The sequence below is a fragment of the Chlamydotis macqueenii genome, chromosome 1 (assembly GCF_036417535.1).
Source record: "Chlamydotis macqueenii isolate bChlMac1 chromosome 1, bChlMac1.mat, whole genome shotgun sequence".
NCBI classification, from domain to species: domain Eukaryota; kingdom Metazoa; phylum Chordata; class Aves; order Otidiformes; family Otididae; genus Chlamydotis; species Chlamydotis macqueenii.
The window spans coordinates 194882871-194943818 of NC_141556.1; the positions used below are offsets into that span (position 1 = coordinate 194882871).

At 41.6% G+C, this 60948-nt stretch overlaps 1 protein-coding gene across 5 annotated transcripts; it reads left to right on the forward strand.

Annotated features, from left to right (window-relative positions):
• Positions 1–9976: 9976 nt before the first annotated feature.
• SPATA13 (spermatogenesis associated 13) lies at positions 9977–58293 on the forward strand. Of its 5 annotated transcripts, none has more exons than XM_086739511.1 (12): positions 9977–11655; positions 24420–24782; positions 27933–28086; positions 38917–39053; positions 39522–39701; positions 40771–40956; positions 44147–44326; positions 44969–45201; positions 47624–47753; positions 48329–48701; positions 52601–52675; positions 53926–58293. In XM_086739511.1, exons 1-12 carry the CDS (start codon positions 10018–10020, stop codon positions 54105–54107), a joined length of 3831 nt encoding a protein of 1276 aa, XP_086595637.1. In that variant the 5' UTR covers positions 9977–10017; the 3' UTR covers positions 54108–58293. The 5 variants fall into 5 exon arrangements, with proteins under 5 accessions (XP_086595637.1, XP_086595638.1, XP_086595639.1 ...); XM_086739513.1 differs by lacking the exon at positions 9977–11655 and adding an exon at positions 22060–22189; XM_086739512.1 differs by lacking the exon at positions 24420–24782.
• Positions 58294–60948: the final 2655 nt, after the last annotated feature.

The following is a 60948-nucleotide window of genomic DNA, read 5'->3' on the forward strand; positions in this document are numbered from 1 at the left end:
TTAACTTTTGTAGTAGGAAAATGTGTAATCTTTCAGGTTCAGAGCTATCCTGTGCTCTTACAAGACATAAATTACTAGCCAGATCTGCAAACTCTAGTTTACAAGATTAATGGACCATCATCAAAATAGGCAATTGAGTCTTAAAACACGCACTTTAGTCTGAACTCCTTTCAAAACTTAGACTTCAGGGTTTGTCCTCGGTATGGATAGATAATGGATTGTTTTCTTCGTGTGTACACTTTTTATAGCTCTCATCACGGTAAGCACCAAAGTGCCAGAGGAGCATTGATGGATTTGTCCTTGCAGGCCCATAGGTTATAAGGTACTGCTCCTATCATCACCTATTTTACACATATGGCACTTAAGCTGAGAAAAGTATGCTGAACTGCCAAGGTCAGAGAAAAACAAAATCCAGAATCCCTGTTCCCCAGACTCAGTCATAAAAACATCTTTCCTGCCTTAGATGGAGATTTCCTTTTTTTTTTTTCAGATGTTATACCGTTACTTTCAGGGCTGGTAAAATCCAGAGTTGTTAAACCTCCACTCACAGGAATTTGGGTGTATGAGCCATAAAACTCTCTTGGGGCACTGGTTCTGATCTCCCTTATGTCAGACAACTATGCCATTTGGTACCTTAGACATACATAACTAACTTCATCTCAGGCTAATTAAGTTAGGTTTTCTTCCATACTGTTCTAATAGGAAGATAGTTGCATGATTCCAATGTTCTGATCTTAAACAACCTTCTTCTGATTTTCCACCAAAATCTGACTGACTTGTGCAGCTACAGTATCTTAAAGAGGCAGTCAATATGTAGCATTTGTATTGCTTCCTAGAAACAATTATAACACTACAAATAACATCAGGCTTCAAGAGGAGATTTCCTTGAGTATCCTGCTCATAAAAGATCTGATTTAGTATGTATGGCTGGTTTTAATAGGACCAGTAAGCTAGCCCAAAATGTATAAATTTGTATGTGTCTGAATCCTTGTCCAGACAAATAAGTTTCAAGAGAGCAGCATTGTGTTTTCTGCATCTTTAAAATCAGGTAATTTATATCCTGCCAAAATAAACAGAAAATTTGCTTAAATTTGATCATCCATGTTTTAAAAAAAATACTCTTGATTTAAGTGTTAATAAAGAAGAAGGTAAGTAGTTACTATAGCACCACAGAAAGAGAGAGATGACTGTTAGTTAAAGGCTTATCATAGCGGTGAAGTTTTCAGGCAGGCTACATTCAGAGGACGTATTTTATTGAAAAGCACATAAATGTTGTTGTACCACTTCATCGGTATCCACTTTGTTCAAATTGTTTTTTCCCAGCTTTTCCATTCCACAGGATTTTTATAGAGTAAATTCAAACAAAAAGTAGAAGTTATTGACAAAGTAGAGGTAGAACTAGCAAGAAGATTTTTTTTTTTTTTTTCCTGAAAAAGAAAATGAAGCAGGGTAGAAAGGGTAATTTAATCTTCTGGCACAAGAAATGTGCCCATGAATGTTAATTTAGTTCAGACTGTTACAAAGAGAGCAAGTTTGTCATTGCAAAAAGAGATTAAACAAAGAAAAGTATTAATACTAATTGAAAAAAAAAAACCCTGTGTAATTCTTCAAGCACATGAATCAGGACCACCTAGAAGCCTCCACTAATTAACAACAAACCCTGATGCTTCCCCCTCAAATGCTACCTGTTTCTCCTTTTTTTTTTTTTTAAATCTTATTGAGATATTTGCTGTTCTGACCTCATGAATGTATCAAAAGGTTTAATTGTTCAGGGCTTTTTGCTCTGGCCAGCACAGAGTTAACGAAGGTGCGCAGCTGCACTGTCACCAGTTGGGTATTTCTGTTGCATCACACTGGGCCAATTATTCTACTGAGACCTGCTATTTTATTATAATAAGCATCAGAAGCAAGATGATCTTATATAACGTCGCATAATTTCTACTGATGTGGTATTCTTCCTAATGATGTCCACTACCTTCTTCATTTTTAAAGCATTTCCACCTTTTCTGATATGTGATGGACACTGTACCTATGCGGTGTTGATGTACCCCTGCTCCCTTTAGCACAGCTGAAAGATTTGCGCGAGTGTTGGGTGCTGCTTGTGCTTCCTCCCCGAGCCCAGGGAGAAGCACCATCTCTCAGAAATCAAAAAAACTCACTCAAAGCCCCTCGCTACGGCTCACGCGCAAAAATGCCTGAAGTGCGCCAGGTCCTCAGCGTCAGTCCAGCCCCTGGCCTGAGTGGTGCGAGCACCCGCTGCAGGTGGTCCTCAGCCCTCAACCTCCTCAAGGCCCTTTCTTTATGTATTTGTTCTTCCATTGATTTATTTTGGTCTCCTTGGCACCTTCATATCCACAGGCAATTTTGGAAGGCCTCAGGTTTGAATAGAGAGGATGGGATGGCAGGGTAATTAAATGGGCGGGGAAGAAAGTTGATAAAGAGTTCTTAATAGTCACTTTTGCATACTATTATTTTGAGCACAGAGAATAAGTATAGAATGGCTGTAGGGCCATCAGATGCTTCAGTGAGAGGTGTGACATTGGAAGGGATGGCAGGTAGAGCAGAGAAGGAAGAAAAAGCAAATGGCTGCAGAGTGGGACCATCCCAACTCTTTCTGAGATCACATTCTTTCCTCCCAACTAGTCCATATCAATGTAATGTACCTCCATCTAACAGATAATTTAATATAACTTTTTTTCATGACAAAAATAAAAAGATATATTGTATAGAAAAATATTTTTTGTTACTAATCTCTTTTCCTTCTTATTTCTCTCTACTTTACATTTCTATGATCTTTTTTTCTTCCTACATCTTACACGTTGTGAGACACAAAGTAAAGGTGGAATTTAGCCTTCCTAATTGGTAATGGGAACTCTTCTTTATGTTTCAACACAATGATCTGTTTATTGGAAACTGCTCTTCTGTAGTACCAGCCATCTCTTCATGTCATGCTGTCTGAATAATGCCTCTTGAAGATGGGGAGAAAGAATAGCATTGCAGTCGGACCCCGTGGGGTTATAAATAGCATTCTAGCAGCCTGAAAGGCTGAAGCCATCATTAAGTTGCACGCAGCTGTAGTAGTGTAGGTGGGTGAGTAAGAGCAACTCGGGGATGGGATAATGGTAACCCGGTACACAAGGGTCATTTTTCATTGACGGCGTCACTCCATTGGGCTATTGTGTTCTCCTTAAATTAGGTCTCTGTGTTTAACAGAGCTGAGCAAGCTCAGCGGAACAACCTCGGCAAAGCACATTTGAAAGAAGATTAGAAGGAAAACCAGTTTGTTGTGTGTTGTGGTTTAGACCAAATTGTGATAAACTTTTTTTACTTTGGTCAGTAATTGCCTTTATCAGCAGCAAAGTAAACACAACAGGAACTGGCCTTTCGGAAGCAGCATACCAGCTTCCTGCACAGGGGCAACGATGACTTTCACTGGGCAAATTAAGAAGTTAATACAGCAATTTAACCCAAGCTGTCCTTTGAGTGTTTTCCTTAGCAACATGATTCATTTCTTGGAATGGATTTTTTTCAGTGCCAAGACGACAAAGGTCTTGAATTTGGAAAATCCCTTTCAATTTTTTTTTATTACTAATTTAGTTGCATATATACACAAATGGAAAAATTTTACATTAATTTTACACAGCTTATTTATAAAACAGATGACAATAATTATCAGCCTCTGTTAGTTTGAGCTTATATACACAAACATACTATTCCCTTATTTCTAAACTGAACAAACTGAGATCTTGATCCTGCTCCCAGTGAAGTTGGTGGGGGAGTTGCATTTAACTTAGTAGATATATGACTCAGCTTAATTCTCCCTGTGGGACCTGTCAACGTGTAAAGATTCCTTGGAGGTTAATTACTTGCAGGAGAATCTTTGCCTGGGATTTAAAAGGAAGGTGTAAATTGCAGAAGTGGAGCATTATGTACTGCAGCCTGGAAAAGACATTGTCATTTAAAGCAAAGGGATCTCTTAGTCCAGTAATCCTGCATCTTTAAATTAAATTCGCTCACTCATTAATTTAGAGTATGTCTTAGGGAGTCACTTCCTTTGCCATCTTGCCCAATAACTGTTGAAGTAGGGCAAATGCTTTTATGTTTTTCTGAAATTATTCCGTTTGGTTCTTTTCTTGCACTCTCTCTTAAGACGACCTTTAAAAAAAAAACCACTACTTCAAAATAGACTTTTAGAAAGTATTTCTAAAAGATCCATGAAAGAAATAATAAAGTTGTGGGAGTAGAAGAGAGGATTTCTAAACTAAGTAGAAGGAATCATTCTCATTTAGACTTTTCAAATTTAAGTTAATTACTTTCTTATTAGGTAAATGTGCCTTTTGCTATTCTGAGAAAGCTAAGAGATCTATCACTACCTGTTAAAAGTTGGGGGGAGGGGTGTTCCTTCATCATTCAAACTCAATATTCTTTCTCCCATGTCACATTTTTTGTAATCCTTTCCCACCTGTATTACACTTGGAATAATCCTTCTCATTCCTTGTCACATGCGCATTAAACCTCTTTTAAATTACAGACTTAGAGCTTCTAAAACAAGCATTTATTTTTTGCTTCTGTGTGATGACCATTGTCAAATCACGATTAAAAATCTCATGTGTATATCAATCTGGAATTTATTCTTGGAATTCTTCTCTTCATAAATTACTGTACTTGGTCAACCATAACATGTAATGCTGGCTTTGCCTCTCAGGTCACTGCAGCCTTTGTTACTCATCTGGAATCAACTATCAGCCTGTAAATAACACAGTATATAGCTCAATTTTTCAGAAATACCTATGAAAGTGCTATGGATTTGTTCTTATTTACACCTTTTCAATGATTCTCAGCGGCAAATAATATTAATCCTCTCAAGAAACAAAAGAGCTGGAAAACCAGCCAGGAATTGCACTTCAAAAGCACCTTTTTAAAATCAGAAATTTGGATGACATTTTGGTTTTTTTTAGGATTGTAAAGAAACCTTTATACATGAAGGACTAGTTTACTGAAATTTTGGTATGTAACTTTGATGAAACGCTATGGCTTATTTTCCTTCAAATATTGTGAAAAACTGGAAAGCATTCAAGTTTATAGTCAGAAGAGTGATTTGCCTTCTTTCTCATGGCAGCCCTGTTGACACATTTTGCTTTGTGTCATTTTACTAAACCTTGGTGTGAAGGCATTCGAATACTATATACACTTCCCAGCCTTTAAAAAAATAATAATTCTGATTAAGAAAAGATTTGAATAATTATTGGTCTCCAGTACAGGAAGCTAATCCTGTTCTCAGACACACTCTTCAGTGTGCTGCATCTATGCCTCACTAAATAGTACGCGGATGTGGAAGGACAGACTGTGACTCAGTGAAGCTGCAAGAGTTAGAACAGAGTTTTAGCATACTACCAGTAGCAAATCTATGACAAACAAGTCTGGGAGATTAAAACTGTAGTATTTACTTTTAGAAACGTGATAAATGTCTAATTGACTAAATCAGTTTTCTACGTACTTCTTTTATTAAATGTAATGACATTTAGAAAATATGACATAAAATTATATTCTTACCTAATTATTTTTAGTGTGGCTTTCTAAGGAAATTAAGTTCTTGTGAGCACATTGTTTCTGTCAATACCTTCTGATGTAATTTCTGTCTCCCCAAGCAGTTTTTAACCTGCTGATGAGCTTCAAATACATTTAAAAGAAAGGTTCAGATCTCAAAGTTATCAGAACTTCTTAAGTTTCAGAAACACTGTTGGCTGGATAATGGAGAAACCCAAATTAGTGGCTCAATTCAGCTCAATTGTTTTTTCTGCTTTGTCTTTTTGTCCAGCTGGGAGATAGAGGACACAAGAGGAATTAAAAGTTCCCTTCTCTGAGGGGGCTTGTGGATTAAAGAAGGATATTCAAAATGAATGTGATGGATATAGCTGGGAAAGGAACACGTAGGAACATAGGAACATAAATCCCTTGAAACTCAGATTTGAATAACTCTGTTAGAAGTTTTTAAGCAACCAGCACAGACCTCTGGAGATGCCAGGGAGGCTGTGAGCTAAGTGTACAAGACCTGCTGAAAGTGTTTTTAAAGTTAACTTGTGATACACTTCTTGTCTCACATAGATTAAATAATATTTCCCTTAACGGTGCTGCTAAAGTCATTCTCTTGGCCATTTCCGTGCCTTCACTGAGTTCTCCTTCAGAGACTTCCTTTTCCCATGGTCTGAAGCAGATAATTCTTGTCTGCACTGACTTGAGAACTTCCCCAGGTAGTCCCAAGGTAACACCGATCACCAGTGATGGTTTATACAGACCCCCTTCCGTACTGTGTCAGTGTTTCCAGCCCTAATCTCCATTTCCCCTTTGCTCCCCATGCCCAATACTATAAAGCAACCACTTTACCCCCTCATTTGGGTCGTTCTTCAAAACTCACTCCTTCCATGGGGCGTACCACAAAGCTGAGGCCAGCAAGATCTGGGCTGGTGGCAGGCTGTGCCTGCTGCTGCTGCCGAAGAACCCTGTGGTCACTCCCAGAGTTATTTGCTACCTCAGTTGACCTACATCCCTTAAACACATTTGTTTGCCTCATCCCCTAACTACACCTTGCCTTTGAGAGTACATCCACACCGCTCTCCAGAGAAGTAATTACAGTGTGTACAGTCACACCGGTCTCAGAGGAGAGACAGTGGGGCTGATGGCCTTTGTTGCTTCTTTATGGTGTCCGCTCTGCTGTGCACTCTGTGTCGTTCCATTTATTCATTAAATTTTGCCTCTTACCTGAGCTATATTAAAACAGTTTTATTTATGTCGACAGATCCAGTCCAAGTGTAGAAAGATTTGTAGATAATAAACCATTTGAGCAAGGACTACTAGCTGTTATGGGTCTTTGTCAGGAGTCATGGCATGGGGCTGTGAGATATTGTCTCACTAAATTTTCCTTGTAGTATACAAACACTTTTCAGATTGTGCATAAAATGTTCTTGCTGTTAACCCTGAGGAACAGTGGCAAACCAAAAAGTCCAGATTTGGGACTGAAAAAGAGCCTGGGAACCAAGCATGAGTATCTGAAGGAGTTTGTGATGGCAATAACTTTTCCAGCATTTATGTCTAAGCTTAATAAAGGAAACCATGCCTAGGAAAACAGGCTGATTTGTTCTCCAGTAAGAAACTTGTGTTTGGCACCACAAACACAATGGGACCCTGGTCCAATTTTAGTACTAAATGAAAATATATTTCTATGTTACAGATTGTTTTGTTGTAAAATACGCAACTAGCTACTAAATATACTTCGCTGGGGTGAAAATGAGTGACAGATGACCTAAGGCTTTTTTCAATTACTTTGGGCTCACCGGGAGGGTCAGTTACACCGTGTAAGGAACCGGACTGTTTAACCTGCAGATAATAGCTGGGAGAACAAACTCGTGTTTGGGAAGGGGTGAGAACGGGTACAAACATTCAAGGCCAGGTTGGAGGGGGCTCTGAGCAACGTGATTTGGTTGGAGATGTCCCTATTCCTTGCAGGGGGGTTGGACGGGATGACCTCTAAAGGTCCCTTCCAACCCAAACCATTCAATGTGTTGGCCCATCGGCCGTACTACACAGCAGAGGCCTGGACAAGGCCCTGTGCCCGTGACACAAACCAAGGGTGAGCAGAGCACGGGTACCCAGAAAGGCCCAGTGAGTGGTGAGGGGAGGCTGGGACATCCCGCCTGGCATTTTGGAGGTACTAAACCCGGCCATCCTCCTGCGGCCGGGAGCCTTCTGCCGCGGCACGGCAACCAGCAGCCGCTGGAGACCCAGCGGGGGCCACGTCGAGCCAGACCGTAGCAGAGGCCACTTTTCCCGGGGGGCGGACCGAGGCTCGGGGCGGGGGCGGCCGGAGGAGCGGGAGCGGGGCTCTCGCCTCGCCCCGCCCCACCCCGCCGCGCCCCCGCTCCCGCCCGCCCCGCCGCGGTCGCCGCTGCCATAGCGATGCGGGAGCAGGCGGCGGGGACGGGCTGCGGCGGTGGCGGGGTCCCCCGGCTCCCCCCCAGGTAAGGGCGCTGCTCCCCGGCAGCATCGCGGGGAAAGTTGTCGCAGACCCCGCGCTCCGAGCTGATTTTTAAAATTTCGTTCCATTGTATTCGTTCTCCTTCTCTTCCGCTCCCTTCCTGCCCGCTCAGGTGCAGTTTTGCCCAGAACCGCTTTCCCTGGGAACTTCTCTGCCGAGAGCAGCGTCTTGTTCTCATCACTGTTATGGGAATTTTTTTGTTGTTATTTTGTTTTGGTTTGGTTTGGTTTTTTTTCCGCGTGGAAGTTTGCGAGCGGTACAAGAGCAGAATAGCCGGCCGAGGGGCAGCGGGCTTTTGTCCGACCACGGGTGCCGGGGCAGCTCGGCCCGACCCGGCCCAGCTCGGCTCGGCTGGGCTCGGTTCGGCTCGGCCCGGCCCCGCTCGGCTCGGCTGTGCAGCCCGGCAGACTCCCGCCGCGACCCTGTGAATGAGGGGGATTAAAAACAGCGTCCAGGGAGATTTCAGGCGCCTCGCTGAAACACAAGAAAATCCTTTTATCCCCAGAGAAGCAGAGGCTCGCGAAACTCCTTTGAAAGCTCACTCGGGAGGGAGCAGCCCCGAAGCCGGTGGATACCGGCAGCAGAACTCCCGCGTCTCAGCAGGCAGCTGGCATTTGCCGGCGCCGGACCTGCCGCTGCTCGCCGGGCCCCGCAGCGTTCTGCCTCTCCTGGAGGCTGCGGGGGCTCCTCCGCCTCGCCCAGGCCTCTCCCCCATCCCCGCTGACCCTCCGAGCCCCCGTGGCCACTTGGGTGGGAAGGAGACAAAGGAGGGGCCGGGGCTCCCCCTCTCCCTCAAGCGCATCTGAACGTTTTCTCCCCTCGTTTCAGAGGGGGGGGAATCCCGCCCCCTCTTGCAGTGGCAGGTTTGTCAAGATCCCACGGTCCCTTGCAGAGAGAACCGTGCTGTGGCCTTTGTTTTTAAGATAGTGCCAGCTTTGGACGGGGCATCCCAGTGGTTTCTGGGCGTTGTGTGGTATGGTGGTGCAGGCACCTGCCCGCCCGGCAGAGACCCCCGGCCAGGGCAGGGGAGGCATGGCCGGTGGTCATGCACAGCTTTCTCCAAGCACGGCAGTGTGGTTTGGGCTGCGGGATCTCCCATGTTCAGCTCGAGGGGAGATCCTTCATAGACCATGTCCCAGTCACAGAGACTCCGGTCACTTCCAAATTCAGGTTTTCATCATGCTGTCACGACAGCATAGGCTGGCTTCAGGCCTTACGTACCCCTGAATCTTGTTTTATTTGGCTGGGGAATAATACTTTCCTGTGCACTTGATGTAGCTCTTAGGTTTACCTGCTAGGTGACAGACAAGACAGCCAACTGTCATACAGCCTTCCAGCAGCAGCAAGTGTAGGAAAACATAAACAATTTTTCCTCCTCTTTGCCTACTGTTTGAGGATTAGGTGGCACTTGATGGATGTGCTCGGTTTTCTGGATGAAAACTTCTTGTGTGTCTTGGGGCTCAGTGCTGAGCTCTGTGAGGAGGAAGACTGGATTCCTGTTGCTCGGAGTTTCTCCAAGTGTGTATGTGGATTATATTTAGTGTTGTAGGTGTGGTAGTCATACTGAATCTATTAGCTTATTAAGCATTAGAGAAACAAGTACATATTGAAATTACTGTAGTCTCTTAAATTGCTAATGAATGCAGTTATACTTCGAGGGAGTTATGAATGTCTTGTCCTCAGCCACTGCAACACACCTTTGTTTGGTAAAGAAGAACTCATTCATTTTGTGCATGCCTTTGTTTCCTGCACTGGGGCTCAAACTTTTAGTTGAGGACTTTGTAAGGAAATTTCCTCTAATGGTTGCTTTTGTTTTCCTGATGCAGGCAGTGCAGCCTGAGGAGCTGAGCTCACCGGGTGGATATGAAAGCAAGACGAACGCAGGTGCAGCAGATGAAGGAGAGGCATCAAGGTCAGCTGGTGGAGACAGCAGTGTCACTTTGAACTACCCCAGCCTCCATCTCCGTGCGTACAGCATCGAGAGCATGACAACGTTTCCGAATGGTTATGGAAATGGCACTGCCGTTACTTGTATAGTTATGGATAATAAAGAGCCCCAAAACCAGACTACCTGTGTCAGTCACAATGGGGGATACAGCACCAGCAACAATCATGAGGAGGAAATTCAAGAGGATAAGCTCAGCCCTTCCAAAATGATGCGCTTTTTCACCACGCCTCGGAAACGGGCTAATTCCAGCTCCGACAGGCCTCGTTCTCTGGTTTTGATGGGCGGCTCATCCACATGGAATGCTTTGTCTTCCATCAGAAAAATTGAATCTTTCAAGAAGTTGAAGTCTTCAGTTCTCCAAGGAATTCAAACAAAAGAATGCTCAGACATCTTAAATGAGAATGGCATAGGCAAACATGGTTCCAACGGGGCTGTGGTGAGGGTTCAGACTAACAGGTATTCCTATTCAGGGCCTCTGCATGATTTCCAGAATGCAGTGGATGGTTTAGCTTCTGACTGCTCCGATGCGGACGAGAGTGATGAGTCTTTCCTGAGGAATACCCATCGCTCACGCAGCATCAGGCGGGCATATGGTGCTGGCCGCATAAACTTGCTAGATGCAGATAAAGTTCAGAGTCATCACAACTGTACTAGGCCAACATCACCTGCCATTGCAGAGCCAAAGATCTGTGAAATTTTGGTGAAAGACTCAGAAAACAACAGGATCATTTATCGGAGAAGCAAAAGTTCGGATAATTTGAACTTTCTGAAAAAAAGCTCATTCAAACGGAAGTCCACCTCAAACCTGACTGACCTCAAGGCTGCAAATGAAAAGCAGATGCCAGCGAGGACTGTGAGTGTTACTTCTGCTGACTCAGACAAAACCAGTGGGAACTCCGAAAGGAGATCCAAGCGATGGAAGAGCCCTATCAGGGCAAAGGATTTTGACCGAGTTTTGAAACTTGTCAGTAACGTTACAGATGTTGCATGGAAGAAGCATGGTGCTAAGAGCGCTGCTCCTTCTCCCAGTGAGCAGACTCAGAGAATGAGGTCAAACAGCAGACTGCACGATGACTACTCCCGCAGAGTTTCCAGCAGCACGGATCATGACAGAAAGAGATGCACCTCCCCGATATCTAGTCCAGACTCTTCCTTGCCGGGAACACCTTGTCTGCAAAGCCCCACAATTGCTCAGGATAAAGAGGCTGTAATGAATGTAGCTGTTGCTGAAGACAAAAGCCTCAGGACGTCATCAGGTATCCCAGACTCTGATAGCTTATCACCCACGCTAAACGACATTAGTCCGTTTCCCAATGAAGTGTTTTATTCGGACTCTGATGAACCAAAAGGTACCCAGCAGCTTACATATGAAGCTGAAAACCCTCACATTCCGGTCAGGCCGACTACTCCAAAGCCTCTGAGTCCCACTGCAGAGAAGGTCAAGTGCAATATGAATTTCCAGTGCTCAGACCATCACAGCACACTGTCACTGAGCTCATCGGAGAGCGAGGAGAGAGTCGAGGTACCAGGGCTGAAGCTGGGCAGGAATCCTGTTTGCTTCCAGGACTCGGTGCAAACTGTGTACTATGATGATGGAAATGAAGACAGTGGCATAAGCAGCCACTCTCAGCTGAGCCTCAATTTAGGCTCTGGTGCTGAAGAGAAAAAGGAAGAGGTAAGAAAGAAAGCAAAATCCTGTAGAAGCTGTATATGTATCTATCAGGTTTTTTTCTTTATTAATGCAAAACAATGCAAACAATGCAAAATAACCCGAATACTAATAGCTATTGCAGCTTGTTATTGCTAAAATATGTTGACAGCAATTATTTCTTTTCATATATTCTCTTTGGATGCTAACATCAAATTATTTTTTCTTTGTGCATTAATATCGAAGTTTTGGCAGCAAAGCTATTCATGTACATTTTCAAGGGCAGCTTATTGCACCCTGCAGATACACCACCTTGTCATGTGGTCTTGTCGGATTTTACCAGCCTAAGCAGAGTCTGGCTGCGTTTCCTTCCAAGGTGAAAAATCTCTAAACAGTTTGTACATTTTAAAGTAGTGTAGATTCAGTGTAAAACACTGCCTGTGGAAGCCTTGCAGAATGTGGTAGTACTTGTAGAGCAGTGTAGTGTTGAAAGATAGAGGTTTAAACATTCAGTTGTATCCGGTATTTTCACTGTGCAACAATGGCCATGCTGAGGGTAAACTATTTTGGTATTTATTTGCCTGCAGATTTCAAACAGCAGTAATTTACATGCTGGGCTGAGGGTGTTGCTACGAATGTTTTGGTGAAGGTGCCAGCGTTTCACTGCACCTCATGCGTGATTTCACATATTCCCAGTAGATGGGCAGATGTGCTGCAGCACCTCTGAAGTAAGTTCACGTTGTAGCCCTGTGCCCTCACCTAAAGCACTGTGTGATTTGGCACTGGAGCCGTTACAATGATTTGGCAGTGTTGGTGAAGAGCTGTCATACGTATCCTGCACCTGTTTGAAATGGTGTGGCTCACCTCAGCCAGTGATACGGTTTTGAGCTACTCAGGGTGAGGCAGCAGACAAAGGTTTGCTACTCACTGGGAAAAATACACCGGGGCAAAAATCGCTCTGGATCTGTATGAATATGGAAACCATTTACAAAATAAAGCCGACATACCTTTTAAGCCACCTCAGTTTGACTAAAAGTATCTTATACCTTAGGTATGAGATAGACAAACACAGTTGTTGCAGCTGCACAGACTTCAGCCTTTCATGCTGTAAAATCTTAAAATGTCTTTTAAAAGCCTGGTATGGTTTTTGCAAATTAACTGTAAATGGCTACAGAGCTTATCAGTATTGTCCTTCTGCTGGAGAAAAGCAAGTTTGTTTACTGTAGTGCTTGCAGCTGTGGCAAGATTGGAAAAATAAACCCAATGTGTATAAATGCTGGGTGTCAGAGGTTATTCCTCTTCTGGAGCCACAGAATTGTCACAGCAATCGATCTTTTCCAAAGCTCCCCCTTAAGAGCATATGCAAGGAGATGCTTTCACATTGCCAAAAGAGGCGAGAGCCCTAGTGTGGAGTCATGACTTGTATTTCTCGGGAATAAAATGGAAGTAGAATTAATGCTACTCATCTACCATCTAGTGGTGATCTGTGATCACGACCCAAGAGAAATTCAACTTCTCCCTCCCCTTGGCTTCTGACAAACCGGTGCAGTTTTTAAATGAATGTGTACGTTGAGTGGATAAAAGTTACTGCAGTTTTAGTTTTAACACCACATTCTGTTATTATCTAGCATTAAATTTAAACTTCCTCTTTGTATTATAACATATTTTAGGTTAGTTGTGAGTGCCTTTCAGTGCTGGCTTCAGTTGTCTAAAATATGGAGTGTGCACTGGTGGCAGCTCTGGGTTTGTGCCATGGGCAGGGGGCTGGTGTGGGATGGAGCCCTGCAGGAGATGAAGGAAACGGTGTCCAGGGAATGGACTCCTTGGCTGCTGGGGCAGCAGCGAGGAACTATAGCCCCCTCATTCTGCTGTGGGTGCTGCCTAGAGCCTGCTGTGTATGGCAAAACAACTGTGGCCACCCAAATGGTGCAGCTGCATCCAGACCTCTCATCTGATCCAAAAAAGCAAAGTTTTTGGAGGTGGTAGCTGTGGATTGGAAGCAGGAGCTGTGCAGGACAGTGTTTACTTCTGTCTTACTATGCAAGAGGTGTAAACTCTGTCTTCTCTTTTTTCCACGCCTGCTCCTCATCCCATACACAACCCTAAAGCTGTGGCACTCAGAGTGACTACAAAACAGGGAGAGTGGTGTGGTTTCTCCCAGCCATTTCTTTGGAGAGTTTCGTTGTTCGTTTCCTCCTCCTTTACAGCATACTTCCCTCAGCGTGGAGGTAGCTTGGTACCAAGGATACTTATGCCAGGTTATTTTTTAATTGGAGTTTATTCAGCCTGCAGGCACTTTTATGAATGCCGCATACGCACACAATGAGGTCATTGGGGTTTGAACTTTTGACTACAATTCAATTTTAACTCTACCTTACACCTCCGCGTGGCAGAACTGTACCCACCCAGTAAGTTGTTCCTGTGACAGTCAAGTACTTGGTTTATTCTCAACAACCATCTGAGATGTAATGCTGGACCATGCAAATCCCAAATTTTTAAGATTTTGTCTGAACCTTAAATACCCTGTGTTGACGGACAAATCTGCACTGTTTCCATGTTTCACACATCTTCTTTTCTGCATGGATTTAATGTAAAAGCCAGTATGTATTCCAGCACAGCCACTAAAATCTCTGTGGCTTGGAGACGTATTTCAGTACAAAGCCTACAGGGTGCTAGGTGATCAGGCTCAAACGTGTTCTCCTTTCACGACTGGCTGCCGTAGCTGGAAGCAAATCTAGTTTATTCCCTTACCCACTCATCTAGTAGATTAGCTGGCAAATGAAGTATGTAGAACTTGGTCCACTTCTGTATTTTCCCAAATGTGGAAACTAAACGTTTCTGCCATGTGTTTCCCTGACACCGTAAAGCTGATTTTGCAGTATTCACACAAGGGCGTCTATCCATTTACCTGAATCAATGCTTTGGGTTTTTTGTTTGTTTGTTTTTTTTTTTTTTCCTATGTGATTTAGTCTCGAGATGCTGTCACTTCTGTCACTTTGTTGGTTTCACCAAAATGCAAGGTTTGGACTGGAGCAGGGGAGGTGTTTGGCCTTCTCGGTTGCTGGTCCTGCCAGAGGTTGCTTCCCAGGGAAGAGCTAATTAAGTGCAGCCTGGATTCACTTCTTGAGCTCCAGAGGCATGAGTCACCAAAGCTTGTCTGTGCTTCCCCAGTCACTGCTTTATGCCACTCTCACTTATATTCAATGTTACCTTTAAGTAGCATCAGGAGATGATTAGGTACAAGTTTGTATTCAAACTGTTTTGCATAGTCTCTGCTTTCCTGAAGAAGAGTCCCATGTCACTGTAAATAATAAAAACCTAACCCCTTTGCTTTGGACTGGCAAGTGTCAGCAACTAAGGCTGCCTAGATGAAACACTGTTCTGAATTTGTTACAAAAAGACAAATCAAGTTATTTGACGTTTCACCTAGTGTTTCACAAGCTCTTAAAGCACCTGCTGTTTAAGTTGCTTTGCTGGCATCTGGCTCCACAGCACACCAGACTTTTTATTACTTGAATACCTTATCTGTGTAACTATAAGTGAATGATAAATTACAGTGAAGAGGTAACTCTGCTGTAATTAGGGTTGAGTCACATTTTGTTTGCAGACTGTATTTTTAATGCTCTAAGACCTGTCTGTTGACTCGTTTATGTTCGTGCCATGCAAGTCAGCGGTCCCAACTAAACCACATCGTGTAGTCCCCCAGCGCTCAGTTATTGGTAGAGTTGAGCTTTGAGCTAGTCCTTCTAGTACAGGTTTCTGGGCTCTGAATATTGAGCGCAAATGGCTTAACTTGGGGGACAGCTTACGGACGAGAAGAGGAAGAAGAGCTATACGGGTGGGAATACAGAGAGGATTCAGTTCTGTCCTCACTGTTCATCCTCCTGATTTCTTGCTTCAAAATGTATCCTCACAGTGAAGGACCAAAGGGTGGTGGCTGAATGTGGTTAGGTTTGATACCCAGAAGGAGCATGCAGCAGCCAGGAGCTAAGGACGGGCATCCTTCCTACCTACCGCAAGGTCTTTAGTGCTGTGGGGCTGGGCATGACCACACCTGCTGATTAGCTGATTTCAGCTCTCTGAACTCTTCTTTTTGGATGTATTCACCTCTAGTTCATCCACATGCAATTTAGAGCGTGGCTTAATCAGCTTAATATGTATAACTAAAAAGGTGCTAAACTGTGGAGGATGATTAGGTAAAGTAAATACAGGTGGGAACCTTTTAAGCTCCTATGTGGCTTGTAATTTGGAGTGAGGACCCAGACCCCAGTGGCATTCTGGTTCTGCTGGCCACAGGGCCTGGGGACAGAGCAGCAGAGCACTGTAACAGGCTCTCAACAGCATCTCTGACTGCAAACAGGTTTCAGTTAGACTGAGTGACACTGGATTTACACTAAACTCTCTGAGCTGCTCTGCGCGAGCCAGGATGCATTCACACAATGTCCCCACCCTTCACAGTTGCTCAAAAAGCAACTTCCAAGAGCGCTTGCCCAGAGCTAAACCAGAAACCACTGTGCACTGCTACAAACCCAAACTGCAGAACCCATCAGTGAAATGATGGAGAAGGGAGCCCTCAAAGGACACGTGTATCTTTCCGTTGCAGCAAAAACTCTTCCAGCTCACTGCAGCAGAGCTGTTCAGTACAGCCTGTAATCATTTGTTGCTGTATCCTCTAGTAGGAAGAAGAAAAAACAAGGCAGTGGTGACAGTAATCTGAATTCCAGATCAAGTTAAATTTTAGACTGAGTAACTGCAGTGCTGAATAAAATTGGCCATTCCTGAAAACTGCTAGAGGTCTGACAATAATGGGAGTTACTGACATCCCTGTGAAAGGATCTGTGGATGCTGAGAGGGGGAGTTCAAACAAACTCCACTGGAGTTAGGCTGGGGCAAGGTGCTCCCTTTCCATATTGCATGTCTGCTGCTCTGCCTTTCCAGAGTGTCTGATATTTGAGTCTGCTGTAGCTCACCTCAGTAATACCCAGGTGCTGCTCACCCTGAGACCAGGAGTAACAGTAACCCAGAGAGTGAAATGGCACTTCTGGCCATGTCATTTGCTTTTTACATCGAGCATGGTGTTGAGTTGTCAGCACTGAAAATCCATCTTGACGCTAGGAGGTTGCGATGTCCAAATTGAGCACAGGCAGCTGCAGAGTTTCCTCTGAGCCGCCTGCGTTTCCCCTTTCTGGCATCCGAAGACTGCTGTGCTGCTTGTGGCACTGGCATGCTGAGTGGGATGCTGTGGCAGGCTGGAGCAGAGTGCTGGAGGAGACCGAGCACGGCAGCCTCCACTCTTTCCTACTCCGAGCTCAACCACAGCAGCCTCACCCCTACTCCACGCTTTAGGAAGTAATAGTTTGCAGACGTAGAGTTGTCCAAGGCCACTCCACCCCACACAAGCTGGAGTTTGTGATTGCTGCTGGGACCTGTGTGTGGCTGGGCTTGGGCTTGGCCAGGGAGGATGAAGCTCTGCCAGGGAAGGGTGGAGAGAGAGGGGAAGCAGAGGACCTCTGCCTAGAGAGACACTGAAGGGACACAAAGGCCTACGGCTTTTTATGTTATGTTTTGCTTTGTTGGCATGAAGTTCCACTTTCAACCTGTAGTTACCATCTGGCTTTTGAGGTTTGCCAGCAGATATTACAAAGACAGCCTGGAAAAAGTTGCTTATTGGACGAAATAAAACAAAAACGGGGTTTTTTTTTTAGACCTGTTACTTGATCTGGGGTGTTCTGAGTCAGTTTAGAAATTACGTAGGGATTTATTTCAGTGTTATTAATGCCTATACATCTTCTAAAAAGAGGCGGAGGACATGAATACTCCTTTACTATACACTACGTACTTGCTGTTCCAGTTGAGATACCGAAGTAAAGAAGGGGCAGCGTTAGGGCATCACCCAGCCATCCCCAAGTATCAATCACCAGAAAGCTAGTGGAAACAGTTTTCTGGTTTTAGCACACTTGCATTTTTATATGACTGATGAGATTATTTCTGTGAACTCCCCTATGCCAGTCGGAAATATGTTAGCCAATTTGGTTTTGGAAATGAGTTAGAAGAGAGGACAAAGGAAGAACAGATTTGAGAGTCAGGAGATCCGCTTGTCATTTCCAGTTCAGCCCTGTTCCTCCTTTGTGACTTACATGACTTAACTGCTATATATCTGCTCCTTATCTGTGAAATGTGGATATTATGAAGGTGAACTTGCTGATCTTGGTAAGGCATGTTGCTGAGAGGGAAAGCATTATGCTTGTTGATTACGATAAGCAGGCTTTTAAGGATCATGTTAAATGAAGCAAATCTGCATTAAAAATGTCTTAAAAGTATAAGGCTAAATTTTGGTTGGGATTGTATCTCTATAGCCTGAACTTTTAATGCAGTTTTATGTGTATTTGTTAGCTAAAGCACTACAATTTCTTTGGTGTCAACAAATCCCAAGAGTTGAATTATATTTTTTTAATATTTCTATTGTTGCTTATGACAATTGATTTTACTATATTACAAGGCACAGTAATGCACTTTTACTTTATTAAAATGCATAGTGTATTCTAGAGATAGATAACCAATGCATTTATTTGGGGTCTTCTCAAAGGCTAATTGAAAAGACGCTAGTGGCAGAGGAGGCAGAGGGATGTAAAGAAAAAATGTAGTGCAATTTGCATTTATTTAGAAAGGAATAGATGGAAATTTTCTTCACTTATAAGTGAAGTGGACTGATTTAATAATTCTAGTTAGTTTGCGATAGAAGATGCTAACACTGACAGAATGGGTGCATTCTTCTACAGTAAAAGTAATAATTTCCATGGTAACTATTGCAGTGATGGTATCCCTGTTGGAAATCAATTAACAGGGAATCACTGGGGTCTCATAACACTTTAAGATCTTTTTATAAAATCTGGAAAGAAAGCAATAAATATATTTTCTCTGGGAGGCTGTATTGTATCCGGAGTCTCATAATCTCTGTGTCTGTCACAACAGTGTGCAAATAAAAATATTGATCATCTCCATGAAACATAAAACAAACTTTTGACCTCAGTTAGTAGCGATGATAAATGAACTTCAGCTAATGCTCCCCCACTGCTATTTAGCAACAAGAAAAAGTGCAAAGGTTGCTTTTTATCATGTACCTGAGAGGAGACATGTTGTCCGGACTTTTAGTCTGTTAAGTGAAGGTGATAAAATAATTTATGGCCACTAGGTCATGACCACTCAGTTCTTTACAGTTTTCGTGGCTTCTATGAACTGAAAAATCAATTCTAATATTACTACTGAGTTCCTATCATTTAACAGTTACTGTGTTATACAGAAATGTCAGCTATTTAATAGTCGCCAATTATAATACTGGCATATAGCTGTCATTGGTAGCATAAGAAGTTTGTACATTTTTATATAGACCCCTAAATGTACTCGTGATCAAGATACAGAGATCCCTACATGGCATGGCACAAACACTGTGAGGCTTTTAAGCCTTTTCATTTACAAAAGAACACAACTGATTTTCCGTCACAAGTTTTCACTGAGAATATGTAGTAATTGTGTTCTGAAACTTCTCGGCCTACTCAGATTTTCTTTGTAACTTATTCTCAGCCAGAATTATCATCTGTTTCGTTTATCACACCTTTTCCTAAATTGCATTTGGAAATTAATATGCATTTCTTGTAAAGACATTACTAGATTTTGATTATCTCCTTTCTCTGGATTAGAAAAAGGCAGCTGCAGTTAGCAAGGCTGCACTTCAGCCAGGCATCTCAAAAATACAGAGTTACCGAAACAAGAAGCATTGCAACTTATTGTGGAGCTAAGGGAAAAAAGAAAAAAAAAGTCAGAAGGGGGCCAGGATGCTCTTTCTCCTGGAGACCAGCAAGGCTGGGGGTCCTTGTCCAAGAGGCACCTACCTGTGACTTCCCAGAGAAAAAAACTTTCAGGAGACTTAAGTGTCCCCTTATACCGCTATGCTTGTCTATATGTGTATGTTATGGAGCATTAATTATATCAGTACATTTAGAACATAAAAATAAAATTTAAAAGATCCAAATAGGTAATGGTAGGAGTTGATCTGCAGATTAGTGAGTGGGGAGCCTCAGCAATGTACAGAAGCATCAACATGTTTATACAATGATGATTTTGTTTTCATTAGGGAGCTTATTGGCGTGAACACATTAACAAAAAATCACCAGTTTTTTTCAGATTCAAAGGAATTGTCGCATTGGCAACACCAGGGTTGGTGTAACTGTGCCAGCAAACGTTCTGCCGTGCAATTTCAGGTACTGGCAGTTTTTTGCCATTTCACTGATAAAAGTTGCATCCATATAAGCAACACTTCATCAGTACTGTACAGATCAGATCTTATGGTCTGAAGCTCATCGTGGAGCACTGCCTCTGAAGACAATTTTGGGTGCTGAATTTATCAAATATATATTGTATTCTGAGTAATAGTTCTAGAACCTGGCTCTCATCTGGCTCTAAAGTCTAAGATTTCAGTGGTTAAAATCGTGATGCTGATGTTGCTTACATTGGTATTAATAAGTAACAGGGAACGCCAGCAGCAGTCATGTGCCATTCAGTGCAACAGGGTTGTACCAGTGCCAGCTCGAGTTGAGTGAGATCATGATCAAGTCCTTGAAATTGCTGTACCTGGATTGGGAAATCAGTCTGGGCCCAGGCAAGGAGAGGGTCCTGCGCGGTGTAGTTGTTTACCTGAGAGCAGCCTGGGAAAGCTCCCTCCGTAGCCTGGTTGGTGCGGTCAGGGGGCTCTGGGGAGCACACTCTCAACAGCACACCTGAAAGTGGCACCTAGAGCCGAGCTGAGTTACCTAAAAATAGCTGTCAAGGTTGATGAGGTGCAGGTATCCAAGACAGCAGCGCACAGCTGTAAAGCACCTTGTGGGGAAGCTGCACCTTGCTGGAGCAGGAGATGGGGACCAAGAAGGTTTCCCCACAGCGTTGGAGAACATGGTTGTAGTGCCAACTACATCTACCTGCAATCAGGTTTGGCACCTGGTTCCTGCCTGTAGTGCTCTGTAGGCTTGACTGACACTCTTGTTTGGGGGCTCAACTCGATAGCCTGAACATAAGCACCGAGCGCTGCTAGAGATGCCCTGACTGGTTCCCCCTCATCTCCAGGGGCTGCTTCTGGATGGCACAGGTCTCCTGTAGGTCCTGTGTCATACTTGCATGGTGCATGGAGATAATTTAGATCCCTTAGGACGTTTGAAATGGCCCTGGTGAGTGCCTATGCACAAGCAACAAAATTTCACCCGAGATTTCTACAGGCTACGATGACAGCTTTAATGTCTAGCTAACATACAGACACCTCCATTGTAGATATAAAAATTTAGATGTGGGAATCTGGAGCTGAAGCCCACCCTAAGATTGACATGTTACATGGGAACAATAGCAAATAAAGGTGTAGCCTGGATCAAAGTAAATGTTCTTTTTAAATGATTTTATTTGTAGATAGATACACTGCTGTCAGGAAAACCAAAAACAATTGAAATGCAACAATTTAGCTAATATGCTATCATAGGAATTCATCTGTCCAGATAAAATGAATTCATTTGCATCAGTATAAATAAGTAGAGCTGTTTGTGTTTGCAATTTCAGAAGAAACCTAACTGGGGATGCAGCCTAAAAGACAAGATGAATAATCTTGATTGCTAGCAGGTGTGAATTTCAGAAAATCCAATGTGGATTCAGCTTAGACTTTTTGTTTCTCAGAAATCTTGAAATTCCTTGAAAATTTTGACTAACACTTATAATATGTGAGTCAGTAAAAGACATTTTGATTTTCATCCTGTATGAAGTGTGGTGTATATCTCTACTCGTGTCTATAGATGTTACCCATAATAATTGTAGAACATAAACCTGGTTTCACTTATATGGGATTAGTCAAGAGAAGGTCATTTGAGGGCAGTGGTGCTGCACCAGTAGAAAGCCGATGACAAGAGGAACAAAACTGTTTCCTCAGAATTTTTTCATTGATGCCAAGAATCACACTTACACTTAAGTGACTGCAATACTGGAGCCTATGAGTTGTGTGCTGGGTATTTTATTCCTACTAGCAAGTGGTCACTTGATCAGGTCCTGCTTGAGGAGGTCACTTAGAGGAATGTGAGGTTATCAGTCTAGTTTCCTCTGATTTTTACTGTGAGAGGATTACGTTTTGTGTTTTATTCGTATTCTTCCATGCAGTTTATGGAGCTAAGCCTAAAAATACACATCCTTCAGCATTTTTTATTGCACGGCAGAGATTAATCTTCCTGTCGTTTGGATCACTACTGTACGTGGAGTGCTGCAGAAGGAGGGCAGTCCTCTCTTTGCAAATGCTATTGCTCAAGATAAGGGTGTAAAACGCAGATTAGGAGATGACATGTGACGTGTCCTTCCCTCAGTCTGAAAGTACAGGATCATGGGATGAACTTCGCCTGACTGGTTATGCAGAGAGTGTGCTCACATTAGTAGCTCTTACGAACAAGGCTTTGCAAAACAAAAACATAAAATGACTCTTATGAGCTCCTTTCTCAGTCACTGTATATGTGGAGACCCTTTACCTGTGTCTGATTCTGAGGTAAGAACCTTATTTAACCTGTGATTTTCTTGCTCTGGCCCTGGAGGGACTGATTTAAGGGACAGCTCTGCTGAAGCTGTGTCGGTGCTCCAGCCAGGGGGTCACTCTCTACTGAATCACTTTTACTATTAAAACTGGTCCTAAGCTAAAATCTGCAGAGAAACAGAAGCATGCTTGAGTGACAGGTGTGATGCCATAGAAATCAGAATTTATGCAAGTGCTCTATTTAGAATAAATTTCATGCTGCGAGTGAAGTAATTGCATGTAGAGCAATGTATGACATTGATCATTTTTCATAACTTAATTGCAGTTATCATGTTAAAATCCTGACTGTTTAATAGTTCTGCCTACTAGCTGAAGTGATTTCACACAGTTAAATTTGTCTTAAGCTGTCTTTCAAATAAAAAGTGAAACCTACCCACTTTATCAGGTAGCCTTCTAAAAAAGGCTGATCGGAGTTGTACCGGCCTGGTTGAAAATGGTAGGTAGAGAAGAAGGTGATAGAAAATAAGTCCTTTTTCACAGGCATCATTGTAAAAGGCTTATACTAGGCTGCATGTTTGCTTTGAATATACAGTACCTGAAATACCTTAATTTGATCTGAAGCAGATGAACTAAATGTAGCCAGAGGCAGGTAAAATGATGCCTCTCTTTTTTTTTGGAATACTTACTAGCTTTGAACATTGTCAGAAATTATCTTAGTCTAAAGATATACTAGTAAAGAAGTAGGCTGATTTTTTTTATTAAAAAGAAGGTCAGAATTAGTTCATCATTTGTATGAGAACTTGAAGCAGGGTTCACTTGCTCAGCAAGTTCTTCACTTGCCATTCACGCCATCAGGTGTTCACACAAGCTGCCACCCAGCCCAGAAACACCCATCTTCTTCTTTCTGTTTCTTTTCTGTTCTTTATAGAGGAGCCAGGAAAGGCCAAGGAAACACTGAGAATTTGGAAATTTGAGGGAAAAGTGAATACAAATTTTTACATGCGGTATTTTTCTTCAAAATAAAAACTGCTGGGGTTTTGCTAGAAAAGTTTACAGCAGTATTGCTCCAAATGCATTGAAATCCTTAAACATGTTCCCTCTAACAAGTATTTCAGCTGAGGTTATTTTATTTCCAAACTTGCAGTACCAGTGCAATTATGATACCTGTAGGCATTAACTTCTCTGAGCCCGATGTGCTGTTAAATGGGAACAACATGCTTGTTTTCCAAGCGTCCTCTCTACAAACAGGAGTTTTTCCTGAATTTGTGTTATAATGTATCTCTGATCCTGCTCTGTATGACTACAATCTCCGTGAGCGTACAGAAAATCAGCTTTTTCCTTCCAAGTTGGATGAGCTCACTCACCTGATTCATACAGGGCTGCACAATCTCCAGATCTGACCCAAGAGAGAGTGTGGGAGGGAGTGGTAGGCGGGGGTGCGACTGCCCGTTTTGGTATCGGCTTACAGTTACCTGGGATTGGCAAGCAGTCAAACTGCAGCCTTCCTGTTTATTTTCATCAGTGAATAGAGGTAAAGCAGAGGAATAACATAGAATCATAGCATGGTTTGAGTGGGAAGGGACCTTGAAGATCGTCTAGTTCCAACCCCCCTGCCATGGGCAGGGACACCTTCCACTAGACCAGGTCGCTCAAAGCTCCATCCAACCTGGCCTTGAAGGGATGGGCCATCCACAACTTCTCTGGGCAACCTGTTCCAGTGTCTCACCACCCTCAGAGTAAAGAATTTCTTACCTTCTATCTAACCTAAATTACCCTCTTACAGTTTGAAACCATTGCCTCTTGGCCTGTCACTACAGGCCTTGGTAGAAAGTCCAGAAACACAGTGTGCTTATTGTATTATTTTTACCAAAGTTATATGTAGCATCCTATTTGTGCACAGGAACAAATCCTGTGAGTGCCAGAGCTGCCTTTCATTATTCAGTAAATTCAGTGTGTATGATAGGGCCTGTCTGTAATGCTGAGGTAATAGGGGAGTTTTCAGTGTTATTAGTCATGTTTGCCTAAAAGGTGCTGGTGGTTGAATGTTAACCTTACTCAGCACAAGCATCATTATGTCTTTTTTGTGCAAAGTTACTCTCTTCCTGAGCTGTCAATTGCATTTATTGTATTTTATGGTAATGCTTTATTTTTAGCAATATTAAGTTGCTCTGTCATATGAAAAACTCACAAGTTATTAAGTTTTAGAAAATTCTGTGCCTTATTTGACTTGTTCACATTTAAAAAGGTTGTTTCTGATGACCACTGGAAGAGATCCCCATCCCAGGATGAAGAAAAGACAGACGCACAAAAGGTCACACCCAGGAGATGGGGCTCTGGAAAAAGATCTCGTCCCAGACCTCTCTCAGACTATGGCCAAATGTCAATCAGAAGTTTCTCTATACCAGAAGATGCAGTTGCGGTGGAGTCTCAGAAGACAGACTGCACGGATGGAGAAAATCAGCCAGGACTGGCTTCCGTCCGGTCTGTGATCCAAAGCAATACAGTAGGCTACTGCAGAGGGCGAAAAAGAAGACCCATCTCTGTAATAGGTGGGGTCAATTTCTATGGAAGCGGTCCAGCAGAAGAGATAGAAGGTCTGCTGACACAAGTAAGATAAGAGATGTGCTCTCTGCAAACTGCAAAAGACCCTTTAACTTCCTTGTCTCTATCTTCAGCTTAGAAAATAGAATGGATGCTTCCTTCTCTTCCTTCCCTTTTGTCAAGCTGACATTATGTACTGACAATTCTGTTTTCCTGGTCACTAATTACTTTGTCTTGTTGTTAAAAAACAAAACAGCATGGAATAAAACTGACTCTGACTTTGGGATAATCTTGTTCATATTGTAAATTAACCTTATTTCTTTCTTGGAATGGCTGTTATGTCTCATATGGGTGTATAAGAGCTGATTAGTGTGTAATACAGTTGTGTGTTTAATCACCTTACAGGGTGTAGGGCCTGAGGAACAGAGGAGTACAAACAATAAATATGTCAGTAACCCATTATTTATTGATCATTTAGAATTCTCCAAAAGCAGGCCTGTTCAAAGCCTGCAGCATTAGCTGTGGCGTTCAAAATGTTGATATTGGCATAGCAACGATACTTAGACTAATAAGGAAGTAGCTTTAGAAACTTAGTAATAAATTAAGGAATTAATGAAATAAAGGAAGAATGAAAGAAAACTGTGAACATGAAAAAAACCTTACCCTGCTTATGCACTGCTAAATTGCCCTGGTGGGACACAGGGAGCCTGTAAAAAAAATAGCGAGTGGTTGAGTTAGTACTTGAGCAGTACCTACATATGTATTTGCCATCTCTGTTGGCTTAGGTAAGAGACTGAGAAATAAAAAACTTCTGAAAGATAAAAATAGCTCCTTTTGTCCTGGAGGTAGTTGAGAGTGGGTACAATATATAGAGGAACTTACTGTTCTGATGGTAGTGGTGGCCGCGTCTTGTAGTTGGTTACAGAGCTTCTGGCTCACGGGCTTCTGTAATACTGCACTCATCAGGTGTTTTCCACATTCCAGAAAAGCTGGCACATTCCTACCTAAAGCAATTGTCAAGCTGATGAAGCAACAGAAAAAAAGTAATAGTATTTACATCCTCAAAAAAAAAAGTGATTCCAGTGGTTATTAATGGAATTTGAATCTTCTTAATCCTTTTCATGCTACTTATCTCCTACTGGGAAGTTGCAGTATCGTTCATGGGTATGGCCCTCCCCCTCAACTGAAATCAAATGCTGAAACAATGGTAGGATTTTCAGTCTCCTGTGAACAGTGATTTTTAACGTGAGCATTATTATTGTATATAGCACATTTTTTCTTTATAATTCCCTGGTGAAAAAATGCATCTTGAAGCAAAACTCCAACTGAAGCAAATGAACCTTTTACCCAGTCAAAGGCCATAGTTTCAAACCCTATATAACTGGGATATTTTAAAATCAATTTTATCATTACTAGCTTGGAGGGAAATAAAAAAGAGGATAATTGCTGTTACAAATTCTAGGCCATCTTAGTCAAGAATAATAGATGGATTTCAAGGCATAGTAAGTATTGGCAACCCAGATAATCCTTGCTCTACCATGGAAGTGATTTAACACTCTCCAAGCCCTTCATTTGCTGGTGAAAACAAATTGATCTCTCTTCAAACCCTGCTTGCATCAGTTTATTAGCAAAGGAACATGCAGCAAGGCAGCTATTTGAGTTGACTCTGTGCTGCGATGCTGCCACGAGGGCTGGCTGGGATTAAATGCTGGATCACTGTGGTCAAGACCAAAGCTATTGAGCATTCCCAATGGGGACACATTTCTAACCCAAATGATGGCCTTCCGTGGAGTAACAGCACATCCTTGTCTGTCCAGGGAAGGGCTCTGGATCAAAGCCTTGCAGGAAAATTTTAGTTGCCCATAAATAAATAAATAGCTTTGTTTCTTAACCAGCCAGTTGTTTGCATATAGTAATTGCCATCACTTCTATTAGCTATTTGATGCGATATACCAGACTTGCTCTTTGTGGTGTTACTCAGTTATAGGATCCTGGTATATTACTAAAACACTGAAGAAATGAGGTTTAAAGATGAGGTTGTAGTTAAATTATATTCAATACACACAGAGGTTTTTGGCACACATATTAGAAACTAAATTTGTAGCTGGAATGTAAAAAAGGGCTAATGAAGCAGGAATACATGTGCTAGAAGTATTTTATGTGGGGCTCTCAAAGACTGATCTTCACCTTGCTGATTTTTTTTTCTTAAAAGCTTTGAAGCCCCACAAGAATATTTGAAGAGTACAATGCTAATTCCTTCTTTGTTGTGTTTTGTTTTGTTCTGATGGCTTAGGTTTGAGAAAATGTTTTCAAACAATACAAAATCATTGGTCTCATAATAGAGTGTCAAGAGATCATAAAAAAACAACCCTGATCTTTCAGATTACTTGACACAGGGGCCTATGAACAGTAACAACTGAAAGATAAGAGAAGCTGTAAAGATGAGTTTCTCTGGAGTTCCTCTGAAGTTGATATGCTGAGGTCTGGCTGGTTAATGTTGAATGCTCATGCAAGGTCATTCAGCCTGGTTAATGCGGAGTTGTTCAGGGATGACATAAAATTAGACTCAATTTGCAAATAAAACAGGGGTAGGTTCTCTAATTGTCATGAAGCAAATGAATGATTTAATGAAGGAAAATGGCTTCTAGATAAAGTTACAAGTAAAGTTAATATTAGCTCTTTTTAATGAGACTCCTGGGATCTTTAGAGCAGAGGATCATTTAGACAATTGCTTTCGTCTTGTAAATTATGTTTATTTTACTTAAAAGCAATACATTTATTTGAAGAAAGCAAGCATCTCAGGAAATGAAGGGAACTTCCAGGCCTAGCATTTCTGGTCATTCTTTCACTTTGGGTGTCTCTTCAGATGCGTGTTTACAGCGCCAGCCGGCATTGCGCAGGCTGTTCTCAAAGCGGTTAGCTCCCAGAGCGTTTGGGCATGGGGTGTTGCAAGATGAAAATTATAGAGCATGTCTGATCTGAACAGAAGGCTAAGGAGTTTTTAATCTAACAGAGAAGTGTAACATAATAAAATACTTTCTGCAATGCTGGTGGGTATGGTATGCGGTGTTTATGCAATGTCACTTCAAAGGTGGCAATTTTACTGCCCCTGTAATTAGCCGGACTATCTGAAGAAACCTTACTTCATACCTGAGTTTTGCTCAGTAGGACTTGCTGGTGGCTTTACTAATACTGGATTTTCCTGTTTTCTCTGTAGCCTGTAACACGGCCACCTGTTCCAGCGCACCAGGTCCCCCCTTACAAAGCTGTTTCAGCCAGGTTCCGGCCGCTCACCTTTTCACAAAGTACCCCCATCGGCCTGGACCGCGTTGGACGAAGGCGGCAGATGAGAACATCTAATGGTGAGATGGGCAAGTCTTTTTAACTTTCTGGATCTTAGCTTCATACCCCAGCTTGGTCAGGAAGTAGATTATAGTGCGGAACACAAAAGGGTGCAAACCAACTCAATGACAAGGTAGTACCCAGTTAAGTTGCTTTGTTTTATGACTCTCGCATTAGTAACTTTTCCTGCTGTGTACACGTTAAACTTGTTTTTTGCATGTACTGTTTGACATTGCTATGGTTATTCTTCTGTACCAGTTACACTCCTGTCTTATCTGCTCTCTATTCACATACTTGCTTGAAGATACTAATAAAATATGAGGGAAGTAAGGTCTAATATGCTGGAGTTCATATCTGAACCACAGCCACACCACACATCTATTTTTAGTTTTCTGTTTGCCATGCATTCAGCTTAACTACCTAGATAGGCAAGCCTTAAATAACTAAGCAGCTTGTTTCAGAGAACTGTATGCAGTTGCAGTTGCTTACTCAGTGGTGAGTGTATCCCAGCCAGAGTTCTGGGACAAATAGCATTTTTGATGTTTCTTTATTAAAATTATACATATGTTTACAAGTCAGTACTTGCCTTTTATGATTCTAAGCTAAGAATCCAAATTTTGCTCAAAAAATCCCTCAACTACAAATTAATTTATAAAAATAACATCTAAAACTGCATTTTCCAGTCTTCAGTAGAGCATGACAGTTTTCTTCAGAAGGTGCTCTCTAGGAGCTCTAACTATAGCAATGAGATACGTGATATATCCCATATTAGTACTCTCCTTTCAATTTATATTGTAGCAAAATCTTGAGAACTACTTTAAAACCCACGTCCGGAGTGTATCCTTGCTGTATGTGTCTCAATATACTTAATGATCCAGATTAGACATCGAGGTAAATTCGACATCTAATTGTGCAACACTTGCTGAGATCATGTATCTCAGTTCCTGATTCTAGAAGGACCAGTCACAGAATAGCAGGTTTGCCGTGAGCTAGTTTTGCAAAAAGAGGCTCTATGCATCACAGAGTAGGGGTTCCTTTTTATTTTTAGTTATCCTTTCCATTTCCTGTTTGGAAACCATGTGAAATAATATTAGTTACCTAGCCTGAGAGTAGTATCTTTCCAGGTATTTAGCTTTCGAATAACTGATCTCCTGAACATAAGCAACAGGATGATGAACAGACACAAAGCAAGGTTTCTGCCACTTTTCAAGACTATGAAGCCAAAGCAATATTGATTATGCTAGATGTGACTTTTATGACTCATTACAATAAGCATAGCAGTTGAGCAGGAAACGCTTCTGAAATCAAAGCGCTGAAGGCAAGTGGGGATTATCATGGACTTCGCAGTTTGAGACTGGTTGCAAAGATCTATTAAGTAGCTCCAGCAGAAAATAATAAAGTGACTAGTGTCACACATTCTGATCTCTTTCCTTTTTCTCTTACTTTCACAAGGCACTTCCTTGTCTTTGAACATGTGAGAGTTTTTTGTTTGCTCATGTACAGTGAAATTTGATAGCACAAAAGCCCTTTATTATAGAAAGAAATTGTAAACCCAAGCACTGAAAACCGGTGGTATCTTATTTTAGTTACTTGCTAAAGCCTAATACGTTGCACGTCTACTTTTATAACAATGGGAGATAGAGTTGGAGATGTAAATTTTTAGAAAAACAGCGATTACAAGACAGTAGATCATCATACTGTAGGAGACAGATTAACAACTAGCCAACATGTAAGGGAAAGTTCCCTTGAGACTTATATTGCTACTCTTGTGCTTAAAGAGTTATAAGTTTTAAAATATAGTGAATGGAGTACCTATTTATCACAATACAGCAATTTCAATAAGTATCTTAAAAACTAACCCATCTTTTTATATATTGTGGTGTAGGACTTGAATTTGGCAAAATTAATTGGTGAATTCCTTTAGGTAGGCTCTGCTCTGAGTAGGCGGGATGGGATTCAGCTCAAGTTTAAGTCACCTAAAATTAGTCTAAATGTAGGCACCTGTATAAGAATTAAACATTAGAACACCCATTAGAGGCAGTAGAGGACTAGGGCTTGATTCAGGGTCTGGTATTGTGTGGCAGATATGACAGAGGACCTATGGGAGACTTGTTTCTTTCTTCAGCGGCAACTGGAGGCCAGCAGGGTATCTGAAATACTTAAAATGGTGCTAAGGATCTACATTTAAACAACTGGTCTGAGGCCCTAGCCATTGCAGTCAAAGAAAGTTAGAGTAGGGACTGCCTTTGGATGAGGTGGCTTTCTCTGTCAGCTGTTTTAGTTGTACCAATACCTGCTGATTGAGATGGTTCATTCAAATGTGTATTCTGGCATTTAGATTAAGAAATGTAAATGTCTTCAATTCAAGTAGTATCCTGTCCTGGATGTTTGCCTACAATGTTAAGTACCGTAAAGCTTTTCCCAGTTCATCAAGGTTGGGTAACCGAGTAGGTTTCAGCCTGTGTGGAGCACAGCTCAGGAACTGAGGTGCAAACAAACTGACTGTTCAGGAGAGGAAGTTTTCAGGTTCTCCATCCCTGTCACCAGTCAAATAAAAAACCCAGCCCCCAAATAGGTTATTGGCCATGGAAGTGAAAAAAACAGAAGTTACTAATCACTTCTTGAGAGAAAACAGTTCCCTGCTTGCTACCATCTCCTGCTTGCTACCATCTCCTTGCTACCCTGTCCTTGCTCTGCCAGCCCAAAATAGTGAGGATGTAAGTAGGACAATATGCAGGAAACGCAGATTCAGATACAGCGGTTGCTGTATTCTGTGGCCAAGGTGTCTGAAAAGTTCAGGGAGGCAGAAAGACTCATGGATAAGACCTGAAGGGGCATAATGAAATCCACTACCCAGTGTTGCTGGGGACAGAAAAGCCTCTGGACTAGAAGATGATGGCTATGTGATCCTTTCAAGGATGGGACTCTTTAACTGATGGGAAAAGAGAAAAACTATGCTGGTGTGCAGTGGCATTATTAGTCACACAGATAGATGGGCTTGATGCTGCAAACAGGACCTAGCAGTGTGTTGGGAGCTGCTGGTGCATCACGTGAAGCATGTGGCAGTCCTAGAGAATCCGGACGGGAGGTGATAGCTTGGGGCAGGTGGTGCAGGAGAGAATGTGATGGACAGGACGCAAGCACCGGAGGCAAAATTGAAGCTGTCAAGTAGAAGGTAAAAAACAGGGAGCCCGATGGTAAAATTGCCCCAAGTGCTGCCAGTCCCATGCTCCGTCTCAGACAGAGAGGCTTTTTACCTTCAGGCAGCTTAATGCAGAAACTTGTATTAAAAAGAGGGAGATACAGATTATTTATGAACCGAGGAATGTTTGAAATAAAAAGATCCTTTGTTTTCTAAACCAAAACAAAAGCAGACTTCTGACATGCAAATGAAGAGATTATGGAGTAGTTTCTAAACAAAGAATTAGGGGAAAACTGGCAAAGTGAAATAAGACACAGTATAGGACAGAACATCCCTTACAGGTGATGTCAATGATCACTGCATCCTCAAATGAAGGATAGGGCAGACGCTGACAAAACTCAAGCAAGAAATAGTCGGGAACAGTTGGACAAATGTTGTTTAAAAATATTTAGTAAAACAGGCAACCCTGCCAGTAATAGTGAAAGTTTAAAAAGTAAGATGGAGAAACAAAGATATTTTTAAAGAAGCTAGATGGCATATGTCAGAAACATGGTCGAAGGAAGATAACTAGCGGAACATAACCAGCATATGACCATTGTGCAAGCCGTATAGGAATAAAAGACTGTTCCAGTGAAAAAGCATCTCTAATGTATTAAAGAAAAACTAAGAGCCAAATCAGATAAACAAACTGACTGTATCATCAAGTGTCGCAGGATCCGTGGAGTGAAATATCATGCCTAAATGGGAAAAAGTACAGTGATATGATTAAATTATGAGCCACCAGGATGATAATAGTAAATGTGGCAAACCACAGAAACCAGAGGAGTTTCAAGGGCAGCAAGCACAGTCATAAAAGGAGACTTAAATTGATGTCGTGTAGGTTAAGCGTTGTAATAGGCCACAGTGCTGTGTTTTTAGGTGTATCATAAATAACTCCTCAGTGCAGCTAATGAGGAAACTTAGAGGAAGGGAAACCATTCTTGAACTGCTCCTGAGGTGTGTGTAGGATCACACGTAAGAGCTACTCTGTAAGGGTGGGCTGTGTCTCATCTGACTGTATAGACTTCTAAGCTAAGCTAGGTGACCTCGATTGGAAGAAATGGTTAATTCAGGTAATTTAGTTCATTGACCAAATACAGACAAGGAGTCTTGCCCTCTGTGTGCGTAATGCACTCTGAGCCAATATCTTTGCAGAGGTGAGAAGAGTAAAAAAATCCAATACAGTATGTGTTTTAATTTAAAAGAGGGAAGGTAAATAAAAGCACGAAGTCATTTATCTAACAAAGGAATTTAAAGGAGCAGAAAAAGGTGATGAATGCTCACAGGCAACACGGAGAGTGTTCAAAGACAGCATATTAGATGCTTAAAGCAAATTCATGTCACCTGTCAAAACAGAATTTGGAAACACCAGAAAAGGGTTCTATCATTAAACACAAGGGAAAAGAATGTATCAGAAGAAAAAATTTTTAAAAGGCGTCCTTCAGATTGTTGACTTGTATCCAAATAGAAAAAAAAAAATCTTTAGCAATTTTGATATAAAGCTACAGGAACGTAGAAGCAATTTGCTAAATATACAAAAATTACATCTTTTTTAAAAAAAAAAAAGAGAAACCAGTAGACTACTGACAGTTTGTAGGCCTTGTAAGTGACTGAGAAATAAAACCTGAGCTCACATTAGATAAGGATCTGTCTCAAAATGTCAGTAAAAGTTTTAGAGTAACTAAATGAATAGTGGCAGATGGCCTGAACCAAGACTTCTAAAGGGATCTAAGAGTGAAATTGCTGAGCTACTGCCTTAGCATGGAATTCATTCCTCAGAAATTGCCTCAGTACAAGGCAGAAGGTAGCGATGGGATAACCATTTATAAAGAAGTATCAGGAGGGATCCAGTGAGCAGTAGACCAGTAAGTCTGACATAATAGTACGTAGAATATATAAAGAATGTATTTAGGACTTAGAAACTCTTAACAGAGAGTAACATCAACAGACTGGTGGACCCTTACGATGATGAAGAAGAGTCCATGTGCCCTATGTAGAGGAAAGCTGTACCCCACAAACGGATTAGATTTTCTGAAAAAAAAAATCCCTGAAGATGTGACCAAGGGGATTCAGTAGGTATAGGTTACTTGGATCTCCGAAAGGCCTCTGACAAGATCTCTTACAAATGTCTCTTAATAGAGGTCTGGGATAAGAGGGAAGATCCTCCCATGCTTTAACAAGCGAGTAAGCATTGAGTAACGGAGAAGAGGAAAGCGGTTGGTTTTCTTAAGGAGGGAGCTGACAAGTGGAGTCAAATGTTCAGTGTCTTCAGAAATAATGTGGGAAGGGAGGTATAGAATGACAGTATAATTCATGCTTGTGTGCCAAATTATTCACGGGAGTAAAAGCACAAACTGCTTGAACAGAGTTGCAGAAGGATTTCACAGTACCAAGACACAATGCACTGCACTGGTGGCAGGTGAATTCGGTGTTGATAAATGCAAGGTAGTGCACGTGGAGGAACACGAGCCTGGTATGCTTGCAGAAGAATGGACTTTGAGCTGGATATTGCCATTCAGGAAGAGATCTTGCAATCCTAACAGATAATTGAAGTGTCAGTTCAGTGCATAGTAACAGTCAAAACAGTAAATAAAAGGGCAGGAATCTGTAAGAAGTGAATAGAGAACAGAACAGAAAGTCCAATTGTGCCACTGGTGTGGCGTGTGGGGGCCATCTCCCTGTTCCTTTCCACCTCAAAAGGCATTTTTTACAAAGGACAATACAGAGAAAGGCAAAAGGGCAAGAAAACCTACTTGATGTCTCTGTGTGAGGAATGATTAATGTGGCTAGGGCTCTGCTGTTTGGAAAAAAAAAGGACAATAGGGAAATAGAAGTCTGATTGGCATAGGAAAAATTAACAGATAATAGTTATTTCCAATAATGTAAGAACTGAAGGGCACCAAATGAAATCGTCAGATAGCAAGTTCAAAATAAAAGATAGTTTTGACACTCTAAAACTAAGTGCTAAACATGATATTTCACATCTCAAAAGGTTACAGAAGCTCAGAAAGTGGTTTGAAAAATTCAGTTCATTAAACACAAAGAGATCACTTCTGCCCCAGGAGGGATCTGACTCTGATCTGCAGATGGCTGGAATTTAGGAAACTACATCAGAAAAATGCCATTACATGCCACATCTATTTTTATGTTCTTCCCTGGCCATCTGCTACTGGCTGCTGTCAGAGCAGCGGGGGGGGACTTTTGGTCTGCCCGAGGGTGGAGGGTCCTGTGGTACCAGAGGGGTATCTGGAACTGGATTTTCTCAAGGCGGGTGACCTAGCGCTTAGTTTTAGTGTTTTAGTATTTTAGTGTGTGCTACCCACAGCCTTTTCAGAGTGCCTCGCATGGTGGGTAAGCCAGCTCAGCGTGCTGAGTCCACAGTGTCACTGTGGACTGCAACTACAAGGGACAGCCTGTGCCTCCTCCTGTCCCCGGCTGATCCAGCGAGGAAATGAACCCAACACCAGCTCACAAGTGCTTTTGTGGTGGTTCAGTTTGTGGCTGCACAGTTGCTAGATGTGCCTGTGCAGAGGAGGGATCCCCCCCTTCCCGGCAGCATCCCACGGTGGCACTGGGTTCATCATTGGGCAAAAGCACGCAGTCCATTCTGCAAAAATCAAACCAAATGACTACTTTTCAGAGATTATTTTTCATGTATCTTCTAGAAGAGCTGTGTGGGTTTTGATCTTGTTTTCCTTTGTCAGTTCAGCTGTTATTTCCCTGCAGGTAGGTGTTTGACAAGGCAGAGAGCTTGTGCTCTGGCTGATTAAAAGCATGGAGCCTTCACCTGGAGGTCTCAGAATCATTAGCACTTCAGTGTCACTTTGGTTTGCTGGGTTGGGTTTTTTTTTAATGATTTGAGCTGAGGAAAATGTGTGGGGCTGTGTATAAATATTTTATAATATGTGGTATCTTATTTTTACTGTGTTATCCAACAAGTGTCCTTGCAGCAGGAAGTAATAGGGAAGTTTGGGGATTCAGAAGGGAGTTCCCGTCAGGCTCCTGTGCAGTGCAGCGCAGTCTGGATTTTTGTAGGAAGATGGCATTAATATTGCAGGGCAGTGTTTGGCCTTTCCTTCTCCGTCTGAGGCAGTGCTAGGGGAAACCATGTGATTTCAGTGGGTGTTGAGAGGTCGCTGTGTGCAGAAATGCCTCCGGGGTTTTGTGACCACGTCCCTGGAGGAGGCAGTCCCCAGTTAAAGGACAGGCTCAGCTGAGCAGTGCAGTTTGCAGGTAAAGAATGAGCCATAAAGATTATGGAGCTTTCCAAACTGTAAATATAGTGCTGTGTACAAGTGCAGGTTGCAGCAGGCTTTGCACTCCGCTGATGGAAGCCTTTGCTTCCAGTGCCTGAACGGATCCAGCTTCACTGCAGGAGGATGCAGATGTACGGGCAGTAAATACTGGCCCTCGGTGAATGAATGAGGTTGTGCTCTGCCTGGGTCACTGGTCCCAGTGAAAGGTGGACTGTTTGGGTGCTTTCCTGCTTCATTGCCTATTTTCTGGAGCAGCTGAATTAAGTTTGTCATTTGAGTGAGAAAATGAATCCGTCTTCCCCTCTTTTCCTGGGAGCAGTCTGCTGCAGCCTTAACACTTCAGCTCCTTGTGCCCCAAATAATGATTCAGCATTTGCCTGTGAAGCAAGAGAAGTTTCAATAGCCTTGCAAAAAATACCTTCATTGTTTACTTCTACTAGGATTTTAATCGGTATAATGTAACAAAGATAGACTGATACTCTGAACAGTGTTGGAATACAAGGAACTCCTAGCTCCCAACCAAATAGTCTCTCTCTTTGAATTGCAGTTATTTGAATATAGATTGAAATCACATTAAGCTGCTTTAATGAAAAACAAATGTACTCCTTGGCTTGCTGCGTTCGAGACACTCAGGCACTTTGGGAGCAGTCTGGGCAGCGCAGGCAGCCGTGGGCACAGCGGCCAGGCAGCCAGTTTTTTGTTTCTTTTCTGGAACTTCCTCCCTAAGGGCACCCCATGATGTCAGCAAGCCGTGAGCGCGCCGCTGGCAGTTCCCAGCTGGGCTCAGCCTCAGAGGCACGGCCGGGAGCTGAAGGCAGCGAACAGGCTGTTTCTCTGCACGGTCGGTAGCTTGAAGCCTTTTGTGATCCTGCGCCAGCTCTTCAGGACCGAGCATCACCTGTTAGAGGTCAAACCCTTGTCAAGGGGGCAAGTCTGACGGCAGCATGGTAGCCAGGGGGGGAATGGCACGATTTTGGAGTCTGGAAAGCCTTCAGATGGGTACGTGTGAGTAGAACATGCTTTCTCTCTCTCTATTTTTTACATTGTTTTTAGATTGAACTAATAAACTGTGGCAGTCAGGGGGGCTGATTCTGATCACGTTCGTACTGTGTCATCCATGGGAGCCTGCAGCCTTACACCGGTGACGAAGCTGCCAGGAGATCAGAGTCACTCCCAGGCTGTCTTTTAAGTTTTTGCATCCCATTGGAGCGATCAGGAAAGCCCACTGCTACCTCTAATATTTCTGTCTGTAAACAGTAGAGAAATAGATGCAGAATGCAAGCGACTGATTTTTGCTTGAGTCTAACTACAAAGACAATGTAAGCTTGTTGATTTGGTACAGAATAATCAACAGTTATCAGTCCCAAAATTGCAGTCATTTTTCATGTGGAGCCAAATGAATTAGGTTGTTTTGATGTGCTGTTGTTACTGGAACAAACCAACAGGCAGTACTGATAGTACAGTGGAGATGTATAAAGGATCACTGGGATTAATTTTTTTTAATGTTGCTTTATAAGCTGAAAATTTATTTCATGAATTATTTATTTGCAGGTTTTTTTTAATAAAGCAGTTGCAGTAAGTTTCACAAGATGTATTTTAAAAGTTTAAAATCAGTGTTCAGATTTATGAGTCTGTAGGGAAAAAAAAAACTTGTTTTTTTAAATAGAGATTCTGCATCTTCTCTGGTTAGGCAGATTATACTGTTGATGTGAGTGTATATTTAAAATGCTGGGAAGTAGAAGAGAACGGTTGAATAGCCATGTTCTGTTACATTGACTATGCCATATTTTTCCACTTTTAAAGGAAAGAAAAATCTTTTAGTGAATCTGTGCAGTAATCAGCTTTGATCTCTCTTGCAAATTAACACCCAAATGACCAAAGAGGCTAGTAATGATATGAGCATCCATGAGGAGGAGGTTGAAGTGTTTCTCCCTATAAGGTAGGGAGATATGGAAATCATGGATAGGTGCCAGCGTGCCTGTCAGTTGTGTAGGTATATGTGGAGTAAAGCCAGGAGTCATCTCTTTGCAACTCTCAGCCATCCGGAGCCCACAGCTGTGCAGGAAGGCGGTACCCAGGCTTGAAGCAGGGCAGAGAAGAGGCAGAGTCAGGGTCCAGCTGCTCGACCGTGCTGCTAGCTGGAAGTGACAGGTTCAATAACTCAGCCTAAAGCTCCTTTCCCAGGCCGTGGGGAATGAGAAGACACTCTGCAGGCTGTGGGACAACTTACCTGGAACACAGTAACCACTAGAAAAAGAGTTCAGTTCTAGCAGACTGTTATGAATTTTTTATTATTTTTTGCTTTTTGTTTTTTATTGGATTTTTGAGCTCTGTATAATCTTTGGACTCTGTAGTTATTCACAGCTTGAGCTTGCTGTAGGAATAAATCTTTAGGGATAAATTAACAAAGACCAGAGAGTGCACTCAAGTACTGGGCCACTGGTCACAAACGCTTCTTGATTACTAGCTTATGCTCTGATCTGTTTGAACATTACAGCTGGCTTTCAAAGGCAAACATTCTCTGAAGGGGTCTAGCACTGAGTGGTGTGGACGTGAGTCAGTCAGTATTACTTGGTCCTGAGATCTCCCCAGTCCTCTTCATCTGCCAGGACAGAGATGATCGCCAAAAGGATCTAGCACCCAGTGACGTACCCCAAATGGGTTTTACCGTTTTATACAGTAACTGCAGATGTACATGTGCATAGTGACAGTCACTTTGATGACGATTCTCTTGGTTTATGTGGCTGTGTAGTAAGATGAAGCCCGTCTTAGTTCTGGCCTGTGTTTCTTTACAAAGCTGCCTCTTTGGTCAGGAAATGTACAATTGTCAAACCAAGATTTTTTTGTGATTTGAGGCAATGCCCAGTCCGGACTCCCTGTCCCCTTGGGCCTCCCCACCTGGGAGAAGTGGCGGCAGCCAGCTCAGGGCAGGGGCTGTGGCATGGGCTGCCCACCCCTCTCAGGGATGGGTGGGTACAGAGATGTCCCGTTGTGACATCCCTGCAGGGGATGTGACGGTGTGACAGCACCCAGCCTGGGACTGGCAGTGGCCCCCTCTGAACTGATGAGCTCACTTATCTGCCGTGTGGGAAACAGCATGGAGATCGCCCTTCTGATTCAGGTCATCTGAGATTTCCTCTGGGTAAAAAATACAATAAATAATGGTTGTGGTTCTATTTTTCGTGCACAAAAAGGAGAATTTCTCAGTTTCATCAGCTGCTAAGGGAGAAGATTATGAAGAAGAGTAAAAGTATTTCATGGCGGAAAAGCACTTTTCCTGAGAGCTCTGTTGTCCTCCACTTCTGCTGTTATTGTTATATTTGTGACAACAAAAGCAACTTCTCAGCAATTCCTCTTGCATTGTTTTTTTTTGGGGAATCACAAAAATGATGAAACAAACAGCTGTTGCACCTTTGTTTTAGTTGCTGCAGATGGTGGGACTGAGTCTTCGGCCTTAGTTGATGACAATGGCAGTGAGGAAGATTACAGTTATGAGGAGCTCTGCCAAGCCACTCCCAGGTACCTGCAGCCCGGAGGGGAACAGCTGGCAATTAATGAGGTAATGTCCTGGGCTTTGCATTGCTGTAATGACGGGGTGGGTGGGAGGCGTTTTCCACAGGTCTGAGGTTTCACATTAATAAAAAGTGCGATGGCAGCTACCAGCATAGCAAAGAATCCAGCAGCCATGGTGTGATGGTTTAGCCCGAATTACCACACAGTTTCTCTCACTCTCCCCCTCCCCAGCGGGCTCTCTGGCAGGGCCCAAGGGCAGATACCATGGGAAGAGCACAGTGACTAGTTCTTCACTGGGAGCATAACTCGTTAGCCTATGTAACTGCTCTGGAGTAGGACTCTACTTGTTCTAATAAGTATATCCATAGGTTACTGAAAATCCATAATTTTAGTTTTATCTTGTAATAGGAGTAATCATGGGCACTCTAGTGAGATATTTTGATCTTCTAGTAATTTCTAAACAGCTCATTGTTTATCTTTTGTCCTTCACAACCTCATTTTCTTGCTATTTCAGCTGATAAGCGATGGCAGCATTGTCTATGCAGAAGCTCTCTGGGACCATGTGACTATGGATGATCAAGAGCTGGGCTTCAAAGCTGGAGATGTCATTAGAGTTCTAGAAGCTTCCAACAAAGACTGGTGGTGGGGAAGAAATGAGGACAAGGAAGCCTGGTTTCCAGCTAGCTTTGTCAGGGTGAGTAACTCTCTTGCTTTTGCACCTTTGTTACACGAGATTCGTAGCAGAGTGCAACCGCAGTGGTCATAGCATTAAATTTAAGTGAAGGGCCTGATCCTCAACATCTTTGTGTCTGAACATCAGTGGTGTAACTCCTAATGACTTCACAAGGAAAAAAGCAATAGAGGATCGCATCGCAAGATCCCTTAGCTCCTTGGACACCTTTTACTCTCGCTTCTTCCTTTGTGTGCTCCTTTTGTAACCAAAGGAATTTCTCAAGCAGAAATGAGGGCAGCAAAAAGCTCAACCAGGAGAAATCAGTGTATATGGAGAGGATGCAGCAGTTTTCATGAGGGAGCGAGGAAAGCTATACTGCAGGAATTTCTTGGTAAAATAGGGCTGAATTTATTACCACAACATTGTGTAGGAATCTGGTTCACAGTTTAACTCCCCAGTCAGAACTCAGCGAGATTAATGACTATAACTCTCGAAAGGTATAAAATGGAACTATGTTTTAGAAATTAATTTTGAAGTATTTTTGAGAGCCTGTAATGAAGCTTGGGCCACACTATATGAAGTACTACACAAAGTGCAATAGCTGGTTCCCACCTTTGCCCTTCCCAGATCTTCAGCCAACATGGACAATCAGACAAAACTCGAAAAAAGAGGTGCTGTTATCCACATCATACAGACGGGGAACTGGGGCAGAGGGAAACTAAAAGTGTTTGAGTTGTTTACTTTTGTAATTTTTACCCATATGCAGGTTTAGCCAAAATAACACATAAACTATTAGTAAGGGTCAGAAATAAGCTTAGGTCTGAAAAATACACAGGCAACACAACATGGTATCTCTCATACTGCGACTAGAAAGCCATGTATTTAACCAGACAGAAATATCAACACTTTATTTGAATATACAGTGGGAGCAATGAGATAAATCCTGTCATTGAACCCTCTCTGTGAGGTAAGAATGGGAACATTTCTGTAGCAAGTCCTCTCTTAATTGTAAGAAGTTTATAACAGTTTTATCACATTTTGTAAAAGTTTGCTGCCTTTCTCTAGTTTGCTTTGTTTGCTCTGGCTGCAGCTGCGAGTTAATCAGGAAGAAGTGCCAGAAAATTGTAGTAGTATCCAGGATGAAGAACAAGATGCAGATATTAGCAAGCATCGTCAGAAAATAGCTGAAAACAAGGATCAGATGAGAACCAACGTTATACAGGAAATTATGAACACAGAACGAGTCTATATCAAGCATCTCAAGGACATCTGTGAGGTACGTGTTTTAAGCTGAGTGCATTCTGCTGACCTAATTAATGTGAACAAAACATCCCATATAAGTTGAGAACCGGAGTGGTTTCTTGTATCAAAATATTCCCAGTTGTACTTCTCAGGCTGTTGGTCAGACCCTTCTCTTACGGCTTTCCTCTGCTGACTGCCACAAGGCACCACTTCCTTTTTTTTTAAAAAAAAGGCATTCCACTTTTGACATGGAAAAAGTGCCTTGCTTATCTGACTGCTATTTCCATAATAATGAGAGAAGGAAGTACAGTTTATTTAGAACTTTTTACCACTTGGGTTAGATAGAAAACTTTCAGTAACTTTAATAAAATAAGTTACAGTTCAGGGACAAAACATTTTGAAAGTAACTTGCAAAAAGAATGCTTGCTGAGTGAGATTTTTTTGTTTGTTTGTTTTGTTCGATAAAGAGATTTTTGCTGGATGCTTAGAAGCTATGAAGAAGTCTTTAAGGGTGTTTTAGAACTACCTTTCTTGTTTGAACCATGAAATGTGAGTTTTTTCTGCTGGAGGCCCACACTTGGACAGGAAGCTTCTTAATACTTTTCACTGAAGTTTGCCTCTTCTGACTTGGACTGTGACACACTTGACCTGTATTTGACTTGTGTTTGTGGTTAGCATCTGGAAGGGTGCTAAGCAACCTACCAAAATATTCTTTGTACCCTTGGTTTGCTGTATCTCTCTGTATTTGTGTCGTAGTTCAGCCCCCATCGGGACCAGACTACGCAGTCTCTCTCTCACTCCCCCCCACCCTCCAGTGGGACAGAAGGGAAAATTAGTAAACAAAAAAAACCCCAGCAAAACCACGTGGGTTGAGGTTGAACAAAAAGTAAATTTAACAGCAATAACAGAAGAAAACAAAACAGTGATGGAAAACAAATACAGTATAATGGCTTATAACAAATCCCCACACCTAATTTCTTCCAAGTAGTAGGAGGCCCCTGTCAGCACCCTCCTCACTTATATACTGAGCATGATGTCAGATGGGATGGAATAGCCCTTTGGCTAATTTGGGTAAATTAACCCCAGCTGTTAGCTAATTAGTTAATTATCCCAGCTGGGTGCCCCAGCCATAGGGGCACCAGCTCCAGTTCTCCCAGTTCAGGTGAGTATTAATTCTATCCTAGCCAGAACCAGGACTATTTGTCATGTTGTCATCCTTTAGTCCACCACTTCTCACTAGATTCTTTCATAGACAACAAAGTAGACAAGACAGCAGTGTTTTTTTATTTATTTTTTTTTAGATTGGGCCTTTTTAATGCATTTTGAAGAAAGAAAAAAGGGAAAACAAAAAATAAAAAACCCCTGTTTGCTAATTGGCTAGTTTTAAAACATTAAATGTAAGTTTTTGCATTTAGATTCACTGTTTACTTAAGCTAGTAAGCTTGAATGTGTGTCTAAAAGATCAGGGAGGAATTTGTCCATGCAACTGTGTTGCTGCCTTGGTTAGCTAAGTTCTAGGATGACTTTCATATTTTACTGACCTATTAATTCTTAGACTGATAGTAATAATTAATTTTCTCTAATACACATGTTCTATATCTCTGTTTTTTTTTTTTTTTAAATCTGACATGCCTCTGAGTTTAGTACAAGAGAGCAAACATGCATTTTCCAAGTAGAGAAGTGATGCTCCGTGTTCAACATGGGGTAGAGATGGTCTGCTTTCCTTAGAGTGAATGTGTAGGGTGATGCAATCAGGACATAGGGCTGAAAATATACTCAAATAAGACTAAGCCAGAAAAGCTGTTGCAGATAGTAATCCAAATTTACAGGCTCTGCACTAGAATTAATCACTAGGGCTGGTGCAGACAGGATCATGAAGCTGGACTATATCCAGAAAAACATTTTACATTCAAGAAGTGTCTGCAGACCACATTACAAAAGCTGCACCGGAATTAGTTTTCCTTGTCAGAGTTACCCTCCTAACAGTAGTAAATGTGGTGGCTGGCTTGCAGCGTAGCCACTGCACAGGTCTCAGAGCAGATGGCTGTGGAGGAGACAGGAACATTCATAACAGTGCCAGCAGCGTTCAGGGTTGCTTCCTGGTAAACCTCACCGGAGCAATTGCAAGGCTTTTACAGCTGTCTGCTTCCAAAGACATTGGAGGGAAAACTGCCTGAAAGCAGACAAATGGAGGAGCCTGGCAGATAACCCCTATCACTCCAGTTAACCTTCACACTCATGTGTGCCCTGGCGCCATAACTGGTACGAGAGTATGAGCACAGCAGCTATTCCTGGATATCCAGCTCCTGCACCAAATCCTCCTCGCCATGTGCAGCTTTGTGGAACAGGTAACCTGAGGACGTGCTGGCCATGCGTGGCAGCTGCTGCTGTGTATTTCAGCCCTAAGAGGCCTCCAGTTGTACCTTTGCTTCTTAGCTAGGTAAATGCTGACGTGATCTAATATCGGTTACTGATGGCAGAGCAGAATTTCCTCTGAGGCTGTTTTAAAACTAGAGGACTCAGTTGTGTATCTGCTTAACACTAGATATGATTAAAGGGAACTGGACCCTTGTGATGTTCTTACAAGTAAAGAGAAAAAAACTGGAAAAGTTAGTGTATTTTTATGTGTGGTCTTGCCAATTCTATTACCTAATACCATATGGATTTTACCAAACAGCAGCACTCTGAATGCATTATAATATGTTTCTTCATTTTGCTTCTCTGGCTTAGACTGTGCCCCACTTACCTACTGGTTAAGGAACCAGTACTTCAGCCCTGGTAGAAGTTGTCTTTATATTCATTGTTTTAGGGTTTGTCCTTATCCACGGAGATATTCATAGAGAAGAACTGTTATGGCACACAGAAATTGCTACAAAAAACCACGGCCGCTAAAGCAGTAGCATACATGGGGCCTTACACCGGGCTCAATTCCAGCTTGGTGGGTGGTCATAACAAGGAGATGCAAATGGGCTTTACACAGTTGGCAGGTTTCTGGTTCCCTGATTCATTTATGGTACTGTGAGACAAAAGGTGGACGACAAGAACCAATGTGTAAACATTTCAGATGCAAATCTGAAATTGCATATCTGTGTGTGTCTGTGTGGCTGGGAAACCACTCACCTGCCCATAGATTGCAGGGGCTTTGCCAGCTCAGATGGGCTTGTTCAGGGTGGAACTTCTTTTCACATCTTCAAACTAAAGAGTTTTAAAAATTTCATTTCCAGGGTTATATTCGGCAGTGTCGCAAACATACAGGAATGTTCACCACAGCTCAGTTAAGCACCATTTTTGGAAATATTGAAGATATTTACAAGTTCCAAAGGAAGTTTCTGAAGGATCTCGAGAAACAGTACAACAAAGAGGAACCTCATCTAAGCGAAATAGGGTCATGTTTTCTTCAACATGTACGTTGCAAAAGTCAATTTTATTTATGAAATTAACAAAACGTGATAAGAAAATGCTAAGTTACTGTGTTAGTAGGGAATTTTAGTAACAAATACTTATCAAATACTAAACTGTGTATAGATGGCATTTTAGAATGTAAGATAATTTACAATTAAATAATTATTTAAATGGTTTAGATTTCTCCTCATCTTTAGCAAGCATGTTACTTCGTACACAATTTTAAGTTTCCTTTTCAAAACTGTAATGATCACATATGAGCTGGACTATTTGCAGTGATCTCATATTGGGCATGCAAAAACTTCCTAAAGAAAATAAGGAAAATAGGTGGTGGGGAAAGAGGCTGTGAGTTCATGATAGACACTTGCTAAGCCTGTAGCTGTCTTCGCCAAAGAAAAGTACTTCTTAAAGTGAGTTTGATTATCCTGACTCAATGGAGGCCTGTGGAGGCCTATTTCTGTGTCCTGACAAAGAAGGTACATAGTTTTGGCAGTTACAAAGTAGATTTCTGTATAGTTTTCAGGCTGATCAGCCCGGAAACAATACAGGAAATGGGTTAATTAGATATAATAGACGTTATAAAAACATCTTTCCTCTTTTATGGACAAATAAAGCTTTGACTTTTTTTTTTTTTTTTTTTTTAGCAAGAAGGCTTTGCTATTTATTCAGAGTATTGTAACAATCATCCCAGTGCCTGCACTGAACTTTCCAAACTAATGAAACAGGGCAAATACCGTCACTTCTTTGAGGCCTGTCGCTTGCTTCAGCAGATGATTGACATTGCCATTGATGGTTTTCTTCTCACGCCCGTTCAGAAAATCTGCAAATACCCTTTGCAGCTTGCAGAATTGCTCAAATACACCACTCAGGAGCACAGGTGAGAGAATGAAAAAAACAAATGTTGTAATAGTAATAACACCTAATTACTCAGATTTTCTGGGTGACACAACACTGAGGCTTTTGAGATCAGGAACAAAACTCCCATTGACCTCTATAGACAGGAGCTCCCTACTAGATGGGCATTTTGGAACCATCACAAATATTAACAAAAACAATATGTGAAAATGGAGCACAGGGGACTGACAGGATGAGGAATAAGTGAGAGAGGGAGAAAGGAAGGAAGAAGGTGCTGGAATAGGATGCAAGGAGGGATGTGTAAATCATAGTGGAAAAAAGCCAGTGTATCAAAGAAATGAAGGGGAAGGAAATCCACAGAAGAAAGAGGCGAGCTATGTAAATGTTGTGGACACAAGAAAAGATAAAGAGGGCCGTAATAAAATCACAATCTAAGTAAGTTTGGAGGTAATGATTTTTAGAAACTTATCAGTAATAAACATTGCCATTGTTTGCAATAAAGTCCAGATATTAGATTTGCAGCTGGGATAAATAAGAATTGAAGTTGCAGGTAATTAGCCTTTCTAGTATACTCCTGAGCTGATTAAATCTTTGACTAAATTAAGATTTTATCTTTTAAATGTCTGCCTTTTTACCTTGTACAACTGCAAGAAAAATGTTCCATTGTGACCCCTGTGCTCAAAGTTCAAATGCAGCTTGAGGCAATGCTTTCTCAGTCAAAGTCTGCACTTCTTTAATCTTGAGAAAACTCCCTGCAGAGACCACAGGATTTTTGCCAGGGGCAAAATACAGGGGATGTGAAGTACTGACATGCGGGTATGAAATGCCTCCATTCAGTTCTGTGGCTACCTGGGAAGACCTGCAATAACAATTACTAACATGGGTATCTCTTTCACTGCTACTAATTTTAGAAAGATTATTCTGTAAGCTGTTAAACCTGCAGATGAAGTGACAGCAAGGTCTTGCCACCTTCCACCCATAGTACTTGCTTTCCTTTTCAGTGGCGCAACATCCAGAGATGCCCACAAACACAGACAGGCACCCAGTGTACAGAGATGCTCACAAACAGGCAGGCCCACACCCACACGGAGCCTTGGTAAAGCCCCAGCCAACTGGCTTGGTTTTGGTAGCTTTTTGTTTTATTTTCATAAAAAGTTTGAAGACCTGATTTGCACAGCCTGCCGTGAAGGCCACAGGTTGTGCAGCAAGCGTGGAATAAAGTGCACACCAACAGAGAAAGAAGGAACTGAGATAAGGAAGGGCAAGAGTAGCACTGTGGCTATCATGCGGTCACCCTGTGGGACATTTCCCTGAAATTAGTAAGACCCTATTATTGTTAATCTCACTTTTTGTAAACAGTGTGGCAGAAAAAGAGTTTCCATAAATATAAATAGAGAGAGGAGAGTAACACGCAGATTTACAAGAGGACTGCATCCATCAGCAGCAGCTGATGAAAATAGGAACTGAGACAGAAGCAGATAAAAAGGACAGCAAGGCTGACCCCTTTGGAGGGTTTATTTCTGGCTTGTGCTGTTTTCTACCTCTGGCTCCCTTTTCTGCAAGAGAAGTTCTGATAAAGGAGGGAAGGCAGCTGCTCTGCTGGGACTCTAAGGCAGGAAGCACATCTCTTTCCTTTTTTCTTCTCAGACACTCAATTTGAGGAAGGTGAAGGAGTGATGAATGCTGTTCAAAGGGGAACAAAAACCTGCCTATAAGTTGGGGAGATTCATAAGCATGTGGGGAGCTCAGGGAAAGAAAGAGGGGAGGAGAGCAATGGAAGAAGGACAGGAGGCTTGCATTTGACCTGGAGCAAGCAGGGGAAGGTGACTGTGTCAGCTCTCACACGCTTGTTCCATGAAAATGGGCCACTTTGTCAGCATTGTCTTGTTTAATTCCTCTCTTCTGTGTCCTTGTTCTTGGGTTCCTCACTCACCCTATTTGAGGTTGCTTTTGGTATTTTTTCTGCCCACATAGTGTTCTCTGTTTGCATTCATTGACCCAGCCACTGAGAACAAGAAGGAAAAAATACAGTTTTTAAACACAATTAAAGGAATGCCCTTCTCCATAAAATCCCACTAAAATCTTGCTTAAAAACAAATTCCTTTGGTGAAATGCAGGTATCACTGAGGTCAATGGGAGTTCTACTATTGTTTTCAGTAGAGACAGTATTGCAATTAATTTATTCATTTATCTACCTCCTCTGCCTCCTTCCACTAGTTTAATAATTTGTTCCTGGACAAAGTGTAGCAGTACAGCAGCACTGAATTGACCAGACTACTATGTGAGGTTCAGGATAGCTGACAATCAGGTTTCTCTGATTTAAGTACTCTGCGTAGAGAGATAAACGGGTAATGTGGGCTCATACTTCAAGCACTGTGGAAGAGTTTGTGATTGCATCATTTCAATTGCTTAAGTGATCTTTGAAACGTGCCTACATTTCACAGTGATTATAACAACATAAAAGCAGCATATGAGGCTATGAAGAACGTAGCGTGCCTGATCAATGAGCGAAAACGAAGACTAGAAAGCATAGACAAGATTGCACGTTGGCAGGTCTCTATCGTAGACTGGGAGGTAAGTGTCAGCCTGTCCCTTTCCTGAGCAAAGGTCCTGTGTACAGTACTTCATGTCCTCTAAGGATATGTTTTTCTGCACAGTAGGGAGTTTATGATGTCTACTTTTCAACTGGTCATTGCTCAGTTAAAAGTCCAGTTGCTTCATTTGCAGTGATTCTGTTACTGATTACCTTGCTTATAAATCAGGAAGAGCAACATTATTAACATGGACACTTGGCTTTGAGATGACACTGGATTGAGATGAAGAAATGGATTTTTTTTTTAATATGCTAGACCTATAGAATCTCCTTTGGCTTTTTGGTAGTTTTTGAACTACCAGAGTTCAGAACTTGAACCTGCTTCATTGACTTTAACAAGTTTTGTCCTGATTTACGCAGAAGTAAAGTAGAGCAGAACCACAGTCATTGAGTTTGCATGTATGAAATTATCTTAATTCTATGACATTTTCAAATCTAATAATAAAAATACAAGAAAAATGAATGAATTTAAGACTGAATTATAAAATGAGACCGGTTAGGCACACAGTAAGATCTTAAAATATTACTTACTACATATACACATATCTCTTCTTAGGGACCAGATGTGTTAGCCAGAAGCTCAGAACTGATCCACTCAGGAGAACTGACCAAAATATCAAAGCAAGGCAAAAGCCAGCAGAGGACTTTCTTCCTGTTTGACCATCAGCTTGTGTTCTGTAAGAAGGACTTACTGAGAAGGGACATCTTGTATTACAAGGATCGTATTGACATGGATGAGATGGAAATTGTGGACACTGAAGATGGCAGAGACAAAGACTTTAACATTAATGTCAAGAATGCTTTTAAGATAATAAACAGAGCAACAGAAGAGATTCATTTGTTCTGTGCAAAAAAACAGGAGGATAAAAATCGATGGATGGAGGCATGCGAAAGTGAAAGGAGAAGAGTTCAGGAAGACAAGGAAATGGGTGAGTGAAAGATTTCCTCTCTAAAAGGTGGTAAAAACAAAGGGGAATGTTCTTGCTTTTGCACTTCTTTATGCTTTGTGCAAATGTGCACTCTGCCTTCTGGGACTGGTGTCTCTTTCTTACCTGACATGACCTTTAGCTGTGTAAGTAAAGCCTATCCAGGTGTGTTTGCCCTCTCATTGTTGGCCAAAGGTCCAGGGCAGGTAGCTGTGATATCCGTATTACCCATGTGATTCTGGTGCATTATGGAGCAGAATGAGATATAACAAGAGGCAATTCACAAAGACCATTCAATAATAAAAATCCATCAAAAATCCTAGCACCTTTGTATGAATCATTGGCCCAAAACATCTGTTCATAAAGGACACTTTATTATAAAGGCAAGCAGCAGTAATTGTAGATTTATACAATCCATGTCATATAATGGCACCTCCTCTGTCCAGGAGACCTGTGCAGTTGCACGGTGTCATTAGTTACAGACCCAACAATAGCACCACTGGGCAATTTACAAAGAAATGAAGCCTAACCTTGAGTGAGCAGGGAAAAAGCTAGCAAATCTTAGGATCAGCTTTAGACCCACAGCCTGTGGGACACTCTAAGGACAGTGTCTTCTCTTTGAATGTACATTTAGGATTGTTATTTAATTTCTTTTTTGCATATTTTCACGCTTCCTTTAAGATCAGTGACGAAAGCTCTGGCAAAATTTAATTGACAAAACATACACAAAGGAGGCAGCAACACTGATAAGAAAAATAAAACTCTTTAAATATTCCTAGTAGTAATGAAAATATTCCTAGAAGTAATGAAAATATTAGTGCATCTGTGTGTGTTAACTGCATGAGAACTTCTTTTTATAACATTCTTCAGGCTTAGGCTTTGGATGACAGCAGGCTAATATTGGAAGTGCAGTGAAGTGGATGATAGAAATTATTACAATTTAAACAAGATGCCAAATCTCATATTCCATGATCACTTAAAACACCTGGCCAGAAGAATAGGAAAACAGGAATAACCCTTAGATTACAAATGTAAACCTTTTGATCTTAATGGCTGTGTCTTGTTTGATACTGTTGTAAATATGACAAAAAAAAGACCACCTCCATATGAATTGTAGATAGTCCATAACTTGAAGAAAATACTTTCAAGTTTACCAATTCATACTCTAAAAACAGTTTTAACTCTTCCTGATTGTGCCAACTGTTGCAGTTAACCCCAGTCATCTTGAGTCTAGAGCAAACAATGAAGCAGCCATAGCTAAACTTTCCTTAAACTTTCCAAACTTTTCAAATGCAACTCTTCTCCTGTGCTGAACATCATGGTGTGACATTATGAACCTCTTGGGTATGACACTGATGGCTTTCACGAGTTGCTCTGTGTAGAGCTGGTTCAGTCACCTTGTGCTCATGGGCATGGCATGGTGGCTGCCTTTCCTAATTCACCTAAACAGAACTCTAAAGTGGATATTGCAAAAGGGTGAAGGTGTTCAGAAGGTAATAAAGCAATGCAGAGGATCTGATGATGAGTGTCCAAACAATCACTCTTACAACAAAGTTACAGAAGGCCTCCACTCCAGCATACGAGAACAGTAGTGCAGTCATATGGAAGGAAGATATGGAATAAATCACAGCTCCTGCACTTTTGTGAGCAGGACTGAGCAAAATAAGATAAAATGTCTTAAGGAGCATTTTTGAGCTCTACAAATCTGTATCTACACCTCCTCCTGCAGTGGTTGATTTATGGAGCACCAGGAGAGTATGTTGAGCAGGCTGAATACTGTATGTCAGGATGCTTCTGAGGCTCCCACTAGTCCTTGTCCTGGGCAGCAGCAGGTCTGTCTTGTCCAGGCAGTGAGGTGTTACCATTCCTTCTAAGTGACACTGCTGCAGAAATCCCCAAGCATGAGGAAACTGCAAAGGTGTAGCAGTTACAGCCCTAAATGTCATTATTTATTCTCCTCAGACCTCATGAAGATCAACATATGATATTCAAAAGGGTAACCATTCAACAGTGGTGGCAGTGGCAGTGATAACGATGAGATTTGTCGGAATAGCACTAACCCTTGTTTAGGGCTGGGTCACAAATTCCGATGGTGCTGAGCACAAGGATTGCAAGGGAGGGTCCATTGTGCTTGCTGCTCTTCAGGCACTGTGCAATATAGTGAAGAAAATTCAGTATAGTGAAAAACTGTATTTTTGATAATGGCATATAGGCACATGCGGTCTCTTCTGCCCATGTAACATGCAGCCTTCTGGAAACGTGCTTTTCAAATGTCACAACTCATTATTCCGATGTACCTGTTTTGGCACAGGTATCATGAACTAGAGAAAAGATAGTTGAGTTGTAATAGCTAACGTCCATCTGGTCTTGTGAGGCACAGTGGCTTGGATCTTTTCTCCATTACCCAGAACACTGCTTCTTTTCTAAAATGTCTTTTTTTTTTTTTCATAATAGACCATTTCCTTTAGCCAAAACCAGTGGAAAGGCGCCAGTATTCTCAACCTCAGGTTTAAATTTATCTTGTTGATTTTGTAGGCTGTCTTGCTGGACTTCACACAAAGCCTCTAATCTAACCACTCAGAGAACAAACACATACTCTTCCAATTCAGAACAGCAAATGCCATTTTACTTCTGTCTTCAAAGACACTTTGGTGCAAGTCACTGTCTCCCAAACCATATCTAGCTTTTCTTAGCTGGTATGAATATATGGGAAGACAAGGCCACAGCCAGAAAATCCTTCTCCAAACCACTAATAGTAACCCTAAGAAAGTGGTCTGATCTCTGTTGATGGAATTGCTTTCATTTTTCTTATCTGTTTCCTTGCTTCTATAAAGGAAAAAAAAACCCCTGCAGAGTAAAATAAACCTCTGCTACCCGAAAATTATGGCTAGCTGCTGTTGTATTGTAAGTTAATAGGCTGATTTGTAATAACTTCTTCGTAAATTCAGGCTGGAAAAGTAAAGGGAATTGTACAAGTATAGAGAAGTGCGGGAAGATGCAAAATGGAACCAAACCAGACATTTCATTCTGACTTTGAATCACAACTTCTGTGCTCTTTATGTGCGTATGAGCGACAGCACGTGCACCCTGTTGTCTCCTTGTGCAAAGCTAACATATCCATGTATCTCACCTGTCTCGTACACAGAGAGAGGAAACTGGAGTGCCTGTATGTGGGCTCCAGATGACACCAGTCACTGGTGTCCCTTTTCATGGCAGATGTCTGGCATCTTGGTACTCAGCACAGATCAGTCGCCACCTATCACATGCTAGTAAATAGCACAGGGTTGACCACATACTGTAGCGTCATCTAAGTCATACAAGTATGCAGACAAGTACATGACAAACTGGAGTGAGGGATCCAGCCCCAGTCTGATGCAGGCACAAGCACATCACAGCCTGCTTTGGTGTATGGCAGATTATGTGGTACTGTCTTCTCCGAGCAGAGGGAAAGATAGCCAAATTTGTACTACTGCAATGCCAGTAACTTCAATTTGTTACCCCAAGTTAGGTCAGAGTGAGTGAAAAAAGAAACAGATTCTGCATTTGTGATCTATTACTGTGTGGCTTGTAGCTTTAGAAAAATCTCTTCTCATTTGGGCTTACCTATAAAAAGAACTTTTTGTGTGGCTAGTTCCCAAGTGATTGCCATTTGCAGGAAGTGAAAAGCAACTTTTCCCAGTAACCTATAGGCAAATTAATGTTCCTGTTGTTATCTCAGTGAAAAACTATTTTTAAATTTATATGACAAAGTAAAGCATACTTCTAAAAACTTCAGTTATATTGCTATTAAAATTTACTAAAAATTGTTTGAAATATAGTTTACTTCTGTGTTTTAATTTAATGTAGTCAAGTATTAAATACAGTATTTTTATACCAGTGCTGTAATTTATACTTTGACATAGGAATGGAAATCTCAGAAAACCAGAAGAAACAAGCCATGCAGAATGCCCGTAAATCAAGGCATGGAAAAATTAAAGGTGGGTGTTCAGAATTGCTTTACATTCTTACTGTGTTCCAGTGTTCTTTATGTTAGGAAATAGCACAATATTTGGCTGTGGTTGAGTTCTTTAAGCTTTTAAAAACGTTTCACAGTTTATGTGGAGGTCAAATAATTTCCATTAACCTGTATTTTAATATCAAATTCCAATGCCTTTGTAAATCATCTACTAAATCAGGTCCCCAGTCTCCTTCAGACAGTCAAGTCAGTGTTCTGTTTATTAAAGAAACTCAAGAGGTAAGACAAGCAGTTTATTTAAAGATGTAAGAAAGTGCATGCAGAGATTAAATTAGAAATGAGAGTTAATAATTCCTTCCTTTCCTTTTACTCAAATGGCTTGTTCTTATATAGCAATTCTGTGCTTTGTTTAAAATGTCGTAAAGTTGTTTTTGCAAATCACATGTTGCTGTATTTACGATAACACACTCAAAAGGGCTTCCTTCTGTCCTAGACTAGAAGGAAGGATGGACGAGAAACATCTTCCTCTGGAAACAACGTTTTTATTCCTTTTCTGTCTCAGAAGATACGTTGTGATTTTGTCCTTTTCCATCTTGAAGTCAGATTTGGGGTAAATTTCTAGTGTGTTGAGGGAATAAATTGAGCAAGTGTGACCAGATTAAGTCTGAATTTAGGAGTGAAGGAGTTTATGTTAAGTAGTTCTCTGCGCCCTGGGATTAATAGCATTTTCTCTTTATCAATCACTAGATGCCTATGAAACCTGTTTGGATTTTCAGGGTAGTGGCTGAAAATAGTGATCAGAACAATCTGTTCAGAATGCACAAAGGTCAAAGTCTGAGAACATTAGCCTGAAAAAAATATTTTCTAAATTGAAGAAATAACATTTTTCTTGGTAGCAATATTTTACCCAGCTTTATTCTGAGAGTTAACTAAAATACAGTTATCTACTGTGTTAAACCATTGCTTTGAAATACCAGAACTTACTTGTCCAAACAATATAGCCAGGCTCTGAGGAACTGCTGCTTATTTTTTGTAATTCTGTAATGTTATTTTTACTGGTATTACTCTCTTCTTAAGCCAAATCAGTGGAGCAATTATAAAGTCTATCATCAGAAAAGGTAACATTCAGTGGTGCTTCCATTCAAGATCATGGCAAAATTAATCCTGGCTTTATTGACTCAATTTGTCCCATGGTCCTGTGCTTAAATTTTCCCAGTATTGGTTGCTCTTGCTGGCTGACTCATATGCTTTCTTAAACTGCTCCTTTTGCAGGTGTAAGCTATAATGGGTGTCCTGTGCCTCCTCCACACCAAACCCTGCATCCTATTCATCAGCGCCACATAACTGTGCCTACCAGCATCCCACAGCAGCAGGTTTTTGCCCTGGCAGAACCCAAGCGGAAGCCATCCCTCTTCTGGCATACCTTCAACAAGCTCACCCCCTTTAAAAAGTGAGAGGCCAAGAACCTGGGAATGACATTGGCATGGAGAGAAACTTACTCCAGAGAAGGACCTTGGAGACAGTTAAGCTTACTTGAGCTCAGTGAACCTCCAGTTTTGGAGGGAAAACTTTGGGCTCCCTCGAGCCAGAAATACAACCTTTGTCTAGAAGAAGAATGAAGTTCCTCAAGACTGCTCTGAAGTCAATGTTGCCAAGTGTCAGCATTGCTGATGAAGAGCAGTCTCCCTTCTGACAAAGACAGCTCGCTGTTATTCTGAAGAAGCAGTATTTGATCTGTTTCTTAGTTATGTTGAAGTAGTGATGGAATCATGCAGGTCATTTTAACATTTCATTTTTCTTAACTTTATATTGATGGCCAAATTTAGGATAGGGAGGAATCTTTCCTTAGGGATATATCAGAAGGAATCTTAGGAGAGTTTTCTCCTTCCTTTTGGAGCACTGAGGAGAGACCACTGATTAAAATCAGGTGGAGACTTCCCATGTGATTAACCTGCTGTTGCAGAAATTAGTGGACCCTAATCCTTCCTGTCTTTTACTATTAAATTGCCAAATGGCAGGAGAATGTCCCGCAAAGCCTTACTATATTCCAGATTGGAACAGGGAATTTTATTCTGTCATATAGAAACATGAACAGAGTGTGAAATGGACTATAAAGATATGTGCATTTATTGCACACAAGTGGGAACAAGAAGAACCTGGAGCATCTCAGATTGATTACTTTCAGACACAGCAATATACTGCTTGCATGTATGCTCTTCAGTATAGAGTTTTTATATCCCTTTTTGCGCACTTCTTCGCCTGGGAGATGCTTCTTTTTATTTCCAGTATGCTTATTTCTCTGTGTAAAAAGTATTTTTTAATTTTCTAACTGAGATAATGTGAATGTACAAAGTCAGAGTTAAGACAGTACGTGCTGACTGCTGGCTATGTTACATAGTTCTCACACTTTGTATTCATATCGCTTGACTTAGAGAATGGATGAATGGTAATGTAAATATATTGAAGCACTCTGGATCCATGCGTCTTATACAGTCAATTGACAGTGGGTTTTGACCAGTTATTTCTTCACAAAAAAGAGAAATACCTGCTGGAAGGGACAGAGAAATTGTGTGGACCGGAGATAGATTTTTGCATCAGTCATCAGTCTGTACTGGAAGGGGAAGAACCTGACTCGATTATGGTCAGCTCTGGCCAGTATATGCAATATGTGATTTGCATTGCTACAATTTGCCTAGGACATGAGGCTGATTTGGGAGAAAAACTTTTAGAAAGCCAGGAGGAAGAAACAGGATCTTGGTATTTGCAGCACTGATCATTTCTGCTTAATAGCTCTCATTAAGGATGACAAGACTGCTGGTAATATGGAAGGAAGGAAAGACTCCATGTGTTTCAGAACTGATTTAATATGAATGTCTTTACAATACTTTAACCTATGCTGCTGATTAGGGGCATTATCTGATGATAAGGATAGATCCAAGGGTGTTCTTTGACAATGGACAGAATGAGCTTTGTCATGAATCTGTAACATATGAAGAACAAACACGGGGCTAGAGGCCAGGCATCTTAACAACAATGTAAAAAAGCCTTATTTTAAACATGTATTTGTTCCTACTACTATTGTTACCTCTATATTTTTATTTATCTTCAGTGTTGTGAAGCCCACTAGTCACTAGATTTTGTGATTTGATAACTTTGTGGCAACTTTTGCAAAGCCCAGGTTTGTGGTTTTGATTTTAAATGACATCTTTTGACAAGTGTACATTTCAAATGCCTTGTGTATATAGCTCAGCAATAATGCAAAGTCTGGTGATGCTTAGCCGAATTGTTCACTGCATAGTGAACTTCATTGCTTGTGCTTTTCTGTAGCGATGGAAGATGACCTGAAACCATTAACAACTGGAAATATGCACTGACCTTCTCAATGATCCAGCTTAAAGAATATGCACAGGAAAGTTAGTAAAAAAATGTGGCTGGTTTGTATTTTTCATTTGATGTTTACAACAAGCCATTTCTGTTCAGCTTTTTTTGAAAGTTAACTCTAAATGCTCAATTTAAACACAAGGAGCAAACTTCCAAATGCAGGTGTGGATGCATGCCCTTCCGCTTAAATGAGTAACTCTTCTGTGTTTCTTACATACTGATTTTTGTGAGTGCTTGCCACATTCAAGCCTGCAAACTGAAGTGATGCATGTATTGTGGAAGTGGTAATGATGTTTTTCATAATCATATTTTTAAAGACTTGTTTTAGATGAAAAAAAAATATCTGAAGTTGGATTGCAGTGCTTACCCAGAAACTTTCCCAGCTGGACCTGAAGACAGGAGATCCACACTTACTTACATATGTGTCTTTGCTAAAACCTATTTCCTTCCAGGGCTCGTTTCTGTGGAGTGCTGGGAAAAAAAAAAAGAGGTTTTGGGATGAATCTTCTGACATGTCATTGCCCATGAAGGCTCTTCCCACGTAGCAGTGCTGGTGCCTTAGACGTAAAAATGAAGAAAAATGTTTGCATATGGGTTTGGATGCAGCATTTCATTTGGATGCAGTGAATTTCAGAGAGATAAAAAGCAAATGCTTCATGGTGCAGATTACTCAGGACAGTTTTAAATATAGTACCCTACATATAGACATGGTTGTTCTACAATATTCTCTGTGTCTGTCTTTGCAATCAGACCTTGCAACAGATTAAGGTAAAATACAACAAGACAGGCCAAATTTAGACTACATAATAATCTTTTAAACAAACTAGAGTTAAATGAAAATAATAAATGAAAATACACAATTACATTTTCCAACAATTAAGATAAATGCTTTCTTGGGGTTCAGCTTGACTTTAGACTGTCGAAAAAAGAGTTGCAACTAAAATGTAAAACTTTGTATTCTAGCAATTCTTGCCCTGATCCTCCTCCTGATGACAAGACTTAGATATGATCAGAAAGGTGTGATGGCAACATCTGTTCTTCTCCTCTGGCTTTTGTATATTGTAAGTTACTATTAAAAGTTCTAGGGCAACTCCTAAGCACATTTGTGCCTCATTTAGACAAAGCACAGCCAGAGCCTTCCTGATGGCCTGCTGAGCAGATAACCTCAGACTTTTTATGTATGAGATGCAGTAGAATATAATTGTCCTCAAATGTGTTCCCGCTGAGTTAGGAAAATGCCAAACCATAATTGCATCTAACTCAGAGCATTTGATCTATAAAATAATAAGATTGTTTTACAAGTGGCTCTTGCCATGCTAAATTTCAGTGGTCAGTGTAATAACGGAGTTCAAAGACAGACTACTCAAATGTTCCACATTTTAGTTGTCTTTTGAAAATAATTATAATAGAGTTTTGGCGCCAAAGGTCTTTAGCCATAACTAACACAGTACCTTTCTTTGACTGCCTTTCTGCTTTTTTTTTTTTCTGTATGTGTGGCATTTATATGTAGGAGATGCCTTCTGAACGATCTCTAATTTAAAATTATTTGTTGTAAATACTAGGGATGACTTGCTTATATATTTTGTTTTGACAAGTGTTTTGTAACATTTTATTTTACGTACATTGCTTTGTGCATCATACCACCTCTGTCCTGTTACACATGTTGTAAATGAAGTGTCCTGGCTGCAGAGCAGATGAACTGGCTGTTGACGGCTGAAGTACAATGTATAGGACTGCAGTAGCTTGATGTGCATTTGTTCTGAAGTAATTGCATTACAAGGTTTATTTACTCTTGGAACATTGTTTGTCAAATGAGTCTATTTTCTGGAACTAAGTACAAACTTACATTCCCATTATTTTTCTCTTATTGTACATGTTTGAATTAAATAATGTACAAAGCTGAAGTTCCTCAGCTGTGTCTTATAAAACTTTATTGTGCAGTTTTAAAATTGCTGTGGTTTTTTTTTTAATTCTCTACAAAATATCCTCTGTGATGCAAAAATGTATCAACTGTCATATTTCTTTTATTATTTTAAAGCAAAAAATATCACACCCTCCTCTCTTGGTTTTCCACTAACAGCTACAGTATTTCCCAGCACAGTCTTCATCGTTCAGACAAAACCCATCCTTATGACTGGCCCAGCCATATGCATCTGCAGTCACTGTGCTTCACGTTGTCCTGGCAGACAGCTCCCACAGCAGCCCTGGGAAGTAAATGCAAAGGCAGCTTCTGTATTAATAAAGCTCCTGCTAACAGAGGATGGTAACTTAAAGGTCGGATGGGGCTCTGAGCAACCTGATCTGCTTGGAGATGTCCCTGCTCCTTGCAGGGGTTTGGACTAGATGACCTTTAAAGGTCCCTTCCAACCCTAACGGTTCTATGATTTTATGATTAAGTACAGTGGTTTAGATAAGGAGGATTATTTTTTTTTTCTTTGAACAAAAGCAAAACCTTTTGAAAGGGTTCACCCAAAAGGCATGTTCTCTACATGTATGTGAACAATCTTACCTGTCTGCTTGTTAGAGCAATGTTAAGGCTCCTGGAGATTCAACGTACTGCTCTGATTCAGGGAAGTTTTTTGTTCCTTATTATTGTGACAGAGCAGAGGACCATATCTGAAAGGCATGCCTGTGTCCTTTCTGTTCAAGGCTGTGTCAAAAATTATGTGAGATACATTAGCTTTAACAAAATAACATACCTTGCTGAAATATTTTCATAAAAAAATGCTTTGGCGAGTTCAAATGCTGGCAGAATAGTTCAGTTTGCCATTTCCCCCCCTCCTTCCAAAATCCAAGCTCTTACCTCTATTTCTCTTGGTTCACCTCAAAGCTGAGAGTTTCCCAGGCCTCCCAAGTGTCGCTGCTACAGTGGGATATGTGCCGAGTGCTCAGATATCAAAGTGAAAGGCACAGTCTGAGCACTTAGTGAGGTGGATCGGATGACCGAAAAACATATCGTGAGCAAACACTGGAGTAGGACATTGTGATCAATAGGCTTTTTAGGGAGCCTGCAATTCATCTGGCCATGGTGAGCTCATTCGGGGATTTTATTTCATTCTTTGGCAGTCAGGCTAAATCCTGTAGAACGTTCCATACTGTCAGCTTTTAAGTTCTTCAAGAGCTGATCTATCAGGTGGAGCTTTTAGTTTATGCAGAGACATACTGCTTGTGTTTGGGTTTTTTGTTTGTTTTTTTTTTTCTTAGAGGCTACATGATGATCTGTGCTTGGTAGGAGAGACAAGGATTCGGGCTTTTTTATGTTACAGTACCAAAAGAGAAATGAAAAAGTCAGCAATGGAAAACTGCATGTCGTGTAGCCTGTAAGGAAAACACACAAATATTTAATGTGTTTCTGAATATTTTTCAAAATTCAGTTACTCTGACTAGCTAGAGAACATGTAATTGTGAGAATATGTCAAAGCTGTATAAACTGTCAGCACGTGGGATTTTTTATTCTTCGATCCGTGTTAGATTTAGTTCACTGCAGTCAAACCTCACATCTGGTTGTCCAGGTGAGTACCGAGGGCTGAGAACTCACGTACTGCCACTATTAGGTGTTTGGGCTCTGGTTTCAAAAAAAAGATATATGTGTGTGTGCGCGTGCATGTGTGAATGTATGTGTGTGATTGTGTACATATATATTTACACACACACAAACAGCCCCTTTTAGACTCCATATGGCATCCCCAGATAACGTCTCTGCTGGCACCCAGAACAGGTTGCACCAGACAAGCCATGCACACCCATCACACCCTCCCTCCGTTTATGATACCTCTGTTTCTGTTGTGCTCCTTCATGGGGGTGGGGGGACAACACTTGGGCAAGGCTTTACCTGAGGCATTTTAATGTTCTGAGCATTCAGAGTGGGCCACCAGCAATGACAGACAACCTGCTCAGCAGACAAGCAAAGGTTGGAAGGAGTCCGCATCACTGGAGTCTGGTGTCAGCAAAGTCCAGAAGAGCAAATCTGAGAGGGCAGAGATCAGCAGAGCAAGGAGTACCACTGCCCTTCAAGGGCTGAGTTTCACTCAGAAGAGAAACACAAGATGATGCAGGATTTATCAATTGTTTCTCCTAGTGATTTTTGGAAAGCTGAAACTGCTTTGGGGGAAAGGAGGAGCTCCAGGTGCTCCTGAGAGACTTTGCTGGCAGAACCAGACACATGCCAAATTCCTCCTTGTTTCTGGCACGTAGGAAATAAGAAGGCGGAAGGCCCAATATAGACACTGAAGTGAACTGTCAGTAAGCAGACTGCTGAGGCACAATTGATCTTGGCCTCTACCTATGAGCATACCCCAGACTTTGGAGATACCAACTCATGAAGTACTGAAAAAGTGTCTAGAAGGTGTCTGCTAATAAGGTTGGTTATATCTTATTTTATTAACCATATATCTCATGCTCATTACTGCCATATTCAGCTCCTAACAAAGGTAATTGGCACAGCAATCAGTCTAAAAACTCCCTGCATCTCCTGCTACTCAGATGCAACTCTTTTTAAGAGCAAATGATGAACTTTTGCTACTGTGTAATTATTTCTAAGGGATTGTTCTGTGATGAGACAAGGCACACTAGAAAGCAGCTGACCATAATGTTTGTCTTTAGGACCATTCCTACAGCAGTTTTCTTGGTTTTCTGCTAAAAAAGCATCGAACTGGACTAACTGCAGTTCATCAAGGCAGATGTAACTAATGAATTATGTCACTCTTAACTCAGGATTGTGATAGACGGACCGTGAGTGTTGTTATCGTAAAGTTCACAGCCTCTTTTGGGTCAGCGTAAGGACGCTGCCGCCCTGGGAGGCCATGAGGCTGCAGATGCCATGTCCCCAGGAGCCCCTGGTGCTGTCCCCGCCCAGGGCCACTGGCTCTCGCAGCACCCTGCAGCCAGGAAGGTTCATCAATAAATCCAGGTTTT

What these genes read in the sequence shown, in the direction of transcription:
- SPATA13 (XM_086739511.1), top strand. Translation starts at nt 10,018, where the DNA reads ATGACAACGTTTCCGAATGGTTATGGAAATGGCACTGCCGTTACTTGT. An exon ending in TAGAAGGTCTGCTGACACAA is followed by an intron (nt 24,783 to 27,932) that starts GTAAGATAAGAG and finishes TTTTCTCTGTAG; the next exon opens with CCTGTAACACGGCCACCTGT. An exon ending in ATCTCAAGGACATCTGTGAG is followed by an intron (nt 40,957 to 44,146) that starts GTACGTGTTTTA and finishes TTTCATTTCCAG; the next exon opens with GGTTATATTCGGCAGTGTCG.